This window comes from Choloepus didactylus, chromosome 12, assembly GCF_015220235.1.
Source record: "Choloepus didactylus isolate mChoDid1 chromosome 12, mChoDid1.pri, whole genome shotgun sequence".
NCBI lineage: Eukaryota > Metazoa > Chordata > Mammalia > Pilosa > Megalonychidae > Choloepus > Choloepus didactylus.
In genome coordinates, this window is record NC_051318.1 from 84,387,512 (window position 1) to 84,459,600 (window position 72,089).

Genomic DNA, 72,089 nt, shown 5'->3' on the forward strand with positions numbered 1-72,089 from the left:
CGGCGCCTCGTGGGAGAGCAGCCTCGATGTGGCCGTCAGGCACGGCTCCTTGTGGGCTGTCTCACCCTACCCCGTCCGGGTAAGACCTTTTATACACAATTAACAACCAATAAGCTTCTAGGCTAGTATCGCGTATACAGGATTTCGATTGGTAGGAGCGGGTGGCGGATACATGCGTCACTATGTGGAAACAGGATGCAGGCGCCATCTTGGCTCACTCGATGGGCGGGGGTAACTCTAGAGCAGGCTGCAGCGCATACGCTAGGCCCGATTCGGGAGGCGGCTTTCCACAGAGTTCCACATTTGGCGCTTACAACAAATAAGGCAAACATGGAAACTCAGCCCAGATCACTTGACATGAGTTTCTTTCTCCATTATGCCTTCCCAACAAATTGAACAGCCAGCTTCTCACCCTTGAATAGCCTATCTCAGAAGCCAGAAACCTCATTGCAAGAAAGCATCAACTAGATTTATTATTACTTAAGAATATACTATCATTAAGGCACAAACTCAAGGGGCAGCTGATAGAAACTACAGGCATTTAAGATCCAGGGTCACTGAGACTTGTCCTCAGTCCCTCGGCCCTGTGATATGGAGTCCTGGCTAGAAAGATCTGTATCCAACAACCATATGTATCCTTGCCATGGAACCAGTCTGGCTTCTCCTGGAGATAGGGATGGTCTCCTGGCCAAAGAAACAGCAGAAGAACATATCTGGTTTTGCTTATTAGGAAAGAGTAGCCAGTGGGAACATGAAAGCACTCAATTTCTCAAAGAACTTGGTGTTCAGCATCTCCTCAGAGAAGGAAAGGCTGGAGACTGAACAAGCTGAGGCATTTTAATGTGATGTCAGGTAAGTTTCCAATCAAAGGTCAGGGGAAGTTGTGAGGCTTACTGGGCTGTGTCCCAAATGCCTCTACTGCAGTTTCTGAAGCAGATGGGAATTACTGTGAAAGGTCTTGCAAGAGACCACCCACCCAGACCACGTAACCCTGAACCCCACTTATGACCTCAAAGAGTCCTGTAAAAGAGTAGGAGTCAGGATAATATTTATTGTAAAAGTAAAAGTATTTATGTTTGAGTTGGCTGCTATCAGCCTGGCATTTTACATTTTTGTCCCAAATTTTCTCAATAGCTCGTCTGGTTAGGGTTTATTATTTCCATTTCACATATATGAAAATAGGATTAGAATATTTAAAGTTACATGTCAAGCCACATGGCTAGTCAAAGGTAGACCATGAAACAAGTGAGAATCTATTTGCATCCAATGGCTGTACAAGACTCTCATTGACTCACTTAAGTACAAAGCTGTACTTCGACATAGAGGGTGGTCATCAAATCTGAAATGGACTCAGTTTTAGTTCAGGGAGTTACCTTCCTTTCATTTCTGATTCCTACAGCTGTCAGCTCAGAGGATTTGTAAGATAAAAAGGTAAAAGAACAAAACACTTCTTTCCCTCCAATCCTGATTTCCTATATTTTTTATTCTCTGCCTTCATTCAAATGTCTTATCATAAATGCTCTTGTTTTTGTTTAAGCAATGTGAACAAGCTAAAAAGGCTTGCTTTTAACTTGCACTTAGATATGGCCAAGGTCTTTGCAGTGGAGTAATTATTATTTAAGGTAAGACACATTCTTGGCAAGCCACTTACTTAAAGTGAGACTGAGTACAAGTAGATAAGCATCCATTTAAGAAAAAGAAATATTTGTCATATTTAATCCTCAATAATTATATGAAAATAAAAAATAAGCTTCACAGAGGTCAACTTAACTAATTCTCACCATTATTAAGTGGTAAATTTGAACCTACACCCAGATTTATTAACTTAAACTGTTTGCTTTCTACTATGGTCTAGGTATTTGCCAGGCAATTCTCTAAAAATGGACATGATTCCTGGTTAAAGCTCTTAACAGGTCTTGATATAGATACATGAAAAAACTTGATCAAGTTAATTCCTAATAACCAATATTTTTTTCAGAAGGCTAAGTCATATAAACTGCCTTGATTATGAGGAAAAAAAATGGTGTCTTGAATAAAAAGATAAAATTTCAAAAAATTTCCTAGTAAATACAAAAATAAGAGTCTGGTATATTTAAAAGCGTACCAATTAATTTGTTTGTTTGTTTTTTAAAAGAAACATATGAATCCTGATGAGCATTTCAGTAAAATTTGAAAATGATTTTATGGTAATTTACCAATATGCTTTGAAGTTATATTTTGGTCATTGATCTCAGTGGCACCTTTAATTGTGGAAATCTTCTATCTGAAAATATTCCATCTTAATAAATTCCAAAATTATAGAAAAATGACATATGCACTATATAATTTAACAACTCATGATAAAGATTTCATTTTCATTAGGTTTGAAGTTTCTCTTTTGAACAGTTCCGTTAATATCACATTTTAAAAAATCCTAAAAACTAAGAAAAATGAAATAAGATCTAAATGCCCAAACATAATAATATTAGGATTTTTGTCTGCATTTTTCTGATGGATTGCACAGATTGACAATACAGAAAACACCTCTCCAGGCAGATGAGGTAGCTGCTTTTATTTTCATCTTTGTTGGAATGCTACATGAAAGTGATGTGAGTAGATTAGGCATCAAAATGAGTAAAGGTTTCTATTCAGATCCCATTCGTATCTTAGTTGTTTGCAACTAATGACAATTCTTTAAATTTTGCTGACTTATTGAAGGTCAGATCTCGGGTTATACATAGCAAAGGGTTTAAAGGGAAAATATGACATATGAATTAGTGTTTGCTCCCTCATTTCTCAGAATACATAATAGTTTTGCACAAAAAGGCAATGCCAACCATTAATGTTTCTATATACACATATCTTTGAAAATGTTAGCCTTTCACAAAATAGAAAAAATAAACAAAAAGAAAGACCCAATATTTATCTCTTCCAGGAAAAATTACCTAAGCGGAACATTTCTTATGACTTCAAATAAATTATTCCAAATTTATGTCTTTAAAGAGAGATTTTTGTAATCCTTTATTTGATCCTTGAGATTTAGTAGATAGTCATAGTCTTTCTTTAATGAGTAGGACTCAAGATTTGTTCTCGGATAGCTAGTACTAAGCTGTTTCAGATTTTATATGATTTCTGAATAATTCTAAATTAACTAAATTATAGACAACCTTTTTGTCATCTTCAAATGGAAATACAGGTAACATTTACTTGATCCTAAGTGCTGAGTCCAAATTCAAATTACAATATCAATTAGAATGCATTTTTTCAATTAGTTTTTTATAAGTGTTGGGCACATATATTCACTTTTTAAGTTAAATTGCATTAAGCTGGAGCTAGATTAAAGTGGAGATCTATATAGAAGTTCCAGATGTAGATTAAATATCCAAGTGTATCAAAAGAACAATTGGATATATGCTTGCAAGAAAATATGTTATGTGATGTTGCAAGTTTTGTGTAAGTGCTGTATTGGGAAAAGTGGAAAAAATATAGTAGTATATAAAATTTTGATAAGACAGAAGATAGCTAGTATGGTGGAAAGAAGAGAGAAAAGGAGAAAGGGAGTTAAAGAAGAAGGAAGAAAGAAAAAAGTCAAAGGGTGTTCTTTAAATGATCAGGTTAAAATTATGTTTTGGATCATTTCAGGTGATAAAATGTTGTTAATTCTGATAATAATAAAGGCATATCTACAACCAAGTGCTCCAACATGAGAGTCATTTCTTCTCTAAAATGTTCAATGAAGACATAAAACTGATATATTATATGGAAAATATTGTATTCAAAAAGTTTAATCATCCTATTTAATCTTAATATATATTTTATTAAAATTTTATAGGTCCAGTCCTTTCATTTGGAATAAATTAACCCAGATTCTACTATTTGCTCTCAATGAAATTGTTTGCTACTATGAAGATGAAATGAAATAATATATGTGAAAACATTTACCAAATATAAGATGCTAAACAATGTAAGGTTTCCTTAACAGAAGTATGTCTGATATTAAAAACTTTGAAAAATTTAATGTATGTGACATAAAATGTGCCCTAGTGCATATGGAAGCAAACTGTAGAAAATAATTAAATAGATAGTTTCTCTTAAAAAGAAAACTATCCATAACTATAAGATGGTACTGTGAGCAGTTGATTGTACACCATAGATGATTGTATGGTATGTGAATATATCTCAATAAAATTGAATTAAAAAAAAAAAGAAAGAAAGAAAACTATCAGTGTCCTTATTGCTTCTTTGAAGGTAGTATGTATTTTTCCTAACTATGCAGATACAATTTTCTAATATTCTTTAGCTTTCATTGTGCCATTTTTTATTATATTATTTAATTGCTTTTTAAACAATTTTAAATTATGCTTATAGTTTGCTGAGCTTCTCGAGACTATGGATTGATAGCTTTCATTAGTTTGCCATATTCTCATTTTCTTTCCTCCACCATTCTCTTGTTCTTAATCAATCTGTCCTCTACTTCTGGCTTTCTTATTACATATATGTTAGGCTAAATGACTGCATCTTATAAGTCTCCTATACTCTTGCTTTTCCCATGCTATTTTTCTTTCTGTGCTAAGCTGGGATTTTTTTATTAAATTATTATTGAGCTTGCTAGTCTTGTCTTCTGAAGTCAAGTTTGCTGTTAAAACCATTGCCTGAGTTCTTAATTTCAGATTCTATTATTTGTTGGTTCCAGAATGTCCTTTATATTCTATTTTTATTTCCAATTCACTGTTAAAATTACACATTTTTACTTTTTATTTTTATTTCATTTCTTCATTTTTACCTATTAATTGTAGTTTATTATTATTTTTTTAATCCTTGTCACCTAAAAAAAATCTAAGTCATTTGTGGATGTGTTTCTGTTGCCAACTTCTTTTTTTCTGATTACTGATCACATTTTCCCACCTCTCATATGCCTGGTAATTTCTTATAGAATGCAAAATATTGTGTATTAAAGAAACACAGAGGCTGCAGATGCTGCTACCTTCTGTTAGAAAGTATTTAACCTTCTTCTTTTAAATGACAGTGTGAGGAGCTAATAACTGCAATTCAATCAGTGGTTGAGCTGCATTGGACCTGTGTAGCCATTTTAACGAAACATAGTCTTCCACAAATACATCCTGTTACTCAGGCATGGGCAAATAAGAGTAATTTATTTAATTGTTTTGCTGAAATTGTGCCTGCTATTAATCAAAGTGAGCAAAATGGCCTGGCCTTAGTAATCTTAAAGAAACAACCATGAGTTATTCTCTTAAAAGTGTCTGGTTGATTAGGAGCACATAAATTAAATTTTTTTCTACATAGTAGAAAGCACATGAAATAAATACAAAGTTGGGGAGGGGTGGGTAGTCTGCATATCCAAATAATTATCACTTTGGAAAACTCTGTGTTGACAGCAATGTTAAAATTACCTTATTTTTCTCTACCTCATTTTATTTTTTCACAGAGTTTGAAGTATAACTGATGTTCCATAAACTACATAATCTAGCTTTAATATGTGCATGTATATGCTCTAATTAAAACATAACCACAATTAAGATAATAAACATAATCACTCCCAAAGGTTATATCCTGTCTCTGAGATCCATCACAGTCTCCATTTTCCAGGCTATATTTGTTCTGATTTTTACCACTATAGATGAATTATTTTCTAAAGTTTTATGTAATTGGTATCATTAAAGATGTTTAGTTTCTTTCACTCAGCCTAATTATTTTAAGATTCATTCCAATTTTTGTACTTGTCCATAGTTCACTCATTTTCATTGCTGAGTAGTATTCCATTATATATATATATATATATATATATATATATATATATATATATATATATATATATATATATATCATCTGCTTATCCATTCACATGCAGACACATGCTGGGGTGTATTATATTCTATGCTAATCCAAATAAAGCTGCTATAAATATGCACAAATCTTTGTATGAAGATAAAAATTCGTTTCTCATGGGAAAAAACCTAGGAGTGAAAAGGCTGGATCCCATGGTAGGTATAGAGTTAATTTTAAGAAAATACAAAGCCATTTTCCAGAGTGGTTGCAGCATTAAAATTTCCACCACTTGCATATTACAGTTCAACTTCCTCTAGCATCTCACCATTATATGATTTGGTTGACTATTTTATTTTAGTCATTTGTTCTGGTTTTTAAGCCAATCCATTCCTGGTATTTGGCATACCTGCAGCATTAACAAACTGGAACATCATTCTAACAGTGAACAGTTGTATTTTATTACAGTTGTGTTTTGATTTCTACTGATACAAGCATATGCTTATTTGCCATGCTGATATTTTCTTTGTGGAGTATTGGTTTCCATATTTTTCTCATTTTGGGGGTGGGTGGGTTATACAATGATTATTTTTGAGTTTTGAGTTTTGATATGATTTTGTTGAGAAGTTTTGTAATTTTAGGTTTTACTTTTGAGTCGATGATCTCTTTGGGGTTAATTTTTTATATGGTGTGAGATATTGAATAAAGGTTTTTTTTTTTTTTTGTATGTATATGGATGTCCAACTCTTCTATCACCAATTGTTGAAAATACCATTCTTTATTCACTGAATTGCCTTTGTGCATTTTTCAATAATCAGATTTCCCTATATGTATGGGTCTAATTTTGGAATTTTATTGTGTTACATCGATTATGGTAGCTATATAATAAGTCTTAATATCATGGATTATAACTTCCCTATCATTACTTCTTGTATTCAGACTTGTTTAGACTATTTTAGGTGCTTTTCATTTTCATATGAATTTTTAGAATCATCTTTTCAAATTCTGCAAAAAAAAATCTGTTGGGAATTTGACTGGGATTGTGTTGGATCTATGGGACAATTTAAGGAGAATTGATGTCTTAATATTGGGGTTTTATATTCAGGGCTTCTTTAATTTATGTCACTGGTGTTTTATAATTTTCAGTGAACAATTCTTGCATATTTTTATCATTATTGTCAAAAATTGTTTCATATTTTTGCTGATATTATAAATGTATACTTTTTTTAATTTCTGATTTTTGATGGTTAGAATGTAGATATATAACTGACATTTTATACTGATCTCATGTTCTTCAAACCTACCAAAGTTACCTATTAATTCTAGTAGCTTTTTGTGCATTCCTTCAAACGTTCTACATGCAGAATTGTGTCAAATGTAGAGAGAGAGAGTTTTACTTCTCCTTTCCGATCTGGATACCCTTTATTTCCATTACCTGGCATTTTGTAATGACTAGAACTTCTAACAACGTTTCAAAGAAGAGTGAGAGTAAATATCTTATCCTTTGCATCATATTATGGGACATATATTCATTCTTCACCATTAAAAATGAGGTGAGCAGTTGAAGAACTATTTGCAGATTTCTAAGGATGTTTTTAGATCAAAACTGGATTTTGGACTTTGTCAAATATTTATTATAGATATTTTGAAATGGTCAAATTTTAACTTTGTTTTTAGTTTGTTAATAAGGTGATTTATACTGATTTAATTTTTTAATATTTATCCAACCTTGCATTCCTTGGATAAACCATACTTGGTAACTCTTATTACTATTTTACATAGTAATATATATTTGTCTATATATATGTTTTTATTTATGTATATATGCATATATGTATGTATTTTATATACTAACATATATTATGAGTGTATCTATATATTTGCTGTTTGTGTTTGGATAGGTTTACACACACATAACTATATTGTTAGATGAGATTAACTCAAAATTTGTCATAAATTTTGGCATCTATTCTCATGAGAAATGTTGGTCTGTAGTTCCTTCCCTTATAATATCTTTGCTTCCTTTACATATCAGAGTAATTTGGGCCTCATAAAATGATGTGGGAAATAATCTTTCTTCTTCCATATTCTGAAAGACTTTGTGTGAATTAATATTTTTTTTTTCCTTAAATATTTTGTAGAATTCACCAGCGAATTCTTCTGGGCTTGGCATGTTCTTTTATGATTATAGGGCTATTCAGGTTATCTAGTTCTTCTGAAATGAGTTTTGGTAGTTCTGGTCATTTAAAAATTTGGTCATTGGTTCTAAATTTTTTAATTTGTTGTTATAAGTTTGTTTTTAATATTCCCTACTATATTTTTAATATTCATATAAATTGTAGAGATGTCATTCTTGATCTTGGTAAGTTTTGTTCTCTTTTTTTCATGATTAATCTTCCTAGATGTTCATCAACATTATTGGTCTTCTAAAATAAATAGGCTCTTTGGTTTCAGTTATTTTCTACTTTTATTGATTTCCAGTGTGATGCTCGTTATTTACTCATTAATTCATTGAACAACATTGGCAAACTCCAGGTAAACAGCTTATTAAATTTGAAATCTGGCAAATAAAGGGATTACTTGAGCATTTATCTATCCTCCCTTTCCATATGAACTCCCTACATGATGAGGGAAGTATTCTCTTCATAGAACTTTTGGCTAGTAAATGAAGGAGGAAGACGGAATACCATCATCTGCCACTTCTAATGAAATCATGGATCTAGGCAATGAAACTCCATGACTACTAAATCCACAAAAGGGAGACAATCATAAAACAACCTATGAATCATATTTTCCCCCCAAAATCAAACCTTAATCTGATTAAACCATTGTTTTAATGACCAAAATACAGGAAATACAGCATACACAAGCACGCACATGTTAATGACCATTATTCCATGGGGCAAACGATCCCATCTTTTAAACTAAGAGATAAGGAGAGCAAATCAATAGATTAAAGCATGCGTTAGAGGCCTAGCAACTGATCCAAGCATGTGCCTTATTTAAATTCTAAATTAAATTATATAAAATGTAGTTAACTCCTTTATGGATCCAAGTAAAGGAATTTGAGCACTGCCTTGATTTTTAATTAAAGTCATTATTGTTTATGTTTAGGTAGAATAGGGAAAGGAGAAAACAGGTAACTGTACAGATAAAACAAAATTTCCCATAAGTTGGCAATAGCTTGGCTGGATGATACATACAATGAGATCACTGATTTATTCTTTCAATCTTTTGACATTTGAGATATTCCATAATAAACAGTTAAATATGTGCAATATGAATAAATTTTTATCTGAAAAACTTTCTGCTTTATGTATTAATATCCCAAGGATATAATTATTCTAATCATGAGTTTCTTAGAAGTTATATAATACGATCCCTCTTAGTACAAATGAGAATATAGTCTCAAAGTCTAGATAACTTGCTTAGATTGTATATATACCTTTTGAAAAGTTTAAAGAAGAATCCAGTTCTTCCAGCTCCTAGGACATTGCAAATCTTATTCCCTAAGTTACATATTATTCAATTATGCTGCAGAAAAAGCAAGTATCTAGATAGAGAGATCTTTTATAAAAGCTTATAAGCATGCTACTATGTAACCAGTTTCCACTTTAATTATGCTAAATATAGTGTGAACTAAATACGGATTCTTCTAGTGGCTAGAGCAACAAGAAAAGAAGGGAGTACAAAAATCTGGAGTAGGAACAGTGGGAGCTATTCTTCCATTTCAATCAAGACAGTATGCATTACGAATAGCAGGTGGTCATCTTGAGACAACAAGCTGATTAGGACTTATTATTTTCACACAAACATTCAGTACTGGAGAAGTACATGTGTCAATTAAATATAGAAATAAGAATGCTACCTTAAATTCATATAAACTTAAGTGTTTATTTAATGCTTTCTTATAAATCATTTAAATCTTTACAATAGCCTTTTATGCCAACATTATTATCCTACTCCAAGGTTTCTAAGAAAATGAAGATTCAGATATGTTAAAGGACTTTCCAAGGTCAAATAGGAAATTTTCTACAGCCAGAGTTGGAATTTAAAACTTTTAGTCCACAGATATTTATATCCAGCAATTCTATGCTCAACTCCAGATTTTATTTTATGATTATTCCCATGACTCATTCTATGATATCAGCAGAACAGCAGTGGAACCATATTATTAATTTCTATGTACTCCAACTTTTACTGAAAGGTGTTTAAGATGACTGGCTCTCTATTTTTGAATTTCATTACCTAATACTTTTATGCCATTATAAATTCCAAGAGCAGTGTTACAGTTATGACAATAATTTTATAAACTGTTGATGACTAAGCCTACCACCTCATGATTTCCTTCAATCAAATCAGGGAACAGGCAAGTTAAGGAGTACATTATGGAGTTGCGAACACTCAGCTTACATGTATTTGTCAGAACTATAACAGTGGAAGTACATAAAAACCTGACACTTACTCCATGAAAGGCTATGGTGTGCATTCAATGAATTGCCTTTTATACACAGTTAGACGTTTTACTGATTAGCAGAATTAGCAGACAGGGATGTAAAATCAGTTACTGTAACAGTGACATGGAAGATATTAAAAAAGCCCTAGTCTGGCTTCTAATTATTAAATTTCTGATAATCTGAAAGGGGTAATAATTTGGACAGTATTAATGGCAGATTAGGTTTTGCAGAAGAAAAAAAGATTAGTGAATTTTAAGGCATAGCATTAGAAACCATCAAAAATGAAACATAGAAAGAAACAATATAAAATGAAGATTCAATCAGTGAGCTTTGGGACAATTTCAGAAATCCTAATATTTGAGTAAATGTAGTCCTCAAATGAAAGGACACAGAGGGAGACAGAAAATATTCCAACTTAAAAACAAACAAACAAAAAAAAAACAAACATGAATCCACAGATTTAAGAAGCTCAGCAAACTTCAAGCATGAATTATATGAAGAAACTAATCCAAAGCACATCATATTTAAAGTGCTCAAAACAAGTGGTGAAGGGGAAAACTTGGACACAGTGAGAGGAAGAAAGGTATGTTATGGACAGATGAACAAAGATAAAATTTAAAGTAGATATCATGTTGGAAAAAAATGCAGGGGAGAAAACAGTGGAGCAACATCTTCAGAGTTCTGAAACAAATAGTCTCCCTAGCAGTCAATACCCAGCATAAATATGGTTTACAAGCAATGGCAAAATAAAGAGCTTTTTAGACATATAAAATTTAAATGAACTTATCACCAGCAGGCAAATGCCCATGACAAAAACTGTTAAAATAAATACTTTAGGAGGAAGGGAAAATAAACAAGCAGAAGAAAATATGAATCTAAACAAAGGAATGAAGTGTAGCAGAAATCCTAAATACATGGATATATCATATGATATTTGTGCTAGTTTGAATCCATTATGTACATAAAAGCCATGTTCTTTTAATCCAATCTTGTGGGGACAGACCTACTGTGGGTGGGATCTTTAGATTATGCTGTTTCTATGGAGATGTGACCCACCCAACTGTGGATGGGACCTTTTGATTAGATTATTTCCATGGAGACCTGATCCCATCCATTCAAGGTGGTTCTTATTTAGTTTACTGGTGTCCTTAAGAGAGCCTAGAAAGACCCAGATGCTTGGAGAAGCTGAGCAAGAGTTTGGAGAGAAGCTAAGATATGTAATCCAGTGTTTGTCCCCAGGAAAAGCTAAGAGAGAAGCTAAGAGAGACAGAAGCCCAGAGACATTTTGGAAACCAGAACCCAGGAGAAGATTGACTAGCCGATGTCGCCATGTGCCTTCCCATGTGACAGAGGAACCCTGGATGCCTTTGGCTTTTCCTCTGAGAAGTATCTACCTCTTGATGCCTTAGTTGGGGCATTTTCATGGCCTGAGAACTTTGAATTTGTGAACTAATAAACCCCCACTGTAAAAGCCAATCCATTTGTGGTATTTTGGATTCCAGCAGTTTTAGCAAACTAGAACAATATTTTTCTTATTATTTGAATGTCCTTAAAGATAATTGACCAAACAAAAATCATAACAAGGCATTGTGAGTTTTATAACATACGTAAAAGTAAAATATATGAAAACCACAACACAAAGGCCAGTAGGGGAAAATGGAAGTATGCTACTAAAAGCTTCCTATATTATGTATAAAGTGGTATAATATCACTTGAAATTAGATTGTGAAAGTGCAATTTATATAGTGAGTCCTAAAGCAATCATTAAAATAAAAAAAAAATCAAAGTGTTATAGTTAATAAGCAAATATAGGCGATAACATGAAATCATAAAATATTCAACAGAGAACAGATGAGATAATTTGAAAATAAATAGCAAGATGTACAATTTAAAACTAAATGTATCCACAATCCCAAGAAATACGAATTCTCTAAAGACTCCAATGAACAAGCAGATACTGTCAACTTGGGAAAAAAATCATGATCCCATTAAATGATATTTATCATAAACACACTTTAAATATAAATACATCAATAGGTTAAAAGTAAACAATGGGGACAGATACACCCTGCTGATATTTGCTATCATTCATTTTAGTGTTTTATCATCCCCTATCTTAGTTAGATAAATGGTAGTAACCTATTCATATGTTTCTCCATGTTCTTTGTCATGTAATAAGCTAAACTAGAAATCAATCCATAAAGGTTTATTCCATTGTGTGGAGATACCATAGGCACACTCAGCCCATTCCATATTGAAGGCTATGTGGGTTGTTTTCAGTCTTAGATATTAGAAGTAGTGCTGAACTGAATAGCCTTCTCATCCTCCCTGTACATCCTCAGTCTGTCATATACTTTGAAATTGTCATGTCAAAGTATGTCATTTTTCCTCCCATACATGCTGTACCATTTTGATTCCCACCAGCAATGTATGAACATCCCTGATTCCCTAAAATGAAGACAAGAGTGTATATTGTGAAATTTGGGGTTATTTTCCAATCTGATAGGTAAGATATGTTAAAACATATAGTGTTAATTTGCCTTTCTCTAAGAGAAGGTTGAAGATTTGTGCTATCTTTTGGCCATTTGGATTTCTTCCCTATAAATTAAAATCCTTATTTCTATTCAGTTTTTGGTACTTTTAATTTTTTAGTTTTAGTGCCTCTTTTTCTTTTGAGTATATTAAAACATTAGTTTTAATGAAAGTTATAAACATTTTCCACTATTAGTCATTTGACTTTTGACTTTCTTCAGAGTATTTTTGTTTTTAGTTTGTGTGTGTCTGGGAGTGGGGGGCATATACAAATCTTTTTGCTTTTTAGTGTGTGGTTTTTTGTTTTTGTTTTTTTTTTATTTGTAGTCATTAAAACACTTTGGCAAATGAATTTTGAATTGCATAGTTAAATTTTGAAGAACTTTATACTCAACTTTTTTGGCTGATGATATTTTTATTCATTCCATGTTAATTTTATAAATCAATTTAAATAGGATGGACATCTTTATGATGTGGGTACTTCTATCCCAGAACATCAAATGTCTTTCCATTTGTTTAATTGTAATTTCAAGTCTTGCAGATATGATTTAGAGTTTTCCTCAAATCAATTTTGGACAGTCTTTGCAATGGTTTCATGTTTATTTAATTTTGACATTGTTACCATAAATAGATTCTTCTCTTTTATTATTTTTTCTAACTAGCCTTTGTTATCTTATATATGATGCTACTGACTTTCACATGTTAATTTCATAACCTGATATTTTGCTAGATTCTTTCACTATTTTTATTAGTTTTTTTCATTGATTCTTCTAGAGTTTTCAGATATAAGATCATATTTTCTTGCTTTACGTCCTGATTTCCAATTTGTTTGCCTTTTTTGCTTTCTCTTATCTAAATACTGTTTCCTGTCATCTAATTCTGTTACATAATTAGTTAATTCATCTGACATAATGCTAAAAAGTGGTTGAAATCTTAGTATGCATCTTTGTTTTGTTCCAGATTTTAATGAAAATCTCTGTTGTTTTCCAATTAAGTAAGATACTGGCTCTCAAACCAATATAAATATAATGTGCGTGTATGTATATATATATACATACACATACATATATATACACATATATATGTATATATATGATAAAGTGATGTCTACACATTTTTATGGTTGAGTGTTTAAAGATAAACTGAGTATTAGCTTTTGTGAAGTGCCTTTTTTGCCTCTATGAAAGTGATTACCTGAAGTTTTCCCTTCGCTCTATTAATATGTAGAATTTATCAACATGATTCCTAATTTTGAGCAACTTTTACATTCTGAAATAAACCCCACTTGGTGTCATTGAATGTTGTAAAATTGTCGTAAAGTGACCTGAGTGATGATCGTAAATACAAAGTGCATTCAGCATAACCATATCTCAGTGCAATTCTTTTTCTTGTTTAATCGCAAGCTGTCAATACAACCAATACATCAGGGCCAAGGGCACACAAGATACGTAAAGGTGGAAGATACCAGAGCCGCTAAAATCCATCAGCCTGAGGGTCAGCACAAAGCAGGCGGGTACATTCAATCAAGCGCCCCGGAATCGGGTCCAGTGCGCTGGCGGTGGGAGGCGCTAGTTGTGGAGCTCGGAGAGGGCAGCGGCGAGCCTTGCAGCACCGCACGGGCATTGGAGCCGGGATTGTGGGCCACCGGGTGTCAGTCTGCCTTGACCTGAGGCTCACCGGAGTGGCATCTGCACCGGGTTTTTGCGCCTCAGAAGCCTGGTCGGGGATGTCCTTAACAAGGGAGTGACCCTTTGGCAAACATCAAGCCAGTCCATATCTCATCCTCACACAGATGTCGGCTTTGGTTATCACTGGTTACAAAAACATGTTTATTTCAATTTGTTCACATTCTCTTTGTGCTCAACATGTTTATCATATTTTTGCAATTCAAAATCATTAATATTTTAGTACACAGTACTTGGTCATTATGTACTATTTTTAATATGTCACTGTCTTCTCTGTTAATGGTTATTTAGGATTTTTTTCATCAATGTTCTTATATAAAATCAGCCTTCAATATTTTGCTACAATATTTTTACATATGGAAATTAATGCTATACATATTTAACTAAAATAATATGAAAAATTAAAAATTTGCTTATTTGATATGCTCTGGATAAATCAGAATAGCATAGAAATACCTAATTTTTGAAGTCATTATTAAAATGCTCCTTTGAAAATATCTTGGCCTGTTGTTTTTTTATGTGAGCTCTTTAGTTACTGTTTTACTACGCCTATAATTGATCATTTTTAAATTTCTAGACTAGAACCATTTTTGGTATTTTCTTGAAAAACTAACCATTTAATTAAGGTTTCCAAATGTTTTTACATAGAGTATATGAAACTGTCTGAGTATTTATTCACTTTCTCTGTTTAGATGATTATTTTTCCCACGTCATTTCTGGGTTTGTGTTTTCTTGCTTTTTTCTTGATTAGATTGGCTAATGGCTTGTCTGCTTTTTTTCTTTTTTTTAAGAACAAAGATTAAAATTTCACATGCAAATCAGATGAAAAACCTATGTTTGAATGCTGAACTCTTCTCTTAATTGGACTTCGACAAATTATTTAATCTCAGTGTCTTCATCTGTAAAATAATAATGCCCGTTGTGAGAATTTAAAGAAGTAAGAAAAGTAAAATATTTAGCCCAGGGATTGGTACATGGTCAACAATCTATATTGGCTATAATTATTAGTAGTAACTTTATTAAAAACAAGTAAAGCAAAGAAAAATAGTTTTAATTTCATGTTTTTTTAAGCATTTTGGTTTATTAACTGTACTAAGATATCTTAAAATTATCGTATTTAGAACAGCTGTATAGGTAATGGAAGTAAGGTAAAGCATCTCATGAAATTAGCATTGCTAAACTGAACATTATAATTCTGAGTACTCAGATCAAAAGGTTTTCCTTACAATAATTCTGTATTTAACTCTAGAGTGATAATTCTCATAAAAAGAGAGGACTAATTTTAAATTCCTTTGTTTCTTTGTTTTCCTTTTTGAGGCTTAATTGTGATTCTTCACCAATAAAAAAGAAATGAAGCTAAAAAACAAAGTAGACCAAAACTACAAATGCTGACAGTATAAATTACTGGGTTCTAATCTCCTTATTCTATTATTATGTGGCTAACGGTTAAAATATTATAAATGTCTATTTTGAATGAAATAGTGACCTTCAAAATATTTTGTAAAGGAATAGTAAAAAGAAGAAAATAAAATAGAATAGCAAACAGATTTAAAATATTAAGAAAGTGTAAGTAATTTTGATCCTGGTTCCACAGCATCATAGATATAAATAGATTTGCTATTTATGTATAATTGCATAGTGAAAATAATAAGCTACTTAGAATTATTAGGATTTCAGATGAAAATATAGAGAATAAGGAAATCTAAAATGATACTAACTTTTATTTCAATGGCTAATATAGCTTCATTTTTATTAAGATTGTATTACAATTCTTATTTTTGCAATATATGAAGATGAAATTAGCATGAAAAATGTTTTGTGTGTGTTGTGTGTTTGTGTGAGGGGGAAAGAGACAGAGAGAGAAATAGAAGAAGAGAAAGATTCTATATTTTGGAAACTTTAATATATCAATATATTGTCATTCTATTACATTTTAAAACAATCGCAAATTTTCTTTCAGTAGTTGGGTAACATATAACTGCTAGTTTATGCTCTTCATCCAACAATCATTTTAAGCAACTACCATGTGTGTGTAGAATATTAAGATCTGGATATATTAAAATAAAAATGATAATTTTTATGTATCAGCCAAACATATAAATCTATCATCACAACAAAACAAAAGAAGAACTGCAAAGTCAAATTGTGAGTACTTTGAGGCTATTGCTAATAGCTTACAGTCACATACTATATATATTTTAACCTCTATTTGATAACTTTTCATTCTAAAACTAATCCTTTACCCTTCCATTGTTAAAAAAGCAAATCAAAACAAAAAAAAACCCATAAAACTCCATAGTTTCCTTTTAAGGTGAAATACAATAAATGATAAGAAATAACAACAACCATGTCCTGAACATAGTCAACAGTTTAGATGCTACCCAGATGTGCTCATATTAATGAATTCCTACTGTGTTGAACTAACAGTGTTTTTATAACTTGCTCTCTGGTTTTGCGTCTTTTTAGCGATGAACTGTAGCATGCCTCTGAGGTCTGGGGCATGAGATCTGCTGGACAGCCTGGGGAGTATGGCCTTGTTTATGATTAGGAAAAGTGAACATGGCCAGATAGGAGGAAAGGGAGTACGCAGAGGATATAACTTTGACTTTCAGAATAAAACACTTTGTGTAATTTATTTTACCCGATTTCTCTTTCCCTTTTTCCCATTCCAATTATCTCTCTTATTCAACACCTATTACAGATCTCAGCCTCTGGCAAAAGTGGCCCCGGAGAATGAGTCCTCGGAGACAGGAGCCGGTGCTCATCCCTGAATTGCCAAAAGCCCCTCTAAATTGTGTGGCTTGAATTCCCAGAACACATCACCCTTACAATAGCATCTGGTGACCCCAGAATGATAAGTAGCAGTAAAATGTCCCAGTCACTTATGGTAACTTTACGTGCTCCAAGGTCAGAACCACCCAGTTATCTGTTTAGGAATCCCCGATGAGGAATTGTGCTGAGTTTTACCTGTCTCCTGAATGAGTCTGAAACGCCAACCTGCCTCATGAGAACAGGAGAGTAAATTCGAAAATACAGATCATCTCCATGGCAGGAGTGCCTTTAATCTTTAGTAATAGACTGTGCACTCATTAGACTATAAATTAAGCAATGATTTGCATGCATAAAATAGCTAAAAAGAAGATATGATGCAGGCCTATGGGCATTTGCTCTCCAGTTCTACATAAGTAAACCCAAGAAGAGAAACCTGCAGGGAGAGGTGGAAAACAAGGAGTAACCTAGAAAATAGTCCAATGAAGGAAGTCTGACCATCATCCTGATCAAAGAAATGGGTAGAACTTCTCTTACTATTTCATTCAATAAGCAGACTCCCTCTTAGACATCCCTTAATCATGAGTTTCATCTCCACCTAACAACAATTGGTGACTATCTGATCCGTAATTAGTTCTACTCCTAAGGTTTGTAATTAAAACTGTTTGCAATCATTTATCTTTGATTTTAGTAACTTGATATTTTAGGACTGATAGTGACAAATCAGTGGGCCACAGAAACCTCGGCCTCTCCTTCCCTCAGGCTCACCCTAGCCAAGCAGCAGATGGCTCTTATCAATCATTATAATAACCATAAATAATCATGAACCTACACTGAGCTGTGCATTTTGCATGAATTCATCTAACTCTCAAGAGCTCAGAAATTTGCAATTATTTTGGTATGATTTTCCTTGTTATTCAGATGAGGAAACCAAGGCTTAGAAAAATTAAATAATTATCTTGAAGTTCTATTGTCAATAATTAAAGAGCAAGAATTTGAAAACCAGGGTTTCCTGACTTGAAAGCCCATTGTCTGTCTAGAACAAAATGCAAACTTGTGGATTTGTATGTGTTATAATAAAGAAGAAATTCTGTGGCTGGGATAGAAATGTATTGCCCTTTAGTAGGGGAAACTAGCTGCCTTTCTGAATTCCCTCAAAATCAAAAGCATTATTTGAAAGACACCACTAATACAATTAAATATTGGATTTGAATGAGAATATATATGAAGACTTATAGAATTTATGAAGGAAATTAAACTGAGGAGGGATGTGAAACCCCCAATTGGGAGATTGGCAAATATATATTTTGGAATATAGTCGAGACATTTTGAAGTAACAATATCTAAAAGTGCCTGAAAGAAAATCATTTGATACCTGGAAATATAGTACCCTACATTTAGATAACGTGTATTGTTATCCAATGTGCTGCATTAAATTAATCATATTGCTGAGTGGCAAATCACCCCAAAACGCATTGGCTTGAAACAGAAGGAGTAATTTGTTGTGTCACATATTGTTCATGCATCAAACTTTCAAGCAGGGTGCAGCAGAAGCACATTACATGGAGATGCAGCAAGAAGACCCAAAATCTGGTGATGTGCCATTGATGACTCATTCTCTCACAAATCAGACAGTTGGTGTTAGCTATAGGATGGAGGCCAAGCTGGGTCTTTGATCTGGAACAATTGCACACAGGCTTTCCATGTGGCTGATCTTCCTTACAATATGTTGACTTGGTCCCAAGGGCATGTGTCCCAAGAGGGAGATATAGAGAGCGAGCCAGGTGAAAACAATATTGGCTTTTCTGTCCTAGCCTTTGAAGTCAAGCAGCATCACTTTGCCACATTCTATTCCTTAGGCAGCTGCCCAGGTTTGCCCAGGCTCAACTGAGAGAACAAAGATCCTCACCTCTTGACAGAGGACTGTCAACATCATGCTGTAAGAAGATTATGTGAGATAGAGTATTTAATATTATAAAATCTGCTTTTTGAATAACTCTAACTCATTCCCTCCCTCAAGACCCCAATGTTTTATCCCATTTTGATATCAGCTCAAAGCCCAGAAGCTCATCATGTAAATAAGGTTCTGAAGCAGATGAACCTCTTCTGGTGCAGTTGCTGGAGTAAAGTCTTCAAGTACAGTTCCTTGTATTTTGAAGACCTGTGAAATAAAGAGAGAAGTAAATATGCCCCCCACACCCAATGTATGATGGTTGTACACATACAGCACAATTACCTTAGATACTCCTATTTAACAAATGAGACATTTAAGACACACAAGAGTCACTGGTTCATAGAAATTATGAAATTTAGCTGAGGTCATGATACTTGCCAATTCCTTGATGAGGGTTCAGTTTTACTTTCTGGGAATGACTTTCCATAGCTCTTTGATATACCTTCTGGGTCTTGGTCTACCTTCTGATTCACCTTCTTCTTTGCCTAGGAAGTGGCCAATGTTTACATATGATTACCATAAAAGCAAAGACATTTTTTTTTGCCAGCTCTCATTCACCTTTTTCTCATAGCATACTCAATGGTCTTCAGACTTCTGTTAACATTCACTTCAAGGTTATTTCAGCTACATCTGCCCCTCTGTCCCATAGCCACTGACTCACATTTTAGTATTCTGAGGGCAGCACCAAATGTCTGTTTAGCTGCCATAAGTAATCTGTTTTTTTAATTTATCACTGCATAACAAACACTAAACTTAGCAGTAATCTCTCAGTTTCTTTGGATCAGGTATTTAGGCAGAGCACAGTGGATTTTGCAATTTTTCTGTTCCACCATACCTGATACTTCATTTGGGAGGCTTTTATGCTGGGGCCTGGTATTTTCTGAAGGCTTGCTCACTTATATATTTGGTGTCTGATGGCAGGTGTTGGCTGTTGGCTTAATACATATATGCACTCTCAATGTCACTTGTGCTTCCTCACAAAATGGTGACTGGGTCTAAAACAAGCACTCTTAGAGCATAGAGAGAGGGAGTGGGTCAGAAACTGCATTACCATTTATTATATTTTATTACCTATAAGCCTCATAAGTCATTCAGAATTACTTATGTCACATTCTACTGGGTGAGGCAGTTGTTACACTCTGTATAGAATGGCTTCATTGAAAATTTTTTTGGGGGAAAATATTAGCATAAATTATCATGATTTTTTGGCTTGCTGCAGCAAAAACCCATTTTGCATACCTGGGGTGACAACCTTTTGCAAAAGGTTTGGGATTGTAAGGGTGAGACATAAATGAAAATATGCATCCTCCTTGTTTAAAGACATATTCTGTACTCATTTCTCTAAAAAATCTGTGCATTTACTGGTGACTAGAGAAAAGACACTAATGTTACAGCCATAAGAAAGTTCCAGAAAACAGAAAAGTGACTCATCCAAAATTTTTCTGGCAAAACTACTCAAAAATTTAGAATCTAATGATGGCCTATGGGTGGTACTACTTGTATGCTGGTGGAAAATGAAGTATGGAGGCTAGTATACATACATATCTAAAGGTGGACCACAAGGAAAAGTAATAAAGAATAAGGCAACAGATTTACATTCTGGTTGAACAGCAGATAAAAAGTATTTTTTTGCTAAGAAGGCTTCATTTTTCTCACAAGAAGCTTTAACAATGCTGATCATTTATTGCATCCTTGGCACTTAAGATAGGTGAATGGCAGGCAGAACAAAAATCAAGTAGCCATTATCATTACCGTCATCCACATTCATCAACCACACATCAGTGCTCTGTGCATATGTTGAATGAAAAAAATCCACGATTAAGTCTGGATTGATGTATAATTTCAACTATCTCACAGGCTTTCCCAGGGAATGACCTCTTAGAAGAAATTAGAACTCATCATAAAATCTGCCATTAGTGTAATCAGTAGAATTCCATTACATTTGCTGCTTATTTGTCAAATGTGTTCCAATTGAAAGCTGTAAAAAAAATAGCCTCATGTGCTTTGTCTCCCACCAGGGAGACAATCTGCCAGGAACCATTAGTCACGTCATGAATGACAGACTAGGATAAGGCAAACCAGGGCCGGTCCACCCAGCATTCTGTGTTCTTGCAGAGGAGTGAGCAGAATGACACAGGACTCGTCTAGGCTTGTGTTTTTTGCTGGAAGATTTTCATATTTTCCACAAGTGCTTTTGGATGGAATTATTTTCATGATGCATGCCTAAAGAGACCATTGGTACAGTTAGTGGTTCTAAAATATTTATTTTCTACCTGCTGACTTGCTGGAAGTTTCCAAAGTACTTTTTCTAATATCCCCTTGATCCATATGGGAGTGTAAATGAGAACTGTGAGCTAGTGGAGCTCGGTTGAGGCCTGCTGAGTGCTGTGCTATCAGTGGTTATTTCAAAGTTCAGCATTAATAAACATTCAGCTCTATTTCTTATTAAAGGGAGTTCTTTCACCTTCATAACAAGCCACTGGAATGAAAAAGAAAAATTCATTGCTGCTGACTTTGAATTTGAATAGAGGACATTTGAATTTGAAGCTAAACTCTAGGTGGACAAATTTATATCCAGGTGGTAGTAAAATAGCACTTGGAGAAAGACTTTCAGGCTATTGTTTATTTTTCCTTTGCTTGCTATTCTCTTCCCAGTGTTTCTCTGAAGACTGGAAGTACAATATGCATACAGATGTGGACCATTTGGGGGTAATATCAGTACAGGAGAAGAAGATCTGGAGGGCCTGTGTGCCGGTTTGAATGTATTACGTCCCCCAGAAAAAGCCATATTCTTTGATGCAATCTTGTGGGGCAGACAGAATAGTGGGGATTAAGTTGGAAAGTTTGGATTAGGTTGTTTGCATGGAGATGCGCCCCATCTAACTGTAGAGGATAACTGATGGGATATTTCCATGGAGGCGTGGCCCCACCCATTCAGGTTGGGCCTTGATCAGCGGAGCCATATAAACGTGCTGACTCAGGGAGATGGAACTCAGTGCAGCTGTGAGTGACGTTTTGAAGAGGAGCAAGCTTGCTAGAGAGGAACGTCCTGGGAGAAAGCCATTTTGAAACCAGAACTTTGGAGCAGACGCCAGCCACGTGTCTTCCCAGCTAACAGAGGTTTTCCGGACACCACTGGCCATCTTCCAGTGAAGGTACCCGATTACTGATGTGTTACTTTGGACACTTTATGGCCCTAAGACTGTAACTGTGTAGCCAAATAAACCCCCGTTTTATAAAAGCCAATCCATCTCTGGTGTTTTGCATTCTGCAGCATTAGCAAACTAAAACAGCCCGTCTCCCTCACTCCACCCTCAATGAGCAGAAAAGGAAAATTATGAAACTGACTGAAAACCAATGGGCTACAAATAAACTTTTTACTTTTTATTACTTTTTCAAAAATAAATTCCAAATCTTGATATTTTGGGAGGAATATTTGTAGTTAAAAGTGTGCAGAAAGCAACATCAGTCATCGTTGCCATGCGTGCTATTATCCAGATATCAGGATATATAACAGTAAGAGACACTGATATTTGCTGATGACTATATGGGTTGGTCATCAGTTCATGTTAATCAATAAATTTATCCTACACATGTGGAATACATCCAAGCAAGCATACAGAGATGTGCCTTAGTGTCAGTTGAATCTATATAAGAAAGAATTATCTGGGTGGCATTTATATAATGTTTCAAATAGAAACTATATTGAGAAGCTTTACTCTTTAAAAGTTGTATAAAGCATAGAAAGACCCCATTAATGAAATATTAAAGTTGATTGATTTAAACATATGAAGATTACATTGACCATAATAGTAGTATTACTTGTTTTCCTTCAGCTCCACTGGGTTTATCCATACAGAGTGTGATTTTTTTTTCCAATCAACAGTAGTTTCACCTTTGGAACTATTCCATGGCTTTCACAAAATGATGAGTAATACATCCTGGAGTGTGAACTAGCTCACTAACTGTACATTAAAGGGCCTAATATATCATGCCCATTCAGTTCAAAGCACCCATCAATATGGTTTCTAAGTCTTTTGATGAGGATAAACATTTCACAATATTATATAAATGAATTCAGATCATATTAAATTTATCTCCAGGCACTGAATTTCAAAGATATATATAACCCCAAATTCTACTGATACGTGGTAGGCACAATAAAGTCCCCACAATGATGTTGCATTAGTTTCTTTGTTGCTAAAACAAATACCATGCATTAGGTTAGTCTAAACAAAGGAAATTTACTGGCTTATGGTTTCATGGTTTTTCAGGGTAGAAGTCCAGAACAAGGTGTCATCAAGGTGATGCTTTCTTCCAAAAGACTGGTGTTCTGGGGCTGGGGTCTGGCAATCCTTAGTCTTGGCTTTTCTATCACATAGCAATGCACATGGTGGCCTCTCTCAGCCTCTCCCTTCTCTTCTGGGTTCCCTTGACATTCAGTTTCTGGCTCCTCTCTCCATGGCTTTTTTCTTTCTCTGTGACTTCCCTATAAGGCCTTCAGTAACAGGATTCAGACCCATCCTGGTCCAGATCTTATCTGCGGCAACCTCATCAAAAGGTCTTATTTACAAGTGTTCACACCCATAGGAATGGATTAAGTTTAACAACATGTTGTGCATAGCTACAAACCACCACAGATGCTCACGTACCAATCCCCCGAAACCTGTGTGTATGTTACCTGACATGGCAAAAGGAACTCGGCATATGTGCTTAAATTAAGAGTCTAGAGATGGGGAGATTCTCCTGGCTGATTTGGGTGGGTGCAATGCAATCACAAGAGTAAATATAAAAGGTATTCTTGGGGTTCAGAGTCAGAGAAGGAGATGGGAGGATGTAACCAGAAGTCAGAGTGATGTGGCCATGAACCAAAGAATGCAGGAAGCTTCAGCAGCTGGAAAATGCCACGAAATAGATTCTCCCCTACAGCGAGTTTAAGAAACACAGCTCTTCTGATACCTTGATTTCAGGCTCCTAAGACCCATTTTGGGCTTCTGGCCTCCAAAACTATAAGATAATTAATTCACGCTGCTGTAAGCCACTAAGTTTGTGATAATTTGTTACAGAAGCCATAGGAAACTAATATGGGACACAAAGAGGACATTTAACAAGAACAAAGGATTGCTTTGATTTTTTATCTGACTTCTCTCTGACTGCTTCCTATTATCCTATAACCAAGTTCAAGACCTTTATTATTAAAGTAATGGGAGGTGGAGGAAGGCCTTGATGTGATCTTGCATTGCCATCAAGCATATTAATTTGTTGTTTTCTTTATCATAAACAGTTTCAGAATGATAACCAAATTTATGGTATTTACTCTCTCAACTCACATTTATTCCTCATATCCATCACACTGGCTTCTGCCCTCACTTTACAGAAGTTTGTCTTGCAATCATGAAGTCCATTAGAGTCTTCAAAGTGCGTATCCTATTTATCTTCTCTAGATCCCTGAATGAAGTTGTTCATTCTCTTCCTCAAATTCTCTTCAATCTGGTTTCTATGACTCAGATTGTTCCTGACTACAATGACTTATCACTAGGTTTTCTCTCTTTCCATGGTTCATGGCTGTTCTGATTTCCTTTGCTCAAAGTAAATGGAGGCATTTTGAAAGATTCTGTTCACAAACATGCATTCTTCTTGCTCAACACCAGGAGTTTCCAATGTTTTCAGCAGTTCAAGCTTTTCTATGGGTGCATGTGTCTTAATAAAATCTGCTGTAGAACACCGATATATATAAATTATATACTCAATAAATTCATGTCTTCTCTGAAAATTTAGCCATAAAAACACAGATTGAAAATTGAACCCCCCATTTTATTGCCTTTTACTTCTCAATCACTCCACCCTTCTGCATAGGAAACCACAAGACTATTTAAAATATATTTATGTATATAGTTTTTCCTATTTCTGTTGCCAAGTTTTATTATATTAATGAACTCATTCAGATGATTCTATCATTTGCCTGGGTGTCCTACAAAAACTTCAAATTCAATACACCAACAATTAAATTGATCATTTTTCACCTCCTATTGAGTCCCTTATTCATTAAAATCATCATATACTATAATTTATCAAGCTATGAAATTTCAGAATTATGTTTGATTTTTCTTGTCTCACCCACAGTCCTCATGTCATATCAGTTCTTCAAAAATGACTCTCTGTGCTTCTTCCTCCTGTTTACTTAATTATTTTCCCAGTTTAATTCTTGTCAAATTTATGTCAATATTCTAACTATTCTACCTCAAATTCTTCCACTTCCTTCCAGTTTATCATTCTCTAAAGGCCAAAGCTTTATCCCAAACACAGTGCTTAACATTCTTCTCTACTGCTCAGAAACAGCAGGTAGTTTGTATTTGCACACATAACATATTCTGAGTTCAAAGGAAGTTCACAGCTTTTTATAATGACTTCAACACTATGCTTGTTTGGTTTCTTTAAATTTTTATTCTAATAACCTAAAATTTCCCCCTTTTAATCACATTCACATGTATAACTCAGTGGTGTTAATTACATTCTCAATGTTGGGCTACCATCAATTCCATCCATTATCAAAACTTTCCCATCAACTCAAACAGAAACTGTACCAATTACACTTTAATATACTTTTCCTTCCACATTCTTAATCCACTCTATGCCAGGATCGCTACCCTTTATTTATATCATTTACTTCCTTATCTTCTAAATTCCATGTGTTTTACACTGACCCCACCACCTGGGGGTCTTACAACTTCTTGCATCTCATGGTACAACTGCTTGGCAAAGTACAGTGCCAGTAGGGCCAACACAACCAAATATATTTCCCACCACCATTTAAGGCCTGAAGAAGTTAGGAGAAACCTTAGTTTTACTAGTACAACAGTTCTTTGTGCTCTTAGTGAAAGGTAATACTAAATCCATTCCAGATTATTTTAATGCAAATAACAATAACGCTTTATTAAAAATTAATAATCTGGACAAATGTTAAACTGAGTGGAAAATTGAAGGCACAGGCATAAAATGGGACTGCCGTGAGCTATCCTGGCCTATTGCCACACTGCAAAGAGCCAAAAGATAACCACTGATCTACCCACCTTTTTGTGCTTATATCATTTTGCTTATAGTTTTGTATTTGATCATACCACATTCTCTTTTTTTAATTTAATGTAACTTTTTAAATATCTGTCTCCCCCATAAATTTTAAGCTCCTTGAAGAGCAAAAAATATCTTTACATAAATTGTGCTTTAGTTAGAGCTCCTTGCTATTCTTCAAATATTTAGTGTTTGCATGTGGTATCAACGTGCAGCAGAAAAGTATTCTAACTTTAATAATTGTAAATTTAATTAGAACCTATTTTAATTAATGCCAGCAGCAGTACTTGGTCAATTAATTAAAAAGTCAGATAAAGAAGGGAATTATAATAATGATATAAACATAATTTACACATTTTATTTTATGAAAGATGATAGAAATGTAATTTATTATATGATCTTGTGATTCAGAGAGGTTTTATTTTGTTTTTTTTTTGTTTTTTTTTTTTTGCTTTAGAGTTGTTTTCTTCATTTTTTGTTTGGCATAAAAATGCCTATGATGGCTCAACTATAATTTATTGTCCGAGTACAATACTCAATAAGTGGGTAACATTCTAGACTTTCACCATTTTCAATGTCGTGCAAGGTGTTCAAATTAGTTTTCATGGAAAAATAATTCTACTTGCATTTAATGTTTTCATCTCATTGAAAATGGCCAAATAAAATGGAATTTCAGAAACAGTTATAAACATATACAGTCTTGGTAAGAAATACGGCTGACTCTCAAGAGCATACTTCCCAACAGGTCAGAGCCAAAATGCACAAGAGGTCATGGAGTAGTTATTAATTGTAAATTCTCGATGTCAAGTGCATCTGTCAGTAGGTTTTATATAAGGGAATGAAGGGCAATATTTAAAACTGAAGGCTAATTACAATCCAGTGATTTTGTTATGTTGAGCTTCTACTGTGCCTTTGGTGACAAATAACTGCGCCTGTCCTCCAAAGACAGCATTTATCATGGTGCAATGTGTAAAGTAGCTGTTCAGTAAATGTTTGGTGAAATATTGAGGAATAAAATAGTACCTGCTGACATAAATGAAAAATAGACATGTACCTTTCAACATGTTTCCATAAGTAGAATTGTCTATTGTCAAGATCTTAGAATTTTAAACCAACAGAGTCATCAAGATATGCAGAAACATGAGCTATTTGAAAATTTTTATCATTATTTCACCTATATCTCTGTTTCTGAAAATTCAAGATTAATTACATCATGTGGTCTACCTGTGGAGGTGGTGGCAGGCAGGAAGTAAGGGACTGTGGTTTGTTAAGTGATGGACTTCACAAAGTTCTGTGAAAAGGGACAGTGGAGAAATGGGGAACAACGGGGAGCTGTTCAAGCTAGAGTATTTTTTTTAATCCCTAGGATTTTGTTTCCATAGCTCTCTCTGAGGGTCTTTAACTCACTTGGCTTTTTCTAATCCTTAGAATCTCTGAGTTTCTAGAGCTCAGATACACTCCCAGCCAAACAAAACCCTCTTTTCTCCTTGTCACATCATAGCTCTGCATTGAGAATAGCCAAGAAATTTGATAAAATCTAATGTCCACTGTTACATCCAGAAAACCATCAATCACTAGTCTATTTACTTCCTTTTCTTTCTTTTACAACATTTAATGTGGCCTCTAGGGAAAGGAAAGAAAAAAACATGGCATAACCTATCCATCTTAGGGAAATAAGAAATCTCCAGTAAACTTATGCTTAAAGAGAATAATTAGGGACTTTTGTTACAACACAGCATGACATCTTGATCACACACATTTATCTCTGTTTGTTCGAAAATCCATAAAAACACAAATGAAACAATGAAATTAGGAAAATTACCACAAGAAATGAGATATGTCAACAACATTTTTACAGAAAGCAGAAGAAAGTGGAAACTGTCTTACCACAATGGGAGAAAATGACTCATAAATTTCTTCTGGACACAATGCAATAAAACCAAGTCAATCTCTTCATCAGAAGCCCAGGAAGTCCCAGAAAATGAGGCACTGATTATTTGTAATTTCCAGATTTTAGGGGAGATAAAAATGGGAGATTGGTTAAAAGTCTGAATATTTTTCTGCTAAACACACCTAAAAAGGTTGGATGGGACATAAACTATAAAATCAGTACTATGCATAAAGTGATATAGTGCTATTTGATGGTGGAGTTAGATTTTTTAAATGTATGTTGCAAACTCAAGTGCAAATTTTAAAAAAACATATTAAAAAGGAAGTACAATTGATATGCTAAGAGAGGAAAGATAACGTCCAATTAAAACCAAATAAAGGAGGAAAAGTGGGAGGGGGGAAATAACAAAGAACAAGTATAATGAATGTAAAACTTACAAACATAGTAATATTAATCTAATAATATCAATAATCACTTTAAATATGAATGGTATAAAATCACCTACTACAGGACATAGTTTATCACACAGTGTTGAAAAAAAAAAGACCCAACTACATGTTGCTTACAAAAAATCCATTTTAAATATAGACACACACATGGATTACAAATAAAGGAGCAGGGAAATATATGCTATGCTAATAGTAATGAAAAGAAATGTAGAGGAGCTATATTAACTTCAGGCAAAGTACAGTTAGGTACAAGGAAAATTACTAAGGATAAAGAAGGGTATTACATACTGATAAGGGATCAACTTCAAGAAGATGTAACAATCCTCAGCATGTATGCACCTAACAAAAACAGCCTCAAAATATGAAAGGTAAAACTGATAAGGCTGCAAGGAGAAACAATCAAATCTACTAGCAGAGTTGGACACTTCAATGGCCCCTCTTTCATTAATTGATAGATCTAGCTATTAATCTAAAAAATCAGAAATTATGTAATTGACCTGACAACACTATTAGTCAAATTGATCTAATTGACATTTACATAACACTTCAAATAACAATAGCATAGTACACATTCTTCTTAAGTTTGCATGTAACATTTACCAAGATAGACCCATTCAGGTCTAAAATTATCTAAAATTATCACACCTTGATAATTTTAAAAATAGAGAAATCATACAAAGTAGGTTTTCAGGCTACAATGGAATTAAAATAGGCATCAACAGAAAGAAAGCTAAAAATACAAAAAAAAATTGGAAAATTAGACAACACTTCATGAAAACATATGGGTCAAAGAAGTCCTAGGAGAAATTTTAAAGTATTCTGAACTAAATGAAAATGAAAGAATAACTTATCAATATCTGTGGGCAAATTTAGTTGGAAAGCAGCCCTTAGAGGGATATTTATAGCATTGAATGCGTGTATTAAGAAAGAAGAATGATCTAAAATCACCGATCCAAGTGTCCAACTTAGGATGTGAGACAAAGAAGACCAATTCAGGCACAAGAAGTAACAAGAAGAAAAGAAGTAACAAAAATGAGAGCAGAAAGTAATGAAATTGAAAGTGGAAAAGAAATAGAGAAAATCAAAGTAACCATAAGCTGTTTGTTTTAAAAGATCACTAAAATGGACAAAGTGCTAGCCAGACAACCTAAGAAAAAAAGAGAGAAAACACAAATCACCAATATCAGAAATGAAAGGGGAGTCATCAGTTCTGATCATATTGACATTGAAAAGATAACACAGGAATAATGTGGAAAACTTCAGTCCAAACATATTATATGACAGGTGAAATCCATCAATTCCTTGAAAGACACAAGCTATTAACTAGATTATTATCTACCGTATCATAACATTAATTCTTTCAGCCCTTTTCTTTGTACCACATCTGTTTCATATCAAAGAAAACTTTGTATTAAAGGGTATTAATTTTGTAATCACATCTCATGTCCTTAATATATTCATATAAATACATTTCTGTTCCTATGCATAAAATAAATCCACTGAAAAATTTAAAAATTCAAAAGCAATAACAGTCTTCTTGACCAAAAGTGGGATGTGAAAGGAAATGAAATAAGCTTCAGTGGCAGAGAAATTCCAAAAGGAGCCAAGAGGTCACTCTGGTGGGCACTCTTACGCACAATATTGACAATGCTTTTTAGGTTCTAATGAATTGGAATAGCTAGCAGTAAATACCTGAAGCTATCAAACTACAACCCAGAACCCATGAATCTTGAAGATGACTGTATAAAAATGCAGCTTATGAGGGGTGACAATATGATTAGGAAAGCCATGCGGACCGCACTCTCCCTTGTTTAGTTTATGGTTGGATGAGTAGAAAAATGGGGGAAGGAAAAAAAAAAGGCATGCAGTGTTCTTTTTTACTTTAATTGTTCTCTTTCACTTTAATTTTTATTCTTATTATTTGTGTGTGTGTGTGGTGATGAAAATGTCAAAAATTATTTCGGTGATGAATGCACTACTACATAATGGTACTGTAAACAATTGAATGTACGCTTTATTTTGTATGACTGTATGGTATGTGAATATATCTCAGTAAAATGAATTAAAAAAATTAAAAAAAAAGATAACAGGATTCGAAGGAAATAACAAGCCAAGATGCAGAAGAAGAAGAGATTTCATAGAGGCAAACGAACTCTAAAAAACATTTTCACCTTTATTGCATTCTCAATCTGGGATGATAGTAGAGAAAGTGAGGTGGGCCTAGGTCTTGCTATCTAGGAGAAGAGACATCTAAACCAAGAGCTTGACACAATCTGAGACTCTAAAAAAATCAACCTTCCTTTAAGCTTAAACACCAAACCTTTACTTGGGTGAACCCTAAGTAAACTCTCCCATTTATAAATGTGAAAACCAATTTTTTTTTAAGTTGCCTCTTAAATTTTAACATGTGTATAAATCACCAAGTAATCTTAACAAACATGTAGTTCTGATGCAGCAGGTCTGATGTAGGGTCTAAGATTGTGCAATTCTAAGAAGTTCACAGATGATGTGGAAGCTGCTGTTTCCTGGACCACACATAGAATAGCAAGGATGCCGCTGAGCGTGGATTAAGGTGACTTGGATGGCTGGTTCCCAGAGCACAGGACAGAAACAAACAAAAAGAACTCCCTATGTGAGGAATATACCATTATCTTTGGCCTCAGATTACTTCTGGAGCTGGATTGTGTAACTACCAAATAAGAAACTATCAAAATGACCCAGAATATATGAAAAAAGAGTCAAATGAATCTACTAGAATTTTTTCTTTTAAAGGTATATGAAAAATCAGTCGAGAGGTAACTAGAATCTCAATCTGAAGAAATTACTCACAATACAGCCTAGACAAACAGATGGGAAATATAAGCAAGAAATAAAAAGAAATAAAAGACAGAATAAGACTATCTAGCAGACACTTAGTTATCAAGATGGAGGAAAGAGGAAATATAAAGAACATGTGACATTGGAAGTGGTAATTCTCATATTTACAAAATTTAATGGAACCTTGGTAGAATATATAAAAGTAAATCCACACAAAGATACAGCATCCTGACATGAAGGACCTCAAAGTAAAAGGAAACTCACAAGCAACCAGGAAAGTGATGATTTTAAAAGTTATGACAATTATACTGTCAAATGAATTCACAAGATGAATGAAATTTATGAGTCTGTGGATTGATACCTTTAAATTGCTGAAGGAAAACACTGCTAACCTAAAATTACATTTTATGAATGATATAAGAATAAAAACCTATTGTAAAAATTTTAGTTTAGCACTAACAATCCCTCGATAAAGTAATACATCTAGAAGACGTATTACAGGGAGAAGGAAAATTATATGAACAGAATGGCTTAACATACTGTAGGGAATGACAAATATGTAGGCAAATCAAAAACAATTATGACTCTGTAATAAACTAAAATATGTCAATTTATGGCATCAAAATACTTGGGAAAGTCACCTATAATACTGGATAGGGAGAATAGAATTAAAGTGCTCTAATTTTCTTGCATTGGTCAGAGTACTGTACACATATTGATTAACTCTAGATTTTAATTTAAATATACAAGTAACAAGTTTATGGTAAATACTGAAATAATATAAATATATCATTGATAATAATAGAAGACACAAACTGAAATGAGGAAAATCAAAACAAAACTGAAATATAAGATTAAGTCCTCAAACGTTTCAAAAGAAGACAAGAAGGATAAAAATAATAGAAAATGTAGAAGAAACAATAAGCACAAAGTAAAATGCTAGATATGAATCCAAATACAACAGTTATGAGAGTGTGTAAAACTGTACTAACATACTAATGAACTAGATGTATATCTGGTAAAAGATAAAAGAACCATTTTAAAGGACACACCTAAAATATGTCAAAGAAAGTTTGAAAGCAACAGGATAGAGATAATGAATGAGGAAAACGAAAATACAAATAGGTGATAAGAGTTAAAACATTATGTGATAAAGTAGTCATTAAGACAATAAGGCTTTTTGGAGATGGAGACATTATATAATGATAACATTTTAATTCATCATACTTACATAATAATTCAAAACACATATAAACTTAATAAAAGAGTGTCAAAATATATGGAGCAAAATAGACAACAATAAGGAGAAATGAACAAATCTACTCTTATGGTTAGATATTTATCACTCCTCTCTGAATAAATTTTTGATCAACCAGATATGTAAATAAAGACATGGAAGATTTGAACAATCCACTCAATGTGCTTGACCTAATGGACAAAGATATAATATTAAATTCAACATTTGGCAAATATACATTCTTTTGTAACCATGTGGAAACTTGATCACATGCCAGAACACAAAGGAAATCTCAGAAATATCAAAGAATTGTTATCAAACAGACGTTACTTATCACACTTAAGTTAAAATAGAAAACAAAAGACAACTAAAAAAAAACCCTACATTTATCCATTTTAAAAAGACACATTTAAGTAACTTTTGAGTTGAAGCAGAAACCATCTTGGATATTAAAAACTATTTAGAACTGATCAATCATAAAATCAAAAAGCATGTTATACAGCTGTAGCAGTCTTTGGAAATAAACTTATGATTTTATATTGCATGTATTGGAAAAGAAGAAAAGTTAAAAATTAAAGAATTTTGGCACCCAAAATGCAGTTAGAAAATGACAGAAGAAAATGTATCCAACAAAACTCAGAAAGACCAAATAAGAAACTGATGTTATCAAAATAGAAAAATGAATGAATAGCAAAGAGCCAATAGAGCCTCAATACGATTACATAACTCATGAAAATTTGATAAAGAAAAATTTTTAAGAGGCATAATATGTAACTTTAAGAATGAAAAGGGGGCAGAGCCCTATGTCACTGTATGGCTCCTGCAGGTGCAGGTATTTGCATACTGTTTGTTCTCTATTTCTTTTGCTTTCTTTGCCCCTGGGGCCAGCATGATGATGGGTAAGGAGCAGCCTCTGAGAGTAATGAGAAAACATAAACACTTAAATAAGTGAAGTGTTCAGTGATCTCTTGTTTCACTAGATGTTAGATCAGATGCATCAACATGTGATGGTTGGGTTCATGTGTCTTCTTGGCCAGGTGATGGTGCCCAGCTGTCTGGTCAAGCAAGCACTTGCCTGTCACCATGAGGACATTTCGTGGACTTAAATCATCAGTAGGTTGATTGCATCTATGGCTGAGTACATCTGAAGTCAGCTAAGGGGGGAGTGTCTTCCACAATGAGAGATGTTTAATCTAATCAGTTGAAGGCTTTTAAGGGGGAAGGTGATGACTTAGGCAATCAGAAGAGAGAACTTTCATTTCTGCTTCGGCCAGCCAGCCTCTCCTGGGTAATTCATCGGAAACCTTCATGGGGGTGCCAGCTTGCAGCCTACCCTATGGAATCTGGACCCGTGCATCCCCACAGTTGCATGAGACACGTTTATAAAATCTCATACTATTTAGAGATACCTCCTGTTGGTTCTGTTTCCCTAGAGAACTCTGACTAATACAACATCCAATGTTCAGACATATAGATATCAAGAGCTATGATGAAATTTCTATATATTTAATATCCCTCTCTCCCAAACTGTTCAGCACACCCTGGTTGGCTAACAATAGTAAGTCCTACATTCCCTGCTATAGTTGTAAATGAGATTTGGTCAAGCCAGCCATGGGTTCAGAATTCTGACATACCATCCCCCCAATGGAAAATAGTACATTGCCTCCTGACTGAAGTCATATTATATCATATGTGTTCTTTCATATTCCTTTCTTATTTCCTTCCATCTCAGCTAATGACAAATACATACATTCCCATGTATTATTCATCTGCCACATAAGATTCAGAATAATTTCCTGAAAACTCATGATGAAGACTACTAATTCCCTACCCAAATAAAATCCCCCTTCATCTATTATTAATAGAACTCTAATTTTATTCAGGGTACCAATGTATACAACTTAAATATAAAGTGTTTCTCAGTCTACCATAAAGATTGATATAGCCATGTGAAAAATTATTGACAACAAGTTAGAAACAGCAGTTAATGAGTGGGATGCATGGAGAAGTTCCTTAGCAAGGTGGCAGAGAGCTCATGTACATGTTTTTACCCTTCCCACTCCTTCTTGCTTCCCTGCTCAGAACCTAGGACCATGAGGCAAACTAGAGAATGCAAGCTTGGACTAAGGATGGTGGAGCAAAGAGAATAGTATATTTGTCCTTGGTAATCAAGGAGACATCACCCCATATCTGGAATGCCTATCTCTGTAACTCTTTTATAAGGGAGAAAAATAAATAAATATATTTAAAGTTGCTAGTTTTTTGGATCTACACTACTAGAAGGTAAATGTAATACCTGTCAGAGATACACAGTGATTTTTTTTTAAAATTAGACCCTACACTTTAATTTCAGGGTATTAATTATTTGTTTTATTTTAGAAACTATTTCTACCTCCTTCATTGCTCACCTGGCAAAATATGTTTTTATGTTTTTGAGCACTGCCAGAATATTATATATGAAATATAAAGCCTTCCCAGACATCTCTCATCCACTGTAAGTTACATTTACTCTTACCCCGTTTTATCAAGTTAGAATACTTAATACTGTAAATTGATTAGCTTTTGCTTGTGAGATTTGTGTGAGGATTTTGAGGATGTAGATCATGCTATCCATTTTGTACATCTTAGTGTTTATCACATATAAAGTACCAATTTGTATCATCCCCACATGCTCTAGATATTCAAAGTCAATATTAAATTCCAATCTTTAAAAAAATCAACAGAAATCTTTTATAGAGTACCCTCAGGATATCATGGATATTTGAAATATATATATGAAATCATCACTGCCCCTAAAAAGAACCAAGATTTTGGTGAGAATCTTGAAATAATAATGCCTCATCATAGCTTATTCACTTCCAATCATTCCTAAATTTGAACCCAGCATATTTTAAAAGGTAATTAGCTACCTGGATATTTCATCTGGTTAACCACCTCAATTTAAAAATGACATTTAATCAAGGAAAATGTGAAAGAAAAACAGCATTCGAGTGTATTTCTTCCCAGTATTTATCTCTCTTGCATAATAAAGAATTTAGGGAACTTCATTTATGAAGTTCACCCATGATTTGCCAGAACTAGTTGATAAACATTTCCATTTGAAACGTATCCGGTTATCTCGCCAGTCCAAACAAAACTCATCATCTTACTTTTTCCCTGCCTTACTAGTTCCATTCCCTAGTGCTTGTATGTTACCATGTTTTCAAACACCAGGTCTATAAGATGGCAAAATATCACTTTGCTATCCAAACTAACTTTGTTCATCACATCTGTCTAAACACCTTTTATTTCCACCCTTTAATATCTTTTTCCATTGCTACCACACGAGTCTAGAGCCTCAATTATTGCACAATAACAACTTAATATACCGTCTTTATACCCTATTTCCTGGCCTAGGACTTATGATGTCCCTATTACATAAAGTTAAAATTTCTCTGGATTAAAAGGCCTCCATTATTTCTGCCATGAACATTTTCGTTACCTCCTAATATATACCTTCTGTTGTAATTGGGTAGTAACTTCTTGGAATTTTTCAAAGTGACCTTTTTGTCCCAAAATGTGTATGGTGCTGTATATGGTATTTTGCTGCCTCATGTGTCTTCCTTTAGGCCTTTTTGTTTTTCTGGGGATGGTCTCAGATCTTGTGCTTTTGTTAGTTCTTTCTATTCCCTAGTCATTTCTATGACATTGTTAAGAGTCGTCTTTCACTGTTATCAGCACTTCTTCATTGCTTCTAATCAGTTAGTTCATTATGCAGAAAATGGCATGTGAGTGGTTTTAAACCTCTTTAATCGAATATAATCTGTGGGCTTTGTGGGCCTCTCATTAAGAGGCCTTTGTCTGAATGCCTGTTTGCGTGTTGTGCTGTGCTGCTTGGTTGTCTTGTTGAAACCATCAGATGTCTGAACACTGGTTTAGAAAAGAATAACAGAGTCAATGCAAGAAGAAAAATTATATTCTTAACAATAGAAATGAGAGTGACATTAAATTCATGGACATGTATTAAGTGATTATAATAATCCCAAGGACCCTTAATGATCTAATCAAATCTTCAGTAATCTTTGGAGGTAGGTTTCATAAGTCTATATTCACGGAAAAAGGGAATTGAAATTGAGAAGTTATTGTTTGCCAAAGCTCACCTACTATGCAAATTGCAGTGCAGCCATACATATTCAAATCTATTCTACTGGAAAGCCTGTTTTATTCCTTTCTTAGTCTGTCTGGGCTGCTAGGAAGAATACAGAAACTAACTGGCTTATGAATGGCTCACGATTTTTGGACACTAGCAGGGCAAAATCAAGGTATCAGGCAGGGCAGGGCAATGCTTTCTCTGGGAGTCTGCACCTTTCTGGTGCTGACTTGCCTGCAATCCTTGGTGTTCCTTGGATTGTCGATGCATGTATGACAGTCACATGAAGATCTGTCTCATTCTGTGGCTTCTACTTCCATGTCCAATTTCCTTTGTTTATAAGAACTCAGCCTCTTTCAGTCTGGCCACACCTTAACTAATAACATCTTCAAAGGTCTTATCTATAAATGGATTCTCACCCACAGGACTTGGGGTTAGGACTTGAACTTGTTTTTGTGGAGGCCATGATTCAATCCCCAGCAGGTCTTATCACAAAATCTTCAATTTTTTATCAGCAGTGAGGAAAGCTTTGGTTTGCATATAGGGGAAATAATTTGAAAGTCATGTTGAAGAAATCATTTTCTCATATCACTATGGTAGCACAGTAACTTCAAATACAAGAAAAGTGAAATGAGTGGAACTCTACATTTAATAAAACAACAGATCAAAAGGAAGTATTAGTCTGCTTTGCACCGAGATATTCAAGGAGCTGAGGTTTCCTCAAATTTTCCCTCTGACTTCTGAAAGCAATAGTAGAGCATAACAGGCAACCGATGGGAACACAGCAGCAGCCTATACGAAGAATAGAAATTTCTCATTAGTTTCAAAAATAATAACCAAAGAAAATCCTTTAATTCTTGATGGGTAATTTAGGAATATGATGAAAACAGGATCACTGCATAATTAACTTGTTTTGTGTCTAATAGACACAAGTTGATTGCACTTACGAAGTCAATCACAAATTAACAAGATAACCTTTATGTAATTAACCCAGTACAAGTACACAGATTAATCAATCTTTTCCATCAGTGATGGCCTTGTTTGTCACAAAATAAATAAATATATAAACTCACATCAAAAACAAATGGCAAAAGAAACCAGGGAAGGAAATGCATTAATTTTATTGCTTTCCTAAGTGATTTCTAAATGACATATATGAAATAGTATAAACATAATTATTTTTTATTCCTGTTAAGGTTGTTGGTGGTGTCTTCCTGTAAAGTTTGGATTCTTACCAAAATATGAATGGAATTACAGAAGAAGATCGGTGGGCTGGTTTGGATGTATTATGTCCCCCAAAACACCATTATCTTTGATGCAGTCTTGTGTGGGCAGAAAACTACTGGTGTTGATTGGGTTGGAGACATTTGATTAGATGTTTCCATGGAGATGTGGTCACTCAACTGTGGGTGATAATCTTTCATTGGATAATTTCCATAGAGGTGTGGCCCTGCCCATTCAGCATGGGCCTTGATTAGTTTCCTGGAGCACAATATAAGCTCAGACAGAAGAAGTGAGATTGCTACAGCCAAGAGGGACACTTTGAAGAATGCACAGGAGCTGAGAGAGAAACTGCAGTTTACGGAGACATTTTGGAGATGGCCTTTGAAAGCATACTTTTGCTCTGGAGAAGCTAAGAGAGGAAAAATACCCCAAGAGCAACTAAGAGTGACATTTTTGAGGAACTGCAGCCTAGAGAGGAACATCCTGGGAGAAAGCCATTTTGAAACCAGAACTCTGGAGCAGATGCCAGCCACATGCCTTCCCAGCTAACAGAGGTTTTCCGGACACCATTGGCCAGCCTCCAGTGAAGGTACCCGATTGTTGATGCCTTACTTTGGACAGTTTATGGCCCTAAGACTGTAACTTTGTAACCAAATAAACCCCCTTTCTAAAAGTAAATCCATTTCTGGTGTTTTGTGAAAAGGCAGCATTAGCAAACCAGCTGTTGGTGGTATCTGCCTGGAAACTTTGGATTCTTGCCAAAATATTAATGGAATTACATAAGAAGATTGGTCATTAGATTTTTAATATAAATCTCGGTTTCCTTGAAGGCACTATATGCCATTTACCTGCATGGACAAAGTCAGAATTGGAGGTAAAGACCATAAGATACCCATATGTCAGGATATGGGACGTGTAGTTGACTGGGAAACATCTGCTTCTTCTTTTGTTTTGTTTTTCCTTTTTCATTTATTTGGTTTGCCTAATTTAAGCAGAGCTAAAGAGATGTTAGTGGGAAGTTCAAGACTTAAATCTCTTTTTTAACATCTCACCTCTTTACTTAGTTGTCAGCCTCTAGAGATGAAAAAAAATAAAATAAAATTCACTTGGACCATGAAAATAACCACTAACATTTTTTAAGGCTTGAAATAAATTATGTCTGTCCAGTAGTGAGGACACAGCATCATTGATGACTCCATCATGAAGAAAGATATTCTATATGAATAAAAAGAGCTGTCAGCTCCCTTTGATGAGTTAAATATAATTCAAGTTTCTAAAGTAAATCACAGGGCCCCGCTCCTGCTGCCGTGCCGCTGCTGCATGCCCTATGGCTGTGGGGTCTCAGGCCCTGCACAGTCCACACGAGGCCAGCGACCTGAGGGCACTGGGCAGTGGCAGCTGCAAGGAGATTTAGGAGGGCAGCTCGGAATTCAGGAGTAGTGTAGTCAGCAGCAGCTGCTTGGCCCCGGCAGGAAAAGAGGCTGCGGCAGCAACGCCGACGTCCTGCATGTACCTGCTCTCCGCTGCACCCACTGTACCCCCTCCTCCTCGGTGGCAGTGGTGGCGGCCACCATCTTCCTTCTGCTGTCGGTGGTAGCGCTCATCTGGCAGAGCTGGTTGTTGGTCTTGACGGTATTATGGATGAAGCAGTTGTTTAAAAAAGTGGCAATGATACCACTGGTAAAGAAGAGCTAATTTTACCTAACAGGAATGTGAGGGACAAAGTAGAAGAAAATTCAGTAAGATCACCAAGAAAATCACCTTGTTTAATGGCACAAGGTTTATGGTTGGTTGTGGGAGATGTGATGACTGGTTTCATGGTGATTGTGTTGGCTTAAATCTTTCCCAAGCACAACAAATGGGAGAGGAAGACAAAGAATATGTGTGTGTGAAATATTGTGCTGAAGAAGATAAAAAGGCTGAGACAGATACAGATATTTTGGAAAACCAAGCTAAAGTTGAAATCCATAGTGAAGATAAAACATTGGAATGTGAAAAGCTTGGATTCTCAAAGCATACATCAACTAATGACAAAACCAAATATATAGATGATACAATGAAGTACAAAGTCAAAATTTTAAAACAGGAATCCAGTGAAGGCAAAAACTCTTCAGAATGTAGAGATAATGAAATTAAAAAATGACAACTAACTTGTCTTCGAAAGATGGGACAACCAGTTTTACCTTGGAGATCCTCAGAAGAAAAAAGTGAAAAAATAGCAAAAGAGTCTGCAACTGTTATTTGTACAGGTGAAAAAGCTTCAAAACCAGGTGCTCATGAGAAGCAAGAGATAAAAAAGAAGAAAGTTGATAAAGGGGAGTGCTTAATGTGCATTCACCTGCTGCTTCTACTTCCAAACCTTCTGCAGATCAGATCGATCAGATCAAAGTGTCAGACCTTCTCTCAAAGATATTCTTATGAAAAGACATACAGACTCAAATTTGAAGGTACCAGAGTGTTCTAGTTTGCTAATGCTGCCAGAATACAAAACACCAGAAGTGGATCAGTTTTTATAAAGGGGGTTTATTTGGTTACACAGTTACAGTCTTAAGGCCATAAAGTGTCCAAGGTAACACATCAAAAATCAGGTACCTTTACTGGAAGATGGCCAATGGTGTCTGGAAAACCTCTGTTAGCTGGGAAGGCACGTGGCTGGCATCTGCTCCAAGTTCTGGTTTCAAAATGGCTTTCTCCCAGGATGTTCCTCTCTAGGCTTCAGCTCCTCAAAAATGTCACTCTTAGTTGCTCTTAGGGCATTTGTCCTCTCTTAGCTTCTCCGAAGCAAAAGTCTGCTTTCAAAGGCTGTCTCCAAAATGTCTCTGTAAACTTCAGTTCCTCTCTCAGCTCCTGCACATTCTTCACAGTGTCCCTCTTGGCTGTAGCAAGCTCACTCCTTCTGTCTGAGGTTATATAGTGCTCCAGTGAACTAATTCAGACCCACCCTGAATGGGCGGGGTCACACGTGCATGGAAACTATCCAATCAGAGTCATCACCCACAGTTGGGTGGGTCGCATCTCCATGGAAACAGTCAAAGAATTACAATCTAATCAACACTGATACATCTATCCACACAAGATTACATCAAAGATAATGGCATTTTGGATTACATAATACATTAAAGCCAGCACACAGAGGAAAAGGCAGCAAAAGTTGCCACAAAAATAGAAAAAGAGCTTTTCTCTTTTTTTTTCAGGACACAGATGCTAAACTTAAGAACAAATATAGAATTTTGATGTTTAACCTGAAAGATCCTAAAAACAATATATTGTTTTAAAAAGGAGAAGTAAGTCCCGATCATCTTATAAGAATGAGTCCAGAAGAACTACCTTCTTAAGAGTTAGCTGCTTGGAGATGAAGAGAAAACAGACATACCATAGAGATGATTGAAAAAGAGCAGAGAGAAGTTGAAAGATGATCAATCATAAAAATAACTGATAAAGGCAAAATAGAAATTGAGAGTGATGCCCTAATGAAAGAACAGTAAGGAGCCATGGAGATTCAGGAAACTACAGCCAATAAATCATTGGAGAAGATAGAGGAATCTGAAAAATAAAAAGAGGAGATTGATGCCATGTCTAAAGATATCACTAGTCAACATAGGCAGCATCTTTTTTATCTTAACTGCAAAATTTGCATAGGTCGAATGGCACCACCTGTAGATGATCTTTCTCAAAAAAAAGTGAAAGTAGTTGTTGGAGTATCTCGTAAACATTCAGATAATGAAACAGAAAATATAGCAGACACATTATCTTCAACCTCAAATATTTCGGGTTCTGAATTCTTTGAAGAAGAGAAACAAGAGTCTCCAAAGTCAACATTTTCTCCTACTCCATGTCCTGAGATTTCTGGAATGGTTGAAGTTGAGTCTACTTTCCGGGCTTAACTGAACTTCATCTGGAAAGGTTTTATCAACATGCCTTCTGTGGCAAAATTTGTTACCAAAGCCTATCCAGTTTCTGGCTCCCCTGAGTACTTAACAGAGGATCTACCAGATAGTATTCAAGTAGGTGGCAGGATATCATCTCAGACAGTTTAGATTATGTGGAAAAAATAAAAGCATCAGGAACCAAGGATATTTGTGTGGTTGGCTTCACACCAGTAACTGAAGAAGATCAAATTTTTTATACTTTGCTATTTGCATACTTCAGTAGCAGAAAGCACTATGGAGTAGTTGCACGTTAAGGATATGTACCTTATTCCTTTGGATGCTGCAGATAAGATTCCAAACCCTCTTGTGCCTTTTGATGGACCTGGTCTTGAACTGCGCACACCTAATTTATTGTTGGGCTTGATTATTTTTCACAAACTGAAGCGGCGGCATTGTTCTAGTGCTAGTACTAATCATACAGCTGTAGCTCCTGAAAATGGCATTGCTCCCTGATAAAAAAAGTAAAATAGAAGTTTCTACAGAGGAAGAAAATGGTTTTTTAAATTTTTTTATGACTGTATTACACAAGCAGAGAAATAAGCCCCAACAGACTCTTCAGGAAGACCTTCCAACAGCAATTGAACCTTTAGTAGAAGTCACCAAACTAGAGCCACCAAAACCTTTATGATTAAGTCCTGGGGTATTGATTGACAGGGAAAATCAACCTTCTACTCTGAAATTAGCAAATAAACCTCTCCCTGTGGATGATATACTTCAAAGCCTTTTGGGCACTAATGGTCAAGTATATGAACAGGCTCAGTTCATGACAGAACAAAACACTCTTAAAGAAATTCCATTTATAAATGAGCAAACGAACCTGAAAACAGAGAAAATAAATAAAGTGGAAGTAACTAATGTTGAAGCCAAGGAGGTAAAGGTTAAAGTAGATAATCTTTCAGAATCTGCAGGTAATTTGGTAGTAGTAGTAGAGGAAATATCAGTAGTGGGGCCCTCTTCCATTTCTCCAGGGCCCTTGACAAGTCTTAGTCTGAGAGGTAAGCCACCAGATGTTTTTACAGAAGCATTCTTAACAAGTTTATTCATTTGGCCAAAACAAGAGGAATCTGTGGAGAATAAAGAGAGGCCTTTAGAAAGACAGCTGCTGCAAGATCAAGAGAGTAATTTGCAAGATAATAGGACTTCAAATACTAGTTCTCCACACAGGTCTAATGTAGGAAAAGGAAACATAAATGGTAATATGAGTTGTAGTGAAAAACTTGTTAATTGCTAATAAGACAAGGTCCCCACAGTTTATCAACCTGAAAAGGCATCCTAGGCAAGCATCAGGAAGAAGTCAGCAGATAGCTACTTCAGAACGCAAAGATGGTGATAGTTGCCGGAATGGAGAAAAACACCATATAATGGTTAGGTTCATGTGTCAACTTGGCCAGGTGATAGTACCCAGCTGTCTGGTCAAGCAAACACTGGCCTAACAATTGCTGCGAGGACATTTGTGGCTGGTTAATAAACCAACAGGCTGGTTTATTAAATCATCAGTCAATTGACTGCAGCTGAGACTGATGACTCACCAAAGGGCGTGTCCTCCACAATGAGAGAACGCAATTGGCTGGATTTCATCCAATTAATCAGTTGAAGACTTATAAGCAAGACAGACAGAGGACCTTCACTTCTTCTTCAGCTGCCCAATGAAGCGTTTCCTGAGGAGTTCATTGAAGTTGCCGGTTCGTTTCCTGAGGAGTTCATCGGACATCTTCCTTGGAGATGACAGTTTGCTGACTGCTCTACAGAATTTGGACTCGTGCATCCCCACAGTTGCGTGAGTCACTTTTATAAATTTTGTAGTCATAGACACCTGTCATTGATTCTGTTTCCCTAGAGAACCCTAACTAATACATACCACTACCTGGCCTATCACACAACAAGGAACAATTAACAGAACAAATCAATGTAGAAGAAAAATCTTCTGTAGGGAAAAATCTTCTGCAGAGGAAAACACCTCATGTGTTCAGCAGAGTCGTAATTCAAAGGTTCCACAAAACTCACCCTCTGTAGAAAACACACCTTTCTCAAACAGAGCAAACAAAACCTTTACAGGAGGATATTTTAATGCAAAATTTCAAAACTGTGCACCCATATCAAAGAGAATGGACAGCAGTAATGTCTCATTTTGAAGTGGGAAACACATGCCAATCAGAATTTCCTTCCAAAAGCATGACTTTGACCTCCAGAAGCACCAGCCCTAGGACAAGTGTAAACGTTTCATCCATGGGGCCACAGCAGCCCAATCTTCAATATCTCGTCTAGCCCCCCTGGATTTCAATTCCCAGGATCTCCTAATTTCCCCCACAAAGCATGTTTGGATTTCCACCACATTTGCCACCCCCATAACCCCCACTCCAGGCTTTGGCTTTGGTCAAAATCCCGTGGTTCCTTGGCCACCTGTTGTTCATCTGACATGTCAACCACAATGTACGGTGGGCCCCCTTTCACAAGAATCAGGGTGTATAGGTCCACAAAATTTTTACTAGGTTAAAGTCATTTGGAGACCAGGAAGACGTCATAGTGACCCTTGGGTAGGCAAGACCAACAACAGCTGGATAGGCAATTTAATAGGGGTAAAGGAGACCCCTAGAGATTTTATAGTGATTCACACCACTTGAAAAGAGAATGGCATGAAAAGTGTTGGGAGCAAGAATCTGAATGCAAGATAAGGACAGAGACAGAAAAAGCAGGGAGGAAGGACACAAAGATAAAGGGATGGCTCAGGTATCATTGAGGAGCAGATGGAAAAGCAAGCAGAGATAGTAGGAATGTAGACAAACCAGATAAACCTAAAAGTGAGGACCATGAAAAGGAAAACGAATGAGAGAAAAGTAAACACAGAGAAGGTGAAAAGAACAGGGATCCGTACCACAGAGATAGGGACCACCCTGGCCCAGCTAAAAGCAAAGGGTAAAATTTGCAGGCTGTTTCAAGATTACATTTAAATAACTGTTAAATGTTCTATCTCAAAACTTTATAAGATTGCCTGCTCCAATTGTGTCATCTTTTACATTTTTAATACCAGTGGTTTGCAGAACAATAAACTCCAGGTCTGTGTGTTGGTGCAGTGCTCATCATCCCTTCTTCATACCAACCATCCCTAGTTGTAGGAATTTAATATTCTTAAAAGTTTTACATTGCTACATATTCAAAGATTTGTTTTTATTAATATGCAATAAAGGCTTAGAAATTTAAAAAAAAGAAAATCACAATAAGAAAAGGACCCACAAATAAATGCATAGATATATATTCATGTTGATGACATTTACTACTCTTAAACTAGTGTGAAAACATTTATATTAATGCTAGATGTAAGAAAAAATTATGATTTATTTTGAAAATTTGCCTTATGGTTAGGCAAACCTAATTGCTTTATCCAGTACTGCAAATAATTTAATTTTAATCTCTTGTAGTCAAATCACATTTCCTCTGAGAAGGCCAGGCAAATTTAAAAAACAGGATGATATAGTTATCAGAAACAATTTAAAGTTGTAGGGAATCTGAGCAATTATCTGGTATCAATTTCCATTATGAACATGACAATATCCTAGAAAATTAAATAATCTGGTCGATGACATAGAATTATTTATCAGCTCAAATCAGCATCTTCAGATTCCTTTTACTTTGCTCTTTCCATAACATCATGCTGCCTACCAAAGCTATTTGTTATTCTGCCATGATAAAGATATTTAAATGTTTAGTGTATAGGAACACTGTAGTTAAGAAAATATTTTGATTTAGAGGTTTTGCAAAGTCTTAAATGGCAGCAATTATTCTGTTTTCTGGCAACATGCATCTGCATCTTTGAAGGCATAGTTAAGTCCTGAGGGTACTGCCTCATTATGAAGAGTGTTTGAGTAAAAATTATTCAGAACGAGATGAGAAGAGAAAGCTATAAAGTTGGCTATATTTCTACATAATGTATTATTTTTGCTAAAATCATTTTTTGATCAACACAAGATGACAAGTTATCTCATTTTCAGTTTGCCTCAATATATTTTAGAGTGCACTAGATTAAAGCACGGATATCTAGAGACATTATAAATCACCATCCTCACCACACCCTGTTCATATAATTAATTTCATTATATTAAGTGATAAGAATTTTTTTCTTATTTAACAAAAATCAATTGAACTACATTTACAAATTCAACTTAACTGTTACTTGCAGATAAACATATCTAAAATTTGTATCAATATGATAAAATAAAAAGCATATCTGAAGTTCAAAAATATGTGAACTAATTAAAAACAAATACTTTTAGGTGATGATTTTCTTGCTTAAATTAGCAAGTATTTATTTCCCCATCCCAAATAACATGTTTTGTTTGGAAAGTATATGCACAATCAGCTATTAGAAAGCTCTCTACTTTATTTCAAATCACTGCATTAAATACAAAGAGTGACAGGAAGATACAATGAGAGATGATGCATATGTTGCATATCTATTAAGTATTAGCCATTATGGATTCAAGGAATAATAAGCCTGAAATAGACCTAACCCAAAATGAAACACTTCACTTAGGGGAAACAGAATATGTAAGTAATATCATGTTGCACTAGCACTGACATAGTAGTCAGCAGGTATTCAAATAATTATATCAGCAAATATTATTTAAATTAAAATGCATAATTTAACAACTAGCTCTGCAATAAAGTATCTTTTTGAGCAGCAGATCAGTATGAAAAAGAAATTATCCTGATTTTAAAGTTACTGGCCTAAATACCGCTGTGACAGAAATGACTTAAATTTTTCACATTATGGCTACTGACAGTAGGAGTTGAAAAGTGCTCATTATAGTATAATTAAATTTTGACTTACCAATACTCTTATCTCATTTTCTGTGTGTGTACATTTTTTTTTTTGAGGTTGATCTAAAAACTAAATTTAGTTGTATTCAGTTATCTGTCACATATATACAAATCTGACTATTGTGAAAATATTGAAATACATCCAAAACATCTGCATAACTATGGTGAAATGAATATATAGTATGATCTAATTTTATTGATAATAAGCCTGCCTGTAATATACTTCTCTCTTCATGAAAGTATTTTCTCAATGTCTCAAAAACTTTGTATGGCTTCTATTTAGTATTAGAAGACTAACATTTAGTTTTTGGTATTAGTATTTAGTATTATTTAGTATTAGAAGATTAGAATTTATGTACAATACAAAATTCACAAAAGAATCAATGAATGTAAGGAAAGTTAATTTTTAAAATTATATTCATTTGACTAATACTTATTGAATTATATGTGATCAAAATAAATTGCTCTATCTTCAAATAAATAATCTACAACAACAAATTAGAGCTTTGTATTAAATCTATGAAAGTTCAAACCAGGAAAAAAAAAAAAGGCCCATGTAAACAGAATATTCTATTTGAAAGAAAAAACTACATTTTGAGTAACAAATTATTGAATCATGAAGCAATTTCCAAATGCTTCTATATAAAAACCTCCTTTGTGTGCATATGTACTGAAAAATCAACAACAATCAATTTTAATTGAGTTAAAATTTAACATGCTTTAAGGCAAAGTCCTAGAACAGATATTGTGCTTTTAGGTTCTAAATGTCTTTGATTTTTAGGACTATGTTTATATCATCCAAAAGAACCATCAAAAATGTACATTCCTTCAAACAGAAATAAATCCAAGTTTCTATTTTTGTTGTTGCTTTCTTACTGTTGTTTTGTTAAATAGAAATGTCTTAAGTTTGAAAGAGTGAAAAATGAGAGATCCTGAGAAAATGAAGTGAATGCACAAAATTATCATGCTTAAAGAAATGCAGTCATTTTAGTATGACTATAACATGTCATGTTTGCTTGTGTTGAAGGGGAACATATTGGGCTGGGTCTTAGGATTTGAGGAAACAAAGTTACAGAGCTGGGCTAGAGCCTGATTTTGATAGACATTGCAGGCTGAGCTATGGGGTTTGGGCTTTGTCTCCAAAACCTCAAGGAGCCCAGTAAATGATTCTAAGCACCAGGTCAAACATAAATATGATCTTGTTTGTCTTCCTTTTTTTTTTTTAAATTTGTTTCCTTTTAGCAAAATTTAAAAGAAAGCCAACATTGTCAAAAATATATATACTTTGATCATTTGCTGGATTTGATTTTGTTAAAAGGGAAAATAAAAACAAAATTATTTACAATGGATCAATTGAATCTTTTGATAACTATCCTTGAATAACATATATTCGAAACCACAAGAGCTAAATGTTAGCTCAGATTCTGATTTCAGGCTACCCATACACTTGTTTTTGTTAATAGTACACTTTAAAATAAAAACAGATTTTTGTTAAAGTTTCTGTAGGGAATTATATATTCCAAATAATAACTAAGATTATACTATTAATAATAATAAGTAAACAAGTTTAATTGCTTACTATTTGCCAGGCACAGTGCTAAGCACTCTTTATCGATTTATATCCATGTAATCCTTTGTCCACACCAAGAATCTCACAGGTTAAGTCTCCTTACATACTACCTATTCTACTGGCTGAAAGGAAATTACAATAAAACTTTTTTCAAGATTAATACATCTATGTATTTTTGCACATTCTGTAGAACAGAGTTGCCAATTTATACCTTAGTTGACTCTCTTTCAGCACTGTTAAGTTCCTTTCTACTCTATTTTTAGGATGTTTACCAGCTAAGAAGTTCAGTTGTCGAGGACAGCCATGTAAGAGCATCTATTCCATTGCAGGTAAGAAGGGAAAAAGAGGGCTGAAAGGGTAAATTCTGCACTCTTTTGAGGGAGGATTAAAATGTTCACATTCTTTTCCTCCTGGATTCCAATTTTGCTAAGATCTGGAGTTCTCTGTCATCTTAATTTAATTCTCACTTAATTTAGATTTTGTGGTAGTAGAACAATTCAATATAATTTAGTAATCTTTTAAATTATTACTTAAATATAAAACAGCCATTCATGTTTTATATTTTTCTATAGAGTCCATTTCTTTAAAGATACATGCTAAATGATAGTGCGGCAAGAAGAAGCAATGACCTATGGAAACTTGTTCTAGACATCCCTATGTGGAAGCAGAAAAATCTGAATTTAAAACCAGCTAAACAGATCTTTCTATGGTGACAATACTCACCATACTTCTAAACTTGGAGAGCACTGTTCTAGGCCATCTTTTTACATGGTTTTATTCTCACTGCTGTTTTCCATTTATCTCGAGCTCATATTTCTTCTTTCATTTCTTGGACTGACTATATAAATGGCTTGGATATCTCAAAGGCATCTTTCAGTGGTGGAACCAATCCCCTCCTCCTCATGTTTCCTTATAAGTGCATAGAAATCCAATAGATGCAAGAACTCCTGGTCACTGACCACCAATTTATTTAATTTAATAAATAAATAAATAAATAAATAAATTTTTTTTATTATTGTTTTATTCCATCAAAAGCACTTTATCTGATTGGTAAACTAGGGAAGAAAAGATTAGCCATACATAAACCAGATTCAGATTTCTTTCTTTTGGAACCAAGGTATCTGCCCCTTCACTAGTCCTTCCCTGTGTTTTCTTTTTGTTGTCACACAATTAAATAGAAGGAGAAAATTTAAACTCAGGTATAGCAATAGAGTAGAAAAGAAGTTTTAGGCTACACATTGCTTTAAGATCCAAGCAGTTAAAGAGAAAATTGTTGCATAAAAATCAACAGTTTTAAAGCCTATATACCTTAGCAATCAACTTTGGTTAACACATATTACAAAAATGACACATTCAGCCTGCAAAAGGTTGATGCTTTAGGCTGTCAAATAGAATTTGATATGATTTAATTAAAAGCGGATAAACTCAGATAAATTCGAAGTTCAGTCTTAGCCATGATATTAAACCATGCAAACCTGACCTCTTTTTTCATCTCCCATTCTTCAAATGCACGCTTGAAAGTGGAAAATAACATGTTCAAAGTTAGCTCTAACAATAAGGGTCGGCAGTCTAGTCTAAAGACACTAAAGCAACAAGGATACTAAAGTATTTCAAGAGCATGACGTTCCCCAGAGGAGATCTAATTAGTTGTTTGTGGTCATCCTAAGCATTCTACTGAATACATCTGTCCTCCTAGATGTCCAATATCCCTATATCTGCTTCGTCAGCTATATTCTTAAGGACACAGCATGAAATATTGAAATCAGCAATTTAAAAGCTTGGGTCTTGTATAGAAAATTCAGAGAACACAATGAAGCTGGAAGAAATGATGAGAAAGATGGTCAACAGGTATTAAAAAGAACACGAATTAATCATTAAAAGTATAGATTACATAAAGAAGCTGCAAAACCAATGAGCATAATGTGGAAGTTTCATAAAGTACTTGGGCTAATATTTTATTTTTTAAAAAAGAAAAAAACTAACATAACAGGATGATTTATATATGTCATTTGGTTTAAGGACTAGAGTTTCCATATTACTATTTTAGTTCTATTAGGAGTCAAGTTCTGACCTAAAGTTATATTCTTTTAGGAGTAAAAATGTAGATTATTGTGCCAAATTCTGGTACAGTATATAAAGTTTCTTTCCTCATATGGTTCATCCTGGCAACAAAAGACTCAGTCCAAATCAATAGGTAAATATCTCCAGGAAAATATAGTTGAAAATGAATTGAAACAGAGTTGAAATGTAGGGGAAAAAAATAAATCCTTTCACAACTCTGAGAGCTTCCTGACTTATTTCCATCATGGAATGCACCTGCATAAGTAACGTAAAATTGTGACATTTGCGAATTACAGATCATTCACACATGTGAAATACTGGTTTAAAAAAAGGCACAGATGTACACTTTGGATGATTGTATGGTATGTGAATATATCTCAATAAAATGTTTTTTTTTTGTTGTTTTTTGTTTGTTTGTTTGTTTTTAAAGGCACTGGAAAGAAGAGGGAAAAGGATGAGTGGAGGTTGGGAAATTGAAGACCTAGGACAATTTTTCTTTTGTCTCAAATAGCCTATCCCCACACAGTCATTGGCAAGTCCAATATCTACTTTAATAATTACTAGACAATGGATTAAGTAATTCTTCCTTGGGCAAAATGAAGGAAAAAGTAATGATTCAAACCACTAAAATGCAGGGGAACATAATGATTCTTTCCATTTTGGCCAGAGAAGTTACATTGTATGATTTTACTTTTTAAAAATTTATTGTGGAATTTTGGGGAGATGGCAGAATAGGAGAGTGTGGGGACCCAGGGCCTGGGCCCCCTACCCTTCATAGTGATTTCCTGTAGCCACCTACCCGACCAGGACAGATATTAAAACTCATCAGACCTATTTGTAGAAACATTGAGGACTGGCGATTCAGTGTGCCAAGCCCTCTATCAAGGGACTTGCTCTTGCAAAGAGAGGCTAAACCTTCTTATAATTGTGCCTAGGAGTTTCCCCCCGAGTACCTCTTTGTTGCTCAGATGTGGCCCTCTCTCTTTCTCTAACTAAGCCAACTTAGCAGGTGAACTCACTGCCCTCCCGTCTACACAGGATCTGATACCCAGGGGTGTAAATCTCCCTGGCAACACAGGATATGACTCCCAGGGATGAATCTGGACCTGGTATTGTGGGATTGAGAACACTTTCTTTACCAAAAGGTGGATGCAAAATGAAATGAAATAAAGCTTCAGTGGCTGAGAGATTCCAAATGGAGTCGAGAGGTCACTCTGGTGGGCATTCTTATGCACTATATAGATATCCCTTTTTAGGTGTAATGTATTAGAATAGCTAGAAGTAAATACCTGAAACTATGAAACTGCAACCCAGTAGCCTTGACTCTTGAAGATGATTGTATAACAATGTAGCTGTGAAAGCCTTGTGGATCGCACTCCCTTTATCCAGTGTATGGATGGATGAGTAGAAAAATGGGGAGAAAAAACTAAACAAAAAGTAGGGTGGGAGGGGGAATGCTTTGGGTGTTCTTTTTAACTTTCATTTTCTTATTCTTATTTTCACTTTTTCTGGTACAAGGAAAATGTTAAAAAAAATAGATTGGGGTGATGAATGCACAACTCTATGATGGTACTGTGTACACTTTGGATGATTGTATGGTATGTGAATATATCTCAATAAAATTGAATTTTAAAAAAAGTAATTTAGTAATAGCTATGAAAATTAAAAAAAAAAAAAAAATCTTCAAACCTCCCCAGGGGAGGAGAAAATGTATTGTTAACAAAGCATTGAAACTCGCCTCCCCTGATCACTTTGATAACAAATCTCCTCACCCTTGCATCACAAGACACTGTCAAAACTCTGTTCTCACACACCCCTTGTCCTAACCCTTATAAACCACTCCCTGGTGCCCCCTACTTTTGTGGAGCTCTAACTTCCATCTTTCCTGGCCCGCTGCCACCATGGAACAAATCATCTCCTGTACATAAGTCCTATTCAACTCATGTCGAACTCTGCCTGGTGCATTCTTTTTCTAGGGTTAAGCTGTGTTGTAACAAATGGCAAGCACAGCCAGGGGGATCTAAGGGCTGCTGGCCATAGTGGGCATGAATTCCTATATGCTATAGGAAGGGAGAGTCCAGAGGGGTAATCCCAAATTGTCCCATATTGTCCATGTGGGAGGAGTAGCTGCCCTCCTAGACAAATGGGGACCACCATGAGAGTATGGGAATGCCTTGAAAACTTAAGCAGAGTTGCTAAGTGTTTTGGAGCAGATAGTACACCATTTAGAAGAGAAACTAAAACTAGAAAGAGATATGCACCTTGCCCAGGCTGAAATGAAGAAGTCTCTGACTGATTGCTTGCTCTGAGTGGATGATCAGTTAGAGACTTCAGCATGCTGAAATACATGAGTCAATGGCAGTAAATTTTCTCAGGCTTGAGTCCAGAGAATTTTAGCTATTCCTGGATAGGACCCCAAAACATGGAACCCCATAGATCTTCCTCAGAAGAGGGAGAGTAGGAAGAACGGGAATTTTTTGGCTGAATTAAAAAAAAAAAAAAATTGGAAAGATTTTAGTTATGAGCCTGTGAGAAAAAAAAAATTATTTCTGTAACACAATTCGGCCTCCATGTGATTTAAAAGCAGTAGAGAAATGGCTCTATGGAAAGAACATGGTATTATAATTAGAATTGTTCTGAAAAAGGGTAGAAATGGGATTAAATGATGTATAAGAAACCCTTTATTTGCCCCTCTCAAAAGTATTTCTGTTTCTTGTGACTAACTTTCTATTTGTGTCTTGTCTGCTTGTTCAATGTGTTGTTGTCTTGGTCTGCCTGTTTAATGTATGTATGTATACCTCTTATGGTAATAACAAATTAACAAATAGAGGTAACAGCTTTATATGAATTGCTTAAAAATAAGTAAGCACACACACACACATGCATGCACACACACACACACACACACACACACACACACATATTAGTACTCCTGGAGTCCCAAAAGAAAAAAGAAAAAGAAACTCTCTTTGCAGCAGGGCTCAAAGCTTTAGTTCTGTAATTACTGTAAACAAACCTGGACATTAAAAGGAAACCATCCCTGGAATTTCCCTAAGGCAGCAGAAGGCTGCCAGAGGGCTGTCTCTGGAAAAAGCAAAGACCTTTCCCAATTGTCTGTATCATAGCTTTAAGTGAAATAGATCTAATAATTGAAAATAATTAAAAGTAGGGCATAGAAGACTCCCAAATCCCACTGCCCTGATTTAAAACTTTTAAATCTAAGTTCAACAAGATAAGCGTCTTTCTTTCAGTCTCATCTATCTGTGACCCCAAGGCCTAAGCACCTAAGGCAGCTATGGGGGAAGGGTTGGGTGGAGAAAGATGAGAGAAGTATAGTATAAAATTCTTTTTTTTTTTTTAACTGGGCCTGAAAATAGAAATGGTAGGCATGCCAAAAAATGCTGTGTAATAGTGCATGCTTGTTAACACTTTTTTTTAGTATCTTGCTAGGAAAGTCATGCCAGCCTGCCTTCTCCTTCTGGGGAGGCCCACAGTGGACTTTTACTGTCCTTCCCCAAGGCTATGTACAAAGCCTGATCATCTGCCACGGTCTTGTGGCAAAGGACTTGGCTAAGTGAAAAACTCCTGCAACTGTAACTCTATTTCACTAACTGGTAACTCTCTTTAAGGTGAAATGTTTCCCCACATCACAAACATCAAAGCAACTAATGGCTTTCTTGGGGTGGTTGGGGTATTGGAGAACTTTGTTCCTCACTTAGCACAAATGTTAAACCTTCGTATGTGTTGACTAGGAAAGGCTATCCCTGGAAATGGAACACCTCCCAATAGACTGCATTTAAAAAGGCAAAAAGGGTGATAACACAAGCAACAGTACTGGAAGGCATAGATCTAGACCTGCCCTGTGAATTAGATACAGCCAGCACTACTACTGGCTTCGGGTGGAGTCTGCAGCAGAGACAACATTTTGAATGAATACCTCGTGGCTTTGGTCACCATTATGGAAAGGGGCAGAACTGAGATGCAGCCCCCTAAAAAAGCAATTGTGTGCTTCATATAATGCCTTATTGCAAATGGAGGGACTAGCACAAATATACAAAGACACCTTATAAACAGCCCTCCCTATTCAGGGGTGGATTACTGACACAGCTTCTAAGCCACACTGTGGCAGTGCCCAGCTGAGCACACTGGCCGGGTGGACAGCCTACCTGCTGCAGCACAGCATTTTCTACACCAGCCTCTGAATGCAGAAATGCATGAGATTCTTGGGCCAGTGCCCTATACAGAGGAATCAACAGCTGAAGTTGCTACACCTGAGACAGCTGTTGAAATGGCAACAATTGTGGAAAGACATCTGGGAAGTCTGCCAATGACAAAAGGTAACCATTGCCAGCAGGTAGTGAACATCACTGAAGAGTGCCCTTCATGCTTCCTGCATCTATCATGTAGGCTGCCACACCAGATGGGACACGTGGACTACATCAGTCCCCTTACATTCTCAAGGTATGCTTTTCCTGCCAGGGACATGGCTACAGGACTTTTGTTAAACTTTCAGGTGGGGAAGGTGAACCAGCAGGCCACCATCAGCTATTTGGAAAGGGTGTGTACTCTGTAGGGCATACCTACAAAAATAGTGATTGGGGGACCCCATTCACTGGACAAATGACCCAAGCAAAAGGTTTTATTAGGCTCTAACCCACCTGAACTCCACACCAAGAGCTACAACAGCCCCACCTCCTATTGAAATGTTAAGAGCAGTAACAATGCAAGCATTGAGAAATCCATGTTAAAGGGCCAGCTGCTTTACAGTATAAGTGGGGAAACAGTAGTAATTTCTTGTTGCCTGTACTTCAAATCAGACAAAATGGGAAAACAAGGTCAATTGGCCTTGGTGCTGATCTATACAGCCGTGTTGGTTAGGTCCCTAAGTCCCTGGGGAATAGGAGTTACCCAGAATACTGTAATAAGCCTGTTAAAAACTTTATCACCAATCTGAGGTCTCCTATTCCCATGGGAACCTTATGCAGGACCTTGTTATTAACAAATGGAACCCTAGCATGCATATTGTTAAATCAACAGAAATTACCTCTTACTGTTCCCCATAAACAACTTTCTTTTTGCTCAGCCAACACCTTCCTGCAGTCAGCCTCAGCAGTAACTCATACCCACAACTGAACCCAATGTTGGGATTGCATGGACTTGTCACCTGTAGGTACTACCAGCCTTTCTTGGACTGTGACCCCTGCAAATTGGACTGTGTGGGATATCCTAGTGGCATGGCAGAATTCAGCAATTATCAGTAGACTGCTTGTCCAAATCATTTAATTCCTCTTCTTGGTCATGGTGGCATCTCTTTGTAAATTTGTTATCTCTTGGGGCGGGGGGGGGGGGGCATCTAGTGTTACATTGTCTATAGATGCTATGTCTGTCCTATGGTCAGTGTGGCCTGCTACATGGGTGTGGATTGTGGGGGGTCCCAGGGCCCAGGCCCCCTCCTCTTCATAGTGATGTCATGTAGCTGCCTACCTGACTGGGACAGATGTTAAAAGTCATCAGAACTCCCTAGGGGAGGAGAAAATGTATTGTTAACAAATCATTGAAATTCCCCTCCCCGATGGCTGTTGATAACAAATCTCCACACCCTCATGTCACAAGACCCTGCCAAAACTCTGTTCTCACAACCCCCTTGTCCTAACTCTTATAAACCACTCACTGGCACCCCCTGCTTTTGTGGACACTAACTTTCATCTTTCCTGGCCTGCCACTGCTGTGGAAGAAATCATCTCCTGTAAGTGCTACTAAACTCATGCCTAATTCTGTACCAAGTGTGTTCTTGGTCTTAGGGGTAAGCTGGGTTGTGACAGAGGGGCAGAGCAAATTTCTCCTCCATTAAAAAAGTAGAGAAAAGGCAGAAAACACGTGGGACAGGAGTTCCAGGGTACAAGCGGCCAGATAAGGACCTCAACACTATATAGTGGGGAGTTGGATGAAAAAGTGGAGAAATTGTGGCTGAAAAGATGGGGTAAGTTTATTCAACTGGGATTGCTGGGGACTGGGAGTTGTGAACCAGCTGCTGAGCAGGGGAGGGAGCAGATCTCAGCTCCTGTGCACCCATCTGAGCAATTAACTGGGGAGATAATCCTTTTCAGCCCTGCAGTCAGGAGCTCCTGTGAGGGAATTAGGGAAACAGCAGAACTGTGCAGAGCACACACAGAAAACATGCTGCATTTACTCTTCTACCATGGAAGCCCATGGTGTACAGGGGTTGAGAGGCAGGGATAAGTGAGGGTGCCAAATGGAAGCACCAGAAGCCTCTCCCCAACCCCAGAGGCTCACAAGTATATGGTGGGCAGGGGCTGTGGCACATTTCAGCTGGAGGGTGAGATGCACAGCCCCAAAGCCTGAGAGTGATCCACTTGGAGGCCTGGGAATCACCAGACCCACTGTGCCATTAAGTGGACTCCCTGCTGAACTGCACAGGGCCCACCCACCAACTCCAGGGCTGGCAGCCCCCAGTATGCATGGAGAACAGCTATGCTGATTTGATTTCCATCTGGTTTGGACCCTGCCCAAGTGCAGCTGCAGTTAGGGAAAAGTTCGATTGAGGGTAATAGGTGGCTCAAGAGCGCCATCTGTTGGAAAGACAGGGAAGGTGCACTCCAGCAAGCTGTGGTTCTGCCAAATTCTATACAAATATTCAAACAATCCTGCATTTCCCAAAATAACCTTTTCAAGATAAGCAAATGCCCCAAAGTCAACAGAAAATCACAAAGTACATGAAGACTCAACAAGATATGGACAAGCCAAATGACTAAATTAAAAAGTCAGAGGAGAGTTGGAACTTGGAGTAATTAATCAAAGAAATACATACAAATCTCCAAAATGACTTCAATGGGTTGGCTAAAGACACAAAGGGCATCAAGAGGATTTCAGAAGAGCATAAAGAAGAATTTGGAAGAGTAAATACAAAAATAGCAGCTCTTGAGGAAATAAAGGAATACTGTAAGTCAAATTAAAATTATACAAGAGAAACACAACAGCAGATTTGAAGAGGCAGAAGAAAGAATAAGTGAACCAGAGGATGAGCAATTGAATGTCAATACACAAAACAACAACTGGTGAAAAACATTGAAAAAATTTGAAATGAGTCTCCAGGAAATGATGGACAACATGAAGTACACAAAGATAAGAATTATTGGTGTCCCAGAAGGAGAAGAAAAGAATAGAGGGGTAGGAAGAGTATTTGAGGACATAGTTGGGGAAAACTTCCCAACTCTTTTAAAAGACATAAATACACAAATCAAAGAAGCCCAATGAACTCCAAATAGAATAAATACAAATAGCCCCACTCTGAGACATATGCTAATCAGATTGTTGAATGCTGAAGAGGAGAAAGTCCTGAAAGCAACCAGAGAGAAGTGATTAACCATATAGAATGGAAACCAAATAAGACTAAGTACTGACTACTTACTGGGCATCATGGAGGTGAGAAGGCGGTGGTATGACATATTTAAATTTCTGAAAGAGAAAAATTGCCAGCCAAGAATTCTTTATCCAGCAAAATACTCCTTCAAAAGTGAGGGAGCGTTTAAAATTTTCACAAAAAAAGTGCTGAGAGAATTTGTTAAGAAGAGACCTGCCCTGCAAGAAATACTAAAAGAAGGTCCACCAGCTAAGAAAAAGAGAGGAGAGAGAGGCCTGGAGAAGAGAACAGAACTGCAGAGTAATAGTAAAGGTAACTTAAAGGAAAAAAAGAGAGAGAAAGGAAAAAATCGATCTGAGAAATAAAACCCAAAAGATAAGATGGTTGATTCAAGAACTGCTACACAGTAATAACTTTGAATGTGAATGAATTAAACTCCCTAATTAAAAGATACAGCCTACCAGAATGGAATAAAAAGTATGATACATTGATATGCTGTTTACAAAAGACTCATCTTAGACTCAGCAATACAAACAGATGGAAAGTGAAAGGATGGAAAAAATATTCCAGGCAAGCTGCAGCCAAAAGGAAGCCGAGTAGCTATACTAATATCCAACAAAATGGACATAAAATGTAAAGATGGAATAGGAGACAAAGGACACTCTATTAATAGAAGGGACAATCCACCAAGAAGAAATAACAATCATAAATGTTTATGCACCCAATCAAGGAGCTCCAAAGTACATGAGGCAAACATTGGAAAAACTACAATAATAAAGGGATACATCAAAACACCACTCTCTTCTATAGATAGAACAACTAGACAGAGGGCCAATAAGGAAATTGAGAACTCAATCAATGTGATAAATGAGTTAGTCTTCATAGATATATAGACTGTTACCTCCCAAATTACCAGGATATTCCTTTTTCTTTAATGCTCATGGAACATTCTCCAGGACAGATCATGTGATGGGCACAAAACAAGTCTCAATAAATTTTAAAAGATTGAAATTATTCAAAGCACATTCTCTGACCACAATGGAATACAAAGAGAAGTCAATAACCATCAAAGAACCAGAACATTCACAAATATGTGGAGGTTAAACAATACACCCCTAAACAGTCATTGGGTCAAAGAAAAAAAAATGCAAGAGAAATTGGTAAATATCTAGAGACAAATGAAAATGAGAACACAACATATGGAAACCTAGGGGATGTGGTGAAAGTGGTGCTGAGAGGGAAATTTATAGCTCAAAATGCTTACATTAAAAAGGAAGAAAGTGCTAAAACCAAAGACCTAACTGAACAGCTGAAGAAGCTAGATAATGATCAGCAAACTAATATTAAGGCAAGTAGAAGAAAAGAAATAACAACAGTTAAAGCAGAAATAAATTATCTGAGAACAAAAACAATAAAAAAGCAATAGAGAGAATAAATAAACCCAAAGTTGATTCTTTGAGAATAGCAACACGATTGACAAAACCTTAATCAGACTGAAAAAGTCCAAAAGAGAGGAGATCCAAATAAACAAAATCAGAAATGAGAGGGGGGTCACTAATATGGATCACAAAGAAATTCAAACAATAATAAAAGGATACTATGAACAACTGTATGCCAACAAACTAAAATGGACAATTTCCTGGAAACACATGAACAGCCTAGACTGACCAGATAAGAAATAGAATACCAGAACAAACCAAGCACAGTTAAAAAGATCCAATTAGTCATCAAAAATCTTCTTACTAATAAAAGCCCAGTGCCAGAAGACTTCACTGTGGAATTTTACCAAACTTTCTGAAAAGAAATGACACAATTCCTGGTTAAACTCTTCCAAAAGTTTGAAGAAAAAGGAACACTACCTAACTCATTTTATAAGGCTCTTTGAAATTTGCTCTATAGCTACTTATTAAATCATACTTTGAAAGTTACTACCTTTATGTATATATGTTATATTTCATAATAAGGAAATAACTGAAATTGTGGAACTGCAACCCATAACATTCTTTGAAATTTGCTAAGTACTTGTTAAATTATACTTTGACATTTATTACTTTTTATCATATATATTATATTTCAAAATTAAATATGTAAAAAAAAAGCACATTCTCTACCTTATTTTGTTTTCATGTTTAGTGTTCTTTAAAAAATAAATCAGAAGTGGATGGGTTTCCTGGCTCTTTTTTTATCAATCAGCAGTCAATTGACATTACACAATGTCTCTACTTTCAGGAATAGATTTGAGAATGTATGGTATTCTGATTATTTTATGAAATTTCTTGAAAATATCATATGAAATATACTTGAAACACTTATCTATGATTTAAAGCTCTATAGAGAGTTCAGGCATTTATCTAATTGATGTAGGACTCACAGATTATCCACAGTCTGTCAGTTTTAGGAAGGAAGGGATGAGAGGACAGAAACAAATTTTATGGAAAGAATAAATAAAGAAATCAGTCTTCCTTATTTAATCAAAAACTTACTTTAGTAGTAGATGTTATTATAAGTCAATTGAGAAAGGTTAGAATAAATAGTAGAAACCTACAAAGAAAATAAAAGAATTGAATTGCATACTGCACAAAATTGTAAATAGTGTAGTACAAAATTGGCTCCTGTAAATTTCATAACTGCTTATTAAAATGAGTTTGATGATAAAACTAGACTCTAGATCACTGGTCATATTAGCCAATATAAGACCTTTAAATGAGATTGCTTAATTAGTCCAAGTTGTAAATTGATGGAAGTCTTCATCCCAACAAGGTTTACATAAGATGACTGCTTCCAAAAAATTAAAACAAAACTGGTGATATTATCTGGGGGAAACATGATTCTTAAAACAATCAAAAAATAAAACAATACACAGGAAGCCTGGAGAATTCAATGACTTTATTATATACAAATAAGTATGCTGTATTTTTATTGTAAGCATATAAGAAATAAAATCCTTAATAACTAAGAAAAGTCTACACGTGTGTAGTTGTAGGTACAAACATAATATGTACACATGTATGCATGCATATACCTACCTTTATATACACATATATTGCATGAATACATACACATATGTGTGTGGGCTTGTGCATACATGCATATACATACGTATGAATTCATATACAAATATCTGTATTAATATCATCCTTCCAGTGATACCTTTATACGTACCTTGGAGTGAATGGAATGTATATTCAGCAACAGTAAATCAACCTGGGACGGGAAGTAGGGAAAGCTTATTTAACACCTAATATATTAGATCAAATATAACTGAAGGGCATGCTACCATTGCAGGACAGAGCAAATTTAAACATTTTTAGGAATTTGAAATCACTAGATTCTGCCCTCTCCTTCAGCAGCCATCCTCCACAAGAAGGACTGATTCTTGGTGTGCTCATATTGAGTAGAATTAACTACATATATATTAAGTGTCCAGTTGAAACAGGCACGTGTGTGTCCATGGCTTGGAAAAAGTTTTCTACTTTTCCTCTGGTCACATTCTCCTACCTTTATCCCCAAATTAGGAGTATAGCATCCTAAATTTATCCCTTAAAATAGTAACTTGCTATTTCTTCTTTAACCCACTGATTGTTTAGAAGTGTGTTGTTTAACCTCCAGGTATTTGTGAATTTTCTAATTCTCTGATGGTTATTGACTTCTAATTGTATTCCATTGTGGTCAGAGAATGTGCTTTGAATAATTTCAATCTTTCTAAATTTATTGAGCCTTGTTTTATGTCCCAGCATATGATCTATTCTGGAGAAAGTTCTGTGAGCACTAGAGAAGTATGTGTATCCTGGTGATTTCGGATGTAATGTTCTATATATGTCTGTTAAATCTAACTCATTTATCAGATTGTTTAGGTTTTCAGTTTCCTTATTGGTCTTCTGTCTGGTTGATCTATCTATAGGAGAGAGTGATGTGTTGAAGTCTCCCACAGTTATTGTGGAAACATCAATTGCTTCCTTTAGTTTTGCCAGTGTTTCCCTCATGTTTTTTTGTGGCACCTTGATTGGGTGCATAAACATCTATGACTGTTATTTCTTCTTGTTGAATTGCCCCTTTTATTAGTATGTAGTGGCCTTCTTTGTGTCTCAAAACATCCCTGCATTTAAAGTCTATTTTATCTGAGATTAATACTGCTACACCTGCTTTCTTTTGGCTGTAGCTTGCATGAAATATTTTTTCCATCCTTTCACTTTCAATTTCTTTGTGTCCCTGTGTCTAATATGAGTCTCTTGTATGCAACATATTGATGGTTCATTTTTTTTAATCCATTCTGCAAATCTATATCTTTTAATTGGGGAGTTTAATCCATTTACATTCAACGTTTATAACTGTGAAGGCATTTCTTGAATCAGCCATCTTTTCCTTTGGTTTATGTTTGTCATATATATTTTTCCCCTCTCTCTATTAATATCCTTTAATGTACCTATACCGAATCTCTTTAGTACTGAACCTTTCTCCAAGTCTCTCTCTCCTTTCTTTGTTTCTCTGTCTGTAGGGCTCTCTTTAGTATCTCCAGTAGGGCAGGTCTCTTGTTAGCAAATTCTCTCAGCATTTGTTTGTCTGTGAAAAATTTAAGCTCTCCCTCAAATTTGAAGGAGAGTTTTGCTGGATAAAGAATTCTTGATTGGAAATTTCTCTGACTCAGAATTTTAAATATATCATGTCACTGCCTTCTCACCTCCATGGTGGCTGCTGAGTAGTCACTACTTAGTCTTATGCTGTTTCCTTTGTATGTGGTGAATTGCTTTTCTCTTGCTGCTTTCAGAACTTGCCCCTTCTCTTCAGTATTTGACAGTGTGATCAGAATATGTCTTGGAGTGGGTTTATTTGGATTTATTCTATTTGGAGTTCACTAGGCATTTATGATTTGTGTATTTTATGGTGTTTAGAAGATTTGGGAAGTTTTTCCCAACAATTTCTTTGAATACTCTTCCTAGATCTTTACCCTTTTCTTCCCCTTCTGGAACACCAATGAATCTTATATTTGGATGTTTTATATTATCTATCGTATCCCTGAGATCCATTTCAATTTTTTCAATTTTCTTCCCCATTCTTTCTTTTGTGCTTTCATTTTCCATTCTGTCATCTTCCAGGTCACTGATTCGTTGTTCAACTTCCTCTAGGCTTGTACTATGTGTATCCAGAATCTTTTTAATTTCATCAACAGTTTATTTAATTTCCATAAGATCATCTATTTTTTTATTTGGTCTTGCAATGTCTTCTTTATGTTCTTCTAGGGTCTTCTTGACATCCTTTGTATCCCATACTATGGTCTCATTGTTCATCTTTAGTTCTTTGATTAGTTGCTCTAAGTACTGTGTATCTTCTGATCTTTTGATTTGGATGTTTGGGCTTGGGTTATCCATATCATCTAGTTTTTTCATATGCTTTAGAATTTTCTGTTGTTTTTGGCCTCTTGGCATTTGCTTAACTTGATAGGATTCTTTTAGGATTTGTAGACCAATTGAAGTCCTTATCTCTAATTTATCGGATCTACAGCTTCATGGCGTACACTTTAACTAACCAGCAGGTGGCATCCACAAGCCACCTGTTCTCCACAAGTCAGTTCTCCCCTGCTTTGCCTGTGTGGTGAGTGGGGGAGTGAGTCTTGTGGGGTCCAATTGGTGTACCAAACTTGCGTGTGTAGTTGGTGTTGCCCGCCCTGTATATGGGGCGTGTGTCTGGGCGGTCAGGGAGGGGGGGTGGCTCTAACAATCAAATCTCCCTGATGTTCCTGGAGTTTTAAAGCTGCTACAATAGTCTAATCCTTCAATTCAGTCCTGCCACAGTTTGTCTCTGCCACTGACCCACAAGTCCTTGGTATTGGCATGTGGCCCCTGAGACTTATGAATGGGTTCCTCTTCCAGGCCGTGCACCCACTTGTCCTCTGTTGAGGGATGACTGTGCTATGTCACAGGTGAGTGCCATCCCCCCAGGGTGGTTCTGGGCTGCTGGGCTGTGTAGGGAGACTCCCAGTCTACTGAAATGATGGCTGAATGGGGCTTTGTTAATTCACACTGCTCCACCTTCCCAACTCTGGGACAACCAACTGAGAGTGCAGGGAAGGCTAATGTCCACACTCAGTTTTGTGGTGTGTGCGTGTTATCTGAAGCACTTCCATCACACTGGGTTGTCTGGGGCAGCTCTGGGCTATGGGGCTGGTGATGGGCAGGAGTGTTTCCTGTCCACCAGGATGATGGCTGTGAACAGACACCCCCCTTTTCTTGGGAAGTTGTGGTGTTCAGTAAATTTTCTCAGCCACTGGATTATTGCCTTTTGTCTCAGAGCTCTCTTAGTTCTGCTCTTGTCTTGACCTGCCCAAATTGCAAGTCTTTGAGGCTTTCTGTATTAGTCTTCTTAGAGTAATTATTTTAGAAACCAAAAAATAAAAGATAAAAAAAAAAGCCTTCCTCGCAGATCTAATGGGTTATTGAAATGCTAAGAGACAAAGCAATTAGGGCCATTAAGGAAAGATCCAGGGGGCAGAGAGATCAGTTTTTCTTTGGGATTTGCATATGAGCCTCAGGGCCTGAGCTCTGCCCTTCCCCTTTCTATGTTCACTAGAACTCCAAAAAGCCTCCACTTTTATTTTGGAGTTTTCCTTGCTGTTTTTTGCTATGCCTATCTCCTCTCTGCTGGGCTGGCTGCTCTCAGATTCACTGGTGTCTGGTCTCAGTTTATCTATGGTTGGAGTTTAGATCAGTAGAATGAGTTTCCAATAAGAACTGCCACTGCAGTTCTCCCTTCTCCTTCCCAGTGCTGATGGCCCCTCCTCCCACGGGACTGAGCCTGGCAGGGAGGGGCGCGGGTGGGTCCCCTGGCCGCAAAAACTTACAGATTTCGCTGATCTCAGGAGTTCCACATTTTCATGAGTGTTGTATGAAGGATGCCCAAAGTCAGATTGCTCTGTGGTGTCCAGTCCACACAGTTCCTGGCGTTCTACCTACTTTCCTGGAGGAGTAACTAAAACATACAGCTCACCAATCCGCCATCTTACCCTGCCTCCTTAAAATAGTAACTTAATAAAGAAATAGATATGTAGCTAGAGTAATATCCTGACCTAGTTATTTCTCATCAGTAACAATTATCTTGGGTTTTGTGCATTGTAAGTAAATTACTTTAAATTGGGATAAAATGAGAATGTAGCCCTAATGTTTTGTAAGTAGTTCTGTCTCAAAGGATAGGGTGGAAATCTCTGTGGTGAGGGATGCACAGAACTGGAGCCCAAGCAGTAAGGAAATTCTGAAAGAATTAGAATAATATTCCAAATATATTCAAAATAATTTTTTTTCAATAACAACCCACTCACAGCAATTTGGTTTTTATTATACCTCCTCAAAGGCAGATATAATTCCCATATTCATGGTTTAGTCCAGGTTCTATTCTCTGAAGGTAACAGGTTATGTAAAATTATGTCCATAGAATGTGATGTTGTGTGAAATCCAAAGACTTTGAAAAATAATCTTGGTTTCTGCCATTACCACATTGTACGACCTCATGTCCCTGAACTACTGTGAGCTTAGCTCTAAAAGGAGGACCATAACAATTAACTTTTAAAGTTTAAGCTAATCAAAGTATAGAAACTCCTAGGTTTTTCTGGCTAGGCATTCAGAAAAGTGTTAGCAAGCACTGTTACCCTTCAAATTTATGGATTCTCTTGTTTAAAATGAGGAATATTAAGCATTTTTTGCATCCTAGAACTCTCATAGTACATTTAATATTTCTTCTTTCATGTTTTTAATACCAAGTTATAGTTACTATTTATTAAGGACCATTTTTTTATTATGATTTTATTTCATGCACTTCAAATGATGGAACTCTGGGGATTTATTCCAGTTCTACACTTAGATATCAAGTTGTAAGGATTTTTTTTTGTATTTATTTTAGTGCTACCTCTTCTTAATTCCTACCTTTGAATTTACATGCATGTTTGAAACTCTTGCACTTCCATTTTGAATATATATATATTTAAACTGAAGAATGTACAGCAATGGCAGACTCCATTTCTTAGCACTAACTGCATAATCATATCAAATTATCAAAGTCAAATTTGGATGATAAATCACATAAATCACATAAAAATAAATTTTGGTGAGTTAATGTTTGCATTCAGTTTTTATCTGCACTTCCAATGAATTAATCAAAGCCTAGAGCACTTACAGTTTAAAAGTTAAAAGTATACTTTGGAAAGGAGTGACAAGAAATGCCCTTTGAGTGGATAGCCATGTGTGAATGTAAATACATGTGTGCCTGTGGTATCTATTTGTGTGCATGTGTTTATAAATGAGAAACAAGTCATATCAAAATAAATTTGGTGTTATACTTTGTTATGAATGTTCTTGATAGGTAGTAGTTTAAATTGTATTTGAAGCTTTTACTTACTTATTTCTCATCCTATTCTCTCTGAGGAAAATGAAGTTTAGGAGAGTCCTTGCGTGTGTGTGTGTGTGTGTGTGTGTGTGTGTGTGTGTGTGTGTTTGTGTGTGTGTGTGTGTGTGTGTGTGTATAGAGCAGTAGTTAGACTTCAGGATTTGCTTGCAGGCATTAGTTTGAATAAATGTTTATTAAGGGTAAACTACTCTAACACATACTTGTTTGCATAAGGTTTTCCTTAGAGGATAGGTGCTTAAAATCTCCTCCAGAGATATTGCTTTGCATAAGCTGTTTGCATTTAGATTCCCTTTAGGAGATGTTAATTGTTTGAGCTGTCATTAAAGTGTGGAGATTTAGATCCTGTTAAAGGAATACCCTGGAGTGGGTCTGAGAGGAACTGCTGAGGTTAATATGAATGCTTGAGTCCTGAAGTTTAAATATGCTTGAAGCCAAGAAGTAAACTGGCCCACTCTACCACTGGAACACAAGCTCCATGAAAGCGGGCATTTTCTCTCATTACTGATGTGTTTCCACAACCTAGCTTATGGAAGGCACTTAATAATTTTCTATTAGATGGCGTTTTGTCAGACGCATGTCAAATCTACTTCTGTTGCTGCCATCTTTCTATGTTGGAGCACAGATATTTTTTTCCAAAACCGCTTATCCTTAAGAGAGTTTTTGGCAGTTGGATCCCCTTATGTAGCAAGGGTGAGTATATTGAGATGTTTTGTCTCTATTATATTTTTCAATTTTTTAAAAATGAAAATCTAATCTGTATTCTAATCTAACTTTGACATGGGTCAGGAAGGTGATAGGACAAATTTCGATTTGCCCATGAAAACCTTGTAGACTCTTCCCCAAATGAGTAAGATGGGGAATAATAAATGTGACTAAACCTAGGACCAAGACAAAGCCAGTTAGTTTTACCCCAAACAGTGACTCCAATAATTTAGCCAAAGCTCCCCCGTAATTAGGTATTCACTTAGAAATTTAGCCATATATTGGGGCCAAAATACATCAAAAGTTTCAAATGTGAAAATTGAGAACTATTTCATACAACAATGATGGCCACAGTAAGACAAGATTACTGCTCCCCAATGATGTCTGCATCCTAATACCTGGAACATGTCTATATACTACTATACATGAAAAAAGGAAATTAAGATTGCAGATTGAATTGACAAAATTGCTAATCCACTGACTTAAAAGGACAGAGATCGTCCTGAATTGTCCCTGTTGGCCTAATGCAATCACAAAGTTCTTTTATGCTGTAGGAGGGGGCAGAAGAGCAGGTCAAAGTGAAGTGATATGAGAAGGACTTAATCTTCCATCGCTGGCTTTGAAGATGGAGGAGAGGGGCCATGAGCTAAGGAATTCAAGCAGCCTCTGGAAGCTGGAAACGGCAAAGAGACATATTATTCCTAGTCTGGAGCAAGTTGCTGTACGGCGTGTGTGGGAACACAGGCTTGGGCACAACAGTAGTAAAGCAAATGTCTCTTTATTACTTACACAGCGTACAGGGTCCAAAAGAGCAAGGAAGAGACCCCATCAGGCCAGTCTCCGAGGGAGGAAAACTGCTCAGGTCGGGGTCAGTGGATGGTGGCTCCGCAAGCCCCACTTTGCATTGGAGAAGAGACAAGTCAGTGCTGTCAAGGTAGGTATTTACCGCCCTAGTGGAAGGGGGCCCTGCCACTGAGAATTTTCTGCCCTGAGAAGAACCTGGGGCTTCCCTGTTCAGTTTTAAGGTCTGTTCAGGCCTTTTCATTAGACCTAACATCTCCCCGGGTAGTGGAATGGAAACAGACTGAAACATCATCACACAATAGAGGAGGAGGTGGGTGGTGGGCTTCCTCTGTGAGATGGCCACTAACCAAGTGTCGGTGATTTCCCCAGCACCTAGCACTGCCAGAAAGGAGCACAACCGTGTCAAAACCTTAATTTTAACCCAGAAAGACCAGTGCTAGTCACTGAAGGAAAATAAATTTGGGTGGTTTGGAGCCACTAAATTTGTAGTAAAATGTTACAGCAACAATGGGCAGCTAATATAGTGACTATGATAATAATAATCATAATAATATTATTAGCTCTAATTTTTCTAAATGCCAACCACACCTTAATATTATCTGGGGGAAACCAAAACTTTGCAGTTATCTACTTATAACTTCATACTACTTATTTAGCCTTGAAGTAAAGATGGTAACCCTCCTTTGTAGGATGGGAATAAGTTAATTGCTATTTGCATCAATTAAAAGGACCTATTGGTCATTTCTTTTTTACCAATATCCTTTGTAAATAATAGTGTCAACAATTTATTAAGTACCTGAAATATCCCAGATGTTGTGGGAGGGTATTATTTTCTCTAATACAGTTTTCCCAGACACTTTAGTCTAGGGATAGAGACTATATCTTGATTCATCATAATTTAACACACATTGTTTCCCTACATCTTCATTCACCTGTGGTTTTCAAATTTCAGTTCTTTTTGGCATCTTCTACCTTGAAATTATTTCTTGGGAACTTCTTTCCTTCCTCCCTTCCTTCCTTCCTATCTATACCATCCATTCATCACTCCATACATATATTGCTCTGTCAATTTTGCATGCATTTTACTATTGTTCCTCTCATTTATTTTTTCATTCATCAAACAAATATTTGTGGAGGGCAGATTATGGTTCGAGTATATTCCAACTGTTGAAAACAAAGCAATGTGCAAAACAAGAACTATCCCTATTCTTATGAAATTAATATTCTAGGAAGAGAGACAGATTATAAACAAGTATACAAATAATTGAGATTACTTCGGGTCACAGTAATTGCTATGAAGAAAATTAAAAGGGGTAAAGATGTGTGGATGTAGATGGGAGATGAGGAGAGACAATTTTGTGAGTACAAGACAGATTATTTTCCTTAATATTTGGGGGCCAATGTGACACAATAAAAATTGTGGCTATCTCTATCCAAGTTAAAAGATTCCTCTGGTTATTATCATACAGAGACCCAGAACTAATATTTTGTTGCATACATCCAACAAGGCAGCAGCAAGGTTTGGAAACTACATCTTGAAGGCTCAAACAACTTATAGAATTCATTTAGAAAGTTTTTAGTTTCCACATATTTCATGTTATATTTTTAATAATATATTACCTAATAGGTATTAGATTTGCAATTTCCTGTTAATATTAACACACTGGAAATTTTTTAATCAATACAGAACATTTAGAAGAATAAACAAAGTGTGTATTCTCACTTTTAATTTTCTCAACTTCTGCATTTTTAAAAAATTTCTAAGTGAAATATTTTCCAGTTTACGAATCAGACATTTTGGGGGTATCCCACACCCCAATATGTGTTACCATGTATTCTTACCTATTACTATAGTTGATTATGTATCCTTAAACATCAATATATGAGTTATGATAACTGTAGGAGAGTGTTAATTGCTCCCCATGCCTGTTTTCCCATTCTTCCTTAGTGATACAATCCCTGGTATTTACATGAACACTTTCTGGACGGTCATCCAGAATAATGACAATATTTTCCAGTTTTCCATGCATCCTTTTATGGCCTTATGCTTACGATCTTGATAATAGGATTTAAACAGGAATGCTGGATGAAACTTTCAGGAGGAAATGTTGTTAAAAGGACAACACAGGCATCATCACCAATTTGTCCTTCCTGCATGCAGGAAGGTGGTGAAGATGCCTCAGACTTGAGCAGCCTTCTTGTACCATCAGGCCTGTGCCACGTGCTGGGGAGGGGAAGAGAGCCAGATCAAAGGAGACTTCATCTGATGATTGTAAAGGTGCCCCACCAACCCTCGACTTGGTTTTTATGAAACTTGATTCATCTCATGTATAAGCCACATTTAATTGAGGTTTCCTTAACCTTGCAGCTAAATAAGATTACTGTATTTCACACCTCTAAGGATATCATTGGATAGAGGGAGAGAAATAAATGGCAAACTATGAGCATTTCATTGCCAGTTTTATGGTGAATAATATTTTTATGAACTCCAGCATGAAGAAGCTCCTGTGATTGTACAATGCAGATGTGCTATTGCTAAATCAAATCCTAAAACAACTAAATTATCATAATCAGGTTTTACCTTGTTATCTGGTGACATATTGGACATCAAACAAGATCTGTTAGACTCTAAGACCCCATCCATCCCATAACATTTTAGTGATTGAATCCCATGATAAAAATGACTTTGAAGCTCTCTCCATTATGCTCTGTATTTCACTGTCATTATTGACCTGTCATTCTCATTAAGATACAATTTGCTCTTATTCAACTGCCCTGGGACCTAGAATAGCCATTAGTGAATACCTCAGCAGTGATATTCACCTTGAGTATTGATCCGCCTTTGGCAAGTTCACTTTGCTAATAGAACACATCATCGAGGTTTTGTGTTCTATTCAGCACAAGGAAAAGCACCAGCACTTTGCACACATATTGCTTTGACAGAAACTCTTTTTCCAATATATTGGATAGCATGAATGCTAATGATATTTTTATGACTGTGCTTTCTACTCAACTGGTATGAATGTCATTGAAATAAAATAATTTTTAAAAGATAAGGAGAATCTAAACCTTCCTCACTCCCCCATAAACATAAAATCTTCTCACTTGTTCAATAAGAAAATTGAGAGATTAGTCAAATATCGCCTACACATTTCCTAGTCCCTATTTGCAGTTTCTGCTTACCAGTGATTTTAATTTCATGCAATCACTGGTTATTGTGAAGTGATATTTCAATAATGTGACCTCTGCAGTCTTCTTTTTATGTGAACATGTTTTTAACAGGAATTAGATAGAAAACAAACCCAGATCATCAGAATTCATGAGAAAAAAATGCACCAGTATTTTACTCCATTGGAATGTAAAAGAAGTATTTGGAAGTTGACATCTTGAAAACTTTTCTTCCCAAACTTTCTTCAGTTTGCAAATCACTGGGACAAGAAAAAATAACAATGCTCAATTCAGTTTTACACTTCCAGTAAGATTTTCCGGATGCTCTATAATCTCTCTGTTCTCTTGTAAATAATATATTATGACCATTATTCTCCAGGGAAGATGGAAGGAGGAATGATAATAACTTTCCAAATCTGATATGTCATATTAATAAAGTGGCTATTATTTTCCAGGCTCTGAATTTAACACTTTGCACTGACCATCTCAATTAACTCTCAGAATATGATGAGGTATATGCTTTTATTATCTTCACTGGAGAAATGGGGAGAATGGAAGCTTAAAGTAGATCGACACTTGCCTGTCCCCATATAGTAATTAAATTACGGTACTGGGATTTGAATTCAGACTATGTGACTCCAAGTCTTGTAAACCAATGCACCCAAAGTCAAGAGCAAGTCTGACAACTTAGCAGAGTGGTTAAGGAGAGAAATTATTGTTTTATCCAGTTAAATAGCTTAATGGTTTTGTTGACTGTACAAGTAAGGTATACTTCTTATAAAATATAATATCCTAAAGAAGTAATTGATTTATATCAGTGCTTAGCTAAATCTGGTCCATGAGACAAATCTGGCCAACTGCCTGTTTTTATAAATAAAATTTTATTGGAATTCAGCCACATTGATTCATTTAAGTATTGTCTTTGCTTTTGCATCACTGGCTGAAGCTAAGTAGTTGTAACAGAGACCATACGGCTCAGAAAGCCTAAAATATTTACTATCTGCCCTTCACCGAAGAAGTTAGCCAACCTCTGATACAGATTATTTTCTTGATGCCATATAAGACTTCAAAGAAGCCATTATAACTTGTATAGTAAGTTGGGAAGCTGAAGGTCAGTTTTCTAAACTATCAATAATAAAATACTTAATAAGATTTATTAAAAAGAAAGAAGGAATTATCTTTCTATTCTTGCTATAGAAAATATTGTAAAATTGTTGTCATATAAAGAGATAAAAGAAGATGGGGTCAGAATGTAGCCAATATATTATATATGTGATAGCAGGCAGTTTATCT

The 72,089-nt window shown here is 35.7% G+C and overlaps 1 pseudogene; it reads left to right on the forward strand.

Moving 5' to 3' along the window:
- The first annotated feature begins 17,288 nt into the window (after positions 1–17,288).
- Positions 17,289–44,821, forward strand: LOC119506902 (annotated as a pseudogene).
- The last annotated feature ends 27,268 nt before the right edge of the window (positions 44,822–72,089 follow it).